This window comes from Nicotiana tabacum, chromosome 6, assembly GCF_000715075.1.
Source record: "Nicotiana tabacum cultivar K326 chromosome 6, ASM71507v2, whole genome shotgun sequence".
Classification (NCBI taxonomy): domain Eukaryota; kingdom Viridiplantae; phylum Streptophyta; class Magnoliopsida; order Solanales; family Solanaceae; genus Nicotiana; species Nicotiana tabacum.
In genome coordinates, this window is record NC_134085.1 from 188456060 (window position 1) to 188521564 (window position 65505).

The following is a 65505-nucleotide window of genomic DNA, read 5'->3' on the forward strand; positions in this document are numbered from 1 at the left end:
TGCATATGAGATGGTTTATGTCCGCTATCCAGGTTGTCAATTGGTACTAGTAGTAATATCTTGATCTGATATTTGTGTATTCTACCAAGATATTATTCAAGCACTATAAACTTTCTTTTTGCCCCCCTTTTTTTGTGCACACATGTACATATTGGTATAACAATCTTAATTTGGTTAAATGGAGAGTAAATTCACAGTTTGGGCAAGCAAGATATTAGCTTATAGAGGCCATGTGTTTTGACACGGGTAACAGTCGTGCTAGGTCACTAGTCCAAGCCCTTTTTAATATGATATACTTGAACCAAACCTGGAATCATAAAATAACAGTTCGACTTTTTTCTTGTACATATGAAGAGGTACTAATATGGTAGATTGGACAAAGAGCCCTCTATTGAAATCCTTACATGATTGCATTTATCAGCTTGCTAATATTTTTTCTATAGGTCACCTCAGATTTATATCTTTTCAAACAATTTTTCCCAATTTCTGTGATGGTTTGACTATACATGTCCTTACAGGATAGCAACGGACTAATTTCCCAGGGGTATATCTCTTTTTCTGTACATAGCTTCCCATAAATAGATTAGTACGTCCGCCCAAAAGTTTTTACAATTGTTTCGTTCACTGGCTCAATTAGTTCTACTAATGCTGATTTTGCTTCTCCATTTTCTGATAACCGTTTCCCTGCATTTAATTAGTGTAATACATATTCAATTGCTTGAGTTCTTATAAAGTTGATTATTTTGCAGGGCTACCACCTTCTCCACCTTCACATCATTCAAGCACTGCTACTATTGATGATCTACCAGCCTATCCTGGCAATGAAAATAATGGAAGGAACATCAAACCTCTGGGCGTAGATGTGTCAAGAATGAGAAAGAATGGAATAGCTAGAAATATGATTATTGTGATTGTTCTTTCATCATTCACAGCCTTTATTGTGTGCATCGGATTTATTTGGCTTCTGTTGTTGAAGTGTGGATGTTGTGCTAAATCACCTGAGCAACCTTCACATATTTTAATATCCTCTCAGGGGAAAACATCAGGTAAACTCTACTGATAGAAATTGCAGATAAACTGCCCATTTGGCCTATTTTTCTTTAAGCCATTACGTAATGCGTCTTAGAACTGATGAATATGTACTAAACAGGTGGTGGTGGATCTACGCTCTTGCTAAGTAGGCCTACCTCAAAATCGCTGTCCTTCAGTTCTAGTATTTTAGCTTACACAGGAACTGCAAAAAATTTCAGTACAAACGATATAGAGAGAGCTACTAATAACTTCAACACTTCAAGGGTCCTTGGAGAAGGCGGTTTTGGACTCGTGTATAGTGGAGTCCTTGATGGTGGAAGGGAAGTAGCAGTTAAGGTTTTAAAAAGAGATGATCGGCAGGGAGGCCGTGAGTTTTTGGCAGAAGTTGAGATGCTTAGTAGGCTGCATCACAGAAACTTGGTCAAATTGATAGGTATTTGCACAGAGGAACATTGTCGTTGCCTTGTCTATGAACTTGTTCCTAATGGGAGTGTCGAATCCCATTTACATGGTTGGTACATATCTTAAAAGATGAATACACCAAAACTTATATGTCATAGTTAAATAAGGTTGAATAAGTGCATTTGGTTTCACTTTCAGGAATTGATAAAGAGGCTTCTCCTCTTGATTGGTATGCAAGAATGAAGATTGCGTTAGGTGCAGCTCGAGGATTGGCCTATCTGCATGAGGACTCGAGCCCTCGTGTAATACACAGGGACTTCAAGTCTAGTAATATCTTGCTAGAACATGATTTTACACCAAAAGTTTCAGACTTTGGCTTGGCTAGAACAGCACTGGATGAGGGAAACAGACATATCTCCACGCATGTTATGGGCACTTTTGGGTATGCATTCTTTTTTTAAGAGAAATTTCAACACTAATAAACAGAGCAGATTCAAAATTTAAATTTGATGCTATCAACCTTTATGTTCTCACCACCGAACCGATTGCATCTTTTACAATTATGGGGTTCAGCATTTAATATTTGTCAAAATTTGTGTTTTTTTTTTACATATTTATCTTAGCTCTGTATAAAGAATACCGAGCTCAGTTAAATCCATTGAAATTATATTGTGTCCACCTCTGCTAATGAGCAACATGGCAATTATTCCCAATGTATGATCTTGGCTTGTACCTAAATTTTGCTAATTATTTTTTGCAGATACTTGGCTCCAGAATATGCAATGACTGGCCATCTCCTGGTGAAAAGTGATGTTTACAGCTATGGTGTAGTTCTCCTTGAGCTCTTAAGCGGACAAAAACCTGTGGATTTATCACAGCCGTCAGGTCAAGAAAATCTTGTTGCTTGGGCTCGTCCGCTCCTGACAACAAAGGAAGGCCTAGAAACAATAATAGATCCAGCTATAGAGTCTGATAATATCACATTTGATAGTATCAGCAAGGTTGCAGCAATAGCATCAATGTGTGTACAGCCAGAAGTATCGCATCGTCCTTTCATGGGAGAAGTGGTTCAAGCCTTGAAATTAGTATGTGATGAGTTTGACGAGACACGAGAGCCCATGTCACGAAGTTGCAGCCACGATAACCTTTCCGTTGCAGAAACTTCACTAGTCCATAAATCAGTTCCAGGTTATGCTTCTCCCTTAAATGTTAAAGAGGCATCATCAGCTTCGGATTTAAAGAGTATATCAGCTAGATATGAAACACTGGAATCTGAGTCTTTTAGGAGACAATTCAACTCTGCTCCTTTGAAAATGGGAAGAAAAAGGAATTTCTGGCAACGGTTGCGAGTTCTTTCAAGTGGTAGTATGAGTGAACATAGTTATTCATCAAAGCCAAGATGAAGTCTTTTAGCAACAACCATAAAATCTTACATTATATCAGAACACAAAATTGCTGTTCTTTGTTCTGGTTCTTGGAGTTATGTTATTTTTGTCTGTAGATAGTATAAGACTTGAACCTTAAATTTTATTTTTCTTGTTTTCTTCAAGAAAATCCTGGCAGATTATATTGAGGACACCTTGATATTGAAATGCAGGATTTTTACCTCTATTTGTAAACCTCATGTAATCAAGTCAACCATTTTCATGTTATGATTATCGAGAAGAGATTTTTACATTTCTATACAACTACATTACCCTCCATACTCAAGTTTTACTATAATTACATTTTATATACCCAATTACCATTTATGTACAGTTTAAGGGAATTAATGATAATAATTAGTGTCCTAATATTACTCTAACATATCTTCCACTCCCCCATGTTTCTCTCTCCACATCCCCTCCCCCTCCCCTACGTATCTTGCACCTACCCACGATTCCACCATTGATAATCATTAAAAAGCATTGAAGCTTTGAATTCGAATTTGAGTTTTCAAAAAATATTATTTGTTTGAATTGGATGTTGTTGTAAAGAATTGAGAATTCTCTCTACGTCTCTCTCTATCTCTCAAACCCTAATTTCAGTAATGTAAAGCAAAGGAAAAGAGAGCAGCAATTCCACCATTGACAACCATTAAAAAGCTTTGAAGCTTTGAATTCGAATTTGGGTTTTCAAAAATCATTATTTGTTTGGATTGGGTGTTGTTGCAAACAATTGGGTTTATGGTTTGGAGTTTATATCTCTATTTTGAGAGGTTTTGGTGAAGATTAGACTTGGTTTTGACTGAATTTCAGATTGAAACTCGAAGAAGAAGAAGAAAACATGATATATATTATATTTACGAAATTGTAATAAAATTGTAGAAAAATTGTGTTATGTTGTTTATATATTTTTCTTTTATTTATTTAACTATTGTATGAAAGTTGAACGACATTGTATTAAAATTATATTTAAGTTGTATGATATTGTAGTTGTATATAACTGAGTAGAAATAACATATGAAAATTATAGATAAGTCGTAGATAAGTTGTATAATATATAATTAATTGTATGAAATTTGTTTTTACTATGTATAAATCAGATACAAAATATACAAAAGACATATTGTATAAAATTTGTATTTAAGTTGTATGTTATTGTAGTTGTATTTAACTTGGTAGAAATAATGTGTGAAAGTTGTAGATAAGTTGTAGATGAGTTGTAGATAAATTGTATACTATATAATTAGTTGTATGAAATTTGTTTTTACTATGTATAAATCAGATACAAAATCTACAAAAGACATATTGTATGAAAGTTGTATGTGTTGAAGTTTGGCAAAATGCCAAAGTCCCACATTGGTTGGGAGTTAAGTTTGGGGGGGATTTTTCCCCTATAAAAGAAGGCCTAATGTTTAGGATTGAAACACACCTCTCATTTGCCTTCTCATCTGTTTAAGGCATTTGTATCTTCTCTCTTTAGTATTATTTCACTTGTATTTTTGGAGTGGAATAAAATATTTGGTTGTGTCCGAGGAGTAGGCAAAATTAGCCGAACCTCGTAAATTCTGGTGTTCCCTTTATTATTGCTTTATTGTCTTATTTATTATTTGGTGGTTGTCATAATTTTTGGTATAGTAGTTGTGACTTATTCACACTCTATACATTTGGCTTCCGCAACAATTGGTATCAGAGCCAAGGTACTGTGTAAGTATGCTCTGTGGTTGCAGCATAGTCTGATCTTCCACATCAGAAAAGATTTATCTTGGTAACTGAGTCAAGGTTCTGTCTGAGTATGCTCTGTGGTTGCAGCTTAGTCTGATCTTCCACACCAGAAAGGAAATAATCTTGATTTGTGTCGTCAGCTATTAAATAATATTTGTGTCAAAGATGGGAGATAATAAACAAGAAGAATCTACATCAAGTGTCAACAATACGTCATCATTGGCATCTTCGCTTATGACAAGAATTGTGTCAAATGCGAAATTTGCGGTCGAAATATTTGACGGGTCCGGACATTTTGGGATGTGGCAAGGCGAGGTTCTAGATGTCCTTTTTCAACAAGGGCTAGATCTGGCCATTGAAGAAAAGAAACCAGATCTTATTGGAGAAGAAGATTGGAGAATTATCAACCGTGTTGCTTGCGGTACCATTCGATCCTACCTTGCTAGAGAGCAGAAATATCCATACACAAAGGAAACTTCTGCAAGTAAATTATGGAAAGCACTGGAGGATAAATTTTTGAAGAAAAACAGTCAAAATAAATTGTACATGAAGAAGAGACTGTTTCACTTCACCTATGTTCCTGGTACCACGATGAATGAACATATCACCAGTTTCAATAAGTTGGTTACAGATTTGCAAAATATGGATACAACTTATGATGATGGTGACTTGGCCTTGATGTTGTTGGCGTCACTTCCTGATGAGTACGAGCACCTTGAAACTACTCTACTCCATGGAAATGACGAAGTTTCTCTCAGAGAAATTTGTTCGGCTTTGTACAGCTATGAACAAAGAAAGCGAGAAAAACAGAAGGGCGGAGAAGGAGAAGCACTATTTGTGAGGGGTCGTCCTCAAAATCAAACGAGGACAAAGAAGGGAAGATCCAAGTCAAGATCCAGACCCAGCAAAGATGAATGTGCCTTTTGTCGAGAAAAAGGGCACTGGAAGAAAGACTGTCCGAAGTTGAAGAATAAGGCCAAACATAACAATGGAAAGGCCATTATGGATTCAAATGTAGCTGATTGTGATGATTCAGACTTCTCATTAGTTACAACAGAGTCATCAACATCATCAGACATATGGTTGATGGACTCGGCTTGTAGCTATCATATGTGTCCCAACAGGGACTGGTTCATGGAATTTCAAGAAGGAGAATATGGAGTCATCCACACAGCGGATAACAGCCCTCTTACCTCATATGGCATTGGTTCAATACGATTAAGGAACCATGATGGAATGATCAGAACATTGATAGATGTTCGATATGTACCGGATTTGAAGAAGAATCTCATCTCTGTGGGAGCCCTAGAATCAAAAGGGTTCAAAATCATTGCAGAAAATGGAGTGATGAGAGTATGCTCCGGTGCACTAGTGGTAATGAAGGCTAATCGGAAGAATAATAATATGTACCGCTATCGTGGCAGTACAGTTATTGGGACAGCGACAGTAACATCCAGTGACGACAAAGAGGCAGAAGCAACCAAGCTATGGCACATGCGCTTGGGACATACTGGAGGAAAATCCTTGAAAACTCTATCAGATCAAGGATTGTTAAAAGGAGTAAAGGCTTGCAACTTGGAGTTTTGTGAGCATTGTGTCAAAGGGAAACAGACAAGGGTTAAATTTGGTACAGTGATCCATAATACTAAAGGCATTTTGGATTATGTACACTCTGATGTTTGGGGTCCTTCCAAAACACCTTCATTGGGTGGGAAGCACTATTTTGTAACATTTGTTGATGATTTTTCTCGAAGAGTGTGGGTGTATACAATGAAAAACAAAGATGAAGTGCTGGGAATTTTTCTCAAATGGAAGACGATGGTGGAGAATCAAACAGGCAGGAGGATCAAGTGTATTCGCACAGACAATGGAGGTGAATACAAAAATGATCATTTCAATAAGGTCTGTGAAAATGATGGCATCGTCCGACACTTCACTGTTAGACATACACCACAACAGAATGGAGTGGCAGAACGTATGAACCGGACCTTGCTGGAGAAGGTACGGTGTATGTTGTCCAATGCTGGCTTGGGCAAAGAATTTTGGGCTGAGGCAATTACATATGCATGTCACCTCATTAATCGTCTACCATCTGCTGCTATTGATGGCAAAACACCATTTGAAAAATGGTACGGAAAACCTGCTGTAGATTATAACTCTTTGCACGTGTTTGGCTCAACTGCATATTATCATGTGACGGAGTCAAAATTGGATCCAAGGGCAAAGAAGGCTATTTTTATGGGAATTACTTCTGGAGTCAAAGGATATCGCTTATGGTGCCCTATGACAAAGAAAGTAATATTCAGCAGAGATGTTACCTTTGATGAATTTGCTATGGTAAATAAGGTAACAGAAGATACCAAACAAAATGAAGGTGCTTCTAAGCAGGTGGAGTTTGAGGGAAAATTTATTTTTCCTACACAAGAAGCAGAGGAGGAAACAAATGAAGATTACCCTCTGGAAGGAGAGCCAGTAGAGGAGATTCCAACTCAGGAATCTCAACAACAACTTGAATCAATAGCAACCAGCAGGCCAAAAAGAACAATAACGAAACCTGTTCGTCTCATAGAGACGGTTGCTTGTGCAACCTCAATTGTAGCTGATGATGTTCCTACTACTTATAAAGACGCTGTCCAAAGTTCAGAAGAAGATAAGTGGAGGATTGCCATGAATGATGAAATACAGTCCCTTCATCAGAATCATACATGGAGATTGGCCAATCTCCCGAAGGGAAAGAAAGCAATTGGGTGCAAATGGGTATTTGCAAAGAAGGAAGGATTTCCTAACCAAGTAGATGTTCGCTACAAAGCAAGATTGGTGGCCAAAGGATATGCTCAAAAGGAGGGAATTGATTACAATGAAGTGTTTTCTCCAGTTGTAAAACATTCCTCCATTAGAATTATGTTGGCTTTGGTAGCACAATTGGATTTGGAACTAGTTCAGATGGATGTAAAAACTGCGTTTTTACATGGAAACTTGGAGGAGGAAATCTACATGACTCAGCCAGAAGGATTCAAAGTTGCTGGAAAAGAAAATATGGTGTGCAAACTTGAAAAATCGTTGTACGGATTGAAACAATCTTCTAGACAATGGTACAAGCGATTTGACGAGTTTATGTTGCGGCAAGGGTACAAGAGAAGCAAATACGATCATTGTGTGTATTTGCACAAGCTTAAAGATGGTTCCTTTGTATATCTTCTCCTATATGTTGATGATATGTTGATAGCTTCCAAGAATTCGGAAGAAATTGATAAGTTGAAGATTCAACTGAAGAAGGAGTTCGAGATGAAGGATTTGGGTGAGGCAAAGAAAATTCTTGGCATGGAGATAATTAGAGATAGACGTTCAAAGAAACTCTGTTTATCTCAAAAGGAATATTTGAAGAGAGTACTTCAACGTTTTGGCATAGATGACAAGACTAAGCCAGTTAGTACTCCACTTGCTTCCCATTTTAAGCTAAGTACTACTATGTCGCCAATGGATGAAGCTGAACGAGAGTATATGTCAAAGGTACCATACGCAAATGCTATTGGTAGCTTGATGTATGCAATGGTTTGCACAAGGCCTGACATTTCACAAGCTGTTGGAGTTATTAGCAGATATATGCACAATCCAGGGAAGGAGCATTGGCAAGCTGTGAAGTGGATTCTACGGTATATTCATAATACTGTAGATGTCGGGTTAGTTTTTGAGCAGGAAGACAATCAGTTTGTAGTTGGATATTGTGACTCAGATTTTGCGGGTGATATGGACAAACGAAGATCAACTACTGGTTATGTGTTTACTTTTGCAAAGGCACCAGTTAGTTGGAAGTCTACTTTGCAGTCAACAGTTGCTTTGTCTACAACAGAGGCAGAGTACATGGCTATTACAGATGCTGTGAAAGAGGCAATTTGGCTTCAAGGATTGCTAAAGGAGCTTGGTGTTGAACAAAAAGGTATCACAATTTTTTGTGATAGTCAAAGTGCTATTCAATTAGCGAAGAACCAAGTTTATCATGCAAGGACGAAGCACATTGATGTTCGGTATCATTTCGTACGAGAAATCATAGAAGAAGGTGGAGTCACGGTGAAGAAAATTCATACTACAGAGAATCCTGCTGATATGCTGACAAAGGTGGTGACTGCGGTCAAGTTTCAACATTGTTTGGATTTGATCAACATTGTTGAACACTGAAGATTGAAGATGAAGACACAACCAAAATTTGTTATTGAGAGAGAATTGAAAATGTGGAATTTTGCCAAGGTGGAGATTTGTTGAAGTTTGGCAAAATGCCAAAGTCCCACATTGGTTGGGAGTTAAGTTTGGGGGGATTTTTCCCCTATAAAAGAAGGCCTAATGTTTAGGATTGAAACACACCTCTCATTTGCCTTCTCATCTGTTTAAGGCATTTGTATCTTCTCTCTTTAGTATTATTTCACTTGTATTTTTGGAGTGGAATAAAATATTTGGTTGTGTCCGAGGAGTAGGCAAAATTAGCCGAACCTCGTAAATTCTGGTGTTCCCTTTATTATTGCTTTATTGTCTTATTTATTATTTGGTGGTTGTCATAATTTTTGGTATAGTAGTTGTGACTTATTCACACTCTATACATTTGGCTTCCGCAACAGTATGTTTAAGAAATCAGATACAAAATATACAAAAAAATTAAATACATGCAAAATACATGTGTTTGACCTCTTCATTTTTGCATTTGACAATGCCACTATTTGTGTCATTAGCCATATAGTAGTATTTATTCCTTTTTCAAGCATCCAAGTGAATATTTTGAAATCAAAGGTATGGACGTAAGATTGTTAGTTGGAACCTTAATTTCTGAAGTCAATGTGCTACAATATTCAACCATATTTTTATGGCATGACTTGTGTTCAGGCCTCTTCAGTTCATCCATTAATGATTGATAGTTTTTCTAAGTGGAAGAGATTCATATGTCACACTTAGGAATCTCACCGCCAGAATTACTTCTATGAGGTTAGAGTGTAAAAATTACACGGGACGCCTTATTTGGCCGCCCCCATTTAACTTATATCCATTTTTTTTAAAATTTTTTAACTTGTATCCACTTTTTAAAAAACTTTACCCTCCTTTCTCCTCCTCCTTCTCCCAGTGATCTTCATATCTCTCCGAAACTTAACATTGATGTAACAATATCTCTCCTTCTGTGGCTTCACTCAATTCCTCAGAAGCCATCTTACTATACATAATTAAAATAATTAAAATCTTTATTTTCAATCTGCTTCTTCAATGTTTGTCAAAAGAAAAGTCAATTGTGTTACCGGAATCCCAATTTAAAGTGTTGCAGCTCAAAAGAATCTAGCCTTCTTGACATTTATGGAGCTATAATATCCCCAACAGCTAAAATAGTACTACTTAATGCTATTTAAAGTCATCAGATCTCAAGCTCTCGCATGCAGAAAGATCATGTGGATGAAGGGTAGTTAATCAATGATTTTTCTGCAGTACTGGTCATGTATATATCCTTGCAGAAGGTATGGGTTCCTCCCCCAAAAATAGAAACTTCAGCAGTACATACTCAAGGGTTTTAAAAACTTCAGCTAGTTACAAACAAAAACTTCATCTCTAGAGCTGAAGTTCGCCGGTTACAAACAAAAACTCGACAGTTACAAAACAAAAACTTCAGCTCTAGAGCTGAAACTTACAAACAAAAACTCGCTAGTTACAAATAAAAACTTCAGCTCTACAAACAAAAACTTCAGCTCTAGTTCGCCAGTTACAAACAAAATCTTCAGCTCTAGAGCTGAAGTTCGAAAGTTACAAAACAAAAACTTTAATTTTAGAGCTGAACTTCAGGCCCGGTTACTAGAATGCTGAAGTTTAGCGTGATTGTCTTTGCTACTTCAGCCCCGTATGCTGAAGTTATGCGAAAAAGCGGGCACGCTTGCAATTTTTTTTGCAAAGCGGACACAAATTAAAACGTGACACAAAAAATGGGTATAAATGCAAATGTCCCGGTTAGAGTTACTTTTTCCTCTTTTTCTATGGTCCAATTGAGTTTTAAAAGTTAGCGCAGCAAAATTAAGTCGCAGAGAAGACGAATACATTGAATACGTCTCTGCGCTACTAGATAGGAAATATCCTTAGGAAGCTATAGATTAAACATTGGAGAATTTCAAGCTTGCCAAAATGAGAATCTAAGGAAACGAGCATCTCTATGTGGCACACCCTGCTTCTACATTTTCTTCACTGCCCATATGATAAAATACTCTAGTTTTCGTGGCGGGTTGATCACAATATCACTGCTTTATTTACTTTGCCAGTTGCCACCATTTATGTGGTGGAAATTTTCGTCTGTCTAAGAAATTGTATGTTTAAATTCACTTCTATGCAAGATTTATAGCTTGTGCCGAAGATATGGGGATAAAGAGAGAATTTGGAGAGAAAAGGGGAGAGGGGAGAGGGGAGAGGGGAGAGGAAAAAAGGAAAAGGGTGTAACTAAATCCCTTGATTGAAAGCACAAATAATGGATTGAGAACTTTTTAAGGTGGATTGTATATATTTCGTAAACAAAACTTATTTATGCCGGGTAATTAACTAAACGTGAACATTAAGGATAATAAAGTTTCAAATAGTATATAGGAATAAAAAAATCTCTATAGAGAAATATTAGATTCTTTTGACTTGAAATTGGACCAAAGGAAATTTTATAGTCTTGTAGAGGCAGTTCCCTAGGCCTAAATACTGTTGGATTTTCAGTGCTTGATGGTTTAAAAATGTTCATTTTACGTACTCCCTCTACTTTTATGTTAGTAATTGGCTAGAAATTTTTGGTTAGTTCTTTTTTTTAATATGAAAAGTAGCCAGATTGTGGTACAATATTCAAAGTTTGACAATTGTTTGAGTTGCCAAGTCAAATGCATTAAACAGACAGACGAAGTTTAAATTTTATGCACTGACTATGTAAAAAAGAAGCAGGAGTAAGAGATATAAAAATTAAAATGCGCGATTATATAATAAGCATGCACTTCATACATATTACGTACGATGTGAATACAAACAACATAGAAGTTCCAATTCCAACCTCAGACATACACACGCAAAAACATTTTTTTTCAATGGCAAGCCAATCTGCACAGACTACACACAGCTGCTTGCTAAGAATTAGAATGGTAAAATGAAACCTACAGTCTTTGGTTAAAAAAAGACACAACTCTTCTCCACTTAATTACCAACTCTCAACAAAACAAACTAAAAGAATGGGTTTAATCCTCTTCTATTTCAAAGTTATACAAGTCTCTTTACAAACCAGCTGCTCTTCCTAACCTCTCTCTTAGAATCTTCACTCCCATGTACCTGCATCAACGCGGCACGAATCACGAAACGCTTAGCTATTCGATGAAGTAGTACTTTTTCCGGTCCCAAATATTAGTCATTTTAGCAAAATGAATTTGTTTTAAAACATTTGAGTAGGAAGTCACGGGTTCGAGTCGTGGAAACAGCCTCATGTGGAAATACAGGGTAAGGCTGCATACGATAGACCCTTGTGGTCCGGCCCTTCTCTGGACCCGCGCATGGCAACAGCTTAGTGCACCGGGTTGACTTTTCTTTCTTTTTTTTTTCCTTTATAGAAGAAACAAGTCATTTATTACATTTTTTTTCAAATCTACTTTTCCTGTTTCAATTAGTGAAGTGTTAATTAGCCGAGATGTTTAAGGAGAGATAAGGTGTAGTTTAGACAAACCTCGTAGGATTAAGGCTATTAAACGTCTTTCTTTAAGGGTGCGCGGAAACGTTAAAGACAGATAATATGAACCAGAGGTAGTAATTCTATATGGAATTTGTATTATTATGGTCTTACCTGCCCATCATCATAACAGTGGCTTGAGGATTTGTGCCTGGTGATTCTTCAAATGTGGAACCATCAATGACTCGGAGCCTATGGACACCAAGAACCCTGTAGTCCGGGGCGATCACCTTGCCAACATGACACCCGCCATGGTAATGCCATATCGTGATCACAGTATCTTTGCAGAACTGTTCTAATGACTGTGTGTTATTAGTGTGTTTTGGTATAAGATTAACATTAGCTTGGACACTCATGTTAAGGAGCTTATCCAATGTCTCTTTGTCACACTGTGTGTAGTTGGTGAAGTGTTTGGATTTCGCGATCTTCTCCACAATGCGTATTCCATCTACACATCGCTTTAGATCACGTGGATGGCTGAAGTAGTTGAAGGTGATTGAAGGGTTGTCATCGGCGTTTGTAGTGACAAGGCTAATGTTCCCTCTTGACAAAGGTGTTGCTATTTTTTCTAAGATGAAACCTCCCCTAAACAACTCGTGTGGAATGTTTTTCTTGCTTCTTCGGTATGCTTCAATTGCTTCAAATGTTCTCTGCTTTGGAGGAATGGTGGACAGTTGCCCTATCTGGTTATCCCAAAATGCGGACCCAATGTTAGGAGAACCATGATTAATGCACATGCAATACAATAAAGTCAACAATACAGTCTATCCAAACATTGTTTGACAAAACAAAGCAGCACAATACAAGCAGGTTGTAATTGATATAAGTTGAAACAATGCTACTAACCTCAGCTGAAGCGACTCCATGGTTGCAACGAATGCTATCTCCGGACTGTCCAAATCCACTACTAGCTTCAATATAGACCCCCTCCTTAGTAATTCCTACAGTCTGAATCAGCGACTGCTCAACGTGCCTATTTGTGGGAACGAAGATCGTGTTTAAGGGGTTATCTGACATGCCTTGACCAACGAACTTATTGTCAAGAACCACCGGAATATTCAACTTTTCCAACTCGGCTTTTGGTCCAATTCCACTAAGCATCAAAATATGAGGGCTACCAATTGCACCAGATGACACTATAATCTCACTTCCCTTCCTCTTTGAAAGAAATGCCTTGTGTTGGTTCCCGTTCTCGTCTTTGAAAATGACTCCCACTGCCCTTGGCTTCTTTCCTATATAATTATTTCAATCCGGTTATATCTACAATAAAGCAAACATGTGTAATGTACTGCAACTAGTAGGATGTTTTGCATTAAGTACCTGATGTATCAAAATCAATCTTTTGAACTGTGGCATGCACCAAAACATCCAACTTCTTTGGATTAGCTGAGGCAAGTAGTTCAGCTGCAGTATGACGACGTCCAAACCGGTCGAATATGGTTCCACCAACCTTGGTTCCATAGATGTGATCATAAGTGAATCCATTGAATGGTGAGATACCAATTTCAAGAAGACTGTCTCTTACTGCTCTTTGCCAAGGAGCCAAGTTTGGTTTATGTACAATTTGTTTCTCAATCCAAGGATATGATTCATTCACCAATTTAGAATCCCAACCTGCTTTCTTAATGTAACTGCAGGTTCAAAAGATCATAACATTAACACATGTTTGATCCTGCAATCAATTTTTGTAACTCAACAAAAGCAATTTTGAGTATGTACTTAGTGCTCTAGCCACCCAACAAACACAAAGAGAAATTCAAATTAAATTCTTGTCAAAAGTAGACCATTAACATGCCGATCCAAGCTACTACCTCCGGTCTATATTATCCGTCTAAACTACCTTTTATCACTCCTTAAACATCTCACCTAATTAATATTCCCTCCGGTCCACAATAAGTGACCAATTTGCTTTGGATACACCCATTAAGGAAATACTAAATTCTAGACAAAAATAGTTAGTGTGACTAAACTATCCTTAATTAAATGTTGCAGCATAATTTAATATGAGGAGTAAAAAACTTTTTAGGGATACGTACATAAGGATAATTTTGGAAAAACAAATTCAATTTTTTCTTGATTATATAAATGAACATTTATTTTGGACCAAAATAAAATAGCAAATTGGTCACTTAATTATGGTGGACCGGAGGAAGTACTAAGCTAATTTAAATAGTAAGGGTAGATTTAAAACGAAAGTACTCTCTCCGGTCCACTTTAATATATTTTTTGGTTGTTTTCACTTATATTGAGGAGTCAACCGTTTAACATTAATTAACAATGAAATCGACCATATTAACCTTAGTTTGTTCATTGGAAATATAACAAATACTCCTAGGCTCTTTACTTCAAAGGCAACTTTGGAAAGAAAAGGCTAATTCCTTCTTGATATATCTGAAAAAATCAAATACTGTGGACCATAAAAAAAACCAAAAAAACCGATTAAAGTAGACATGAGGAAGTAATAATTAACTTTTTTTTTTTTCTAAAACGTCAAATATTTGGATACAAATTTCGTTTGCCAAAGTGACTAATATTTTGATGACCTGATCGTTTAATTTTATTTTCACACTATAAAGTGTATAAAAGTAAACTCTTGTATATTTACCTGCAAACTAGCATGAGGAGAAGACATTAATAATTGTTCATCCACCTACTTTTTTTTGTTTCATATTTGGATTCACAATAATTTAAGAACCATCATAAAGAGAGAAGATACAATTAATGACAATATAGGTTTGGTAGTTGGACTTAAATATTTGTGCAATTCCCCCGCCAAATCTTTTATTTCAAGGCCTACAAAATAAAGGAGACACATATAACATGTCTCAAATATCCTAAAGTTATCTTTAATTAGTTGATCACATGAATTTGTTGTCAACGTCTAAATCATATTAAGGTCTACGTAGTTAGACTGATCCAAAAAGGAAATATGTTTCACTATAAATGCGACTTAATTCAATCCTAAAGCATTTGGCTTACCCAAGGAAGGGGAGCATTGGACTAACTGGTAAAGTTACTGTCATCTGACCAAGAGGTCATGGGTTCAAACCGTGGAAACAGCCTCTTGCAGAAATGCAGGGTAAGGCTACGTACAATAGACCCTTGTGGTACGGTCCTTCCCCGAACTCCGCGCATAACGGAAACTTAGTGCACCAAGCTGCCCTTTTTAAAGCATTTGGGTGATGGTAATGGCTCGTTAAAAGTAATCATACTTTTGATAATGGCAGCAAGTGAAGCACTTGTTTTAGGCCCCAAGAATTTAAGGGCCCCAAAATTACTATTTCTCTACTCCCTTTGTTCCAATTTATGTGAACATGTTTGGTTGAGCATGGAGTTTAAAAAAAATGAAGACTTTTAGAATTTGTGGTCCTAAACAAGTTAAAATGGGTCCTAGAGTATTTGTGTGGTTATAAAAGTTTCTCATTAAGGATATAATTAGAAGTTTAAGCTAAATTGTTTCCAAATTTAGAAAGGGGTCATTCTTTTTGGAACGGATCGAAAAGGAAATAGGTTCATATAAACTGGAACGGATGGAGTATATAATTTATATAATTATTTCTTATTATTGATAATTTTATTTCTGTGTTTTCATATTAATGTTTGTTTCTTCCTCTAATTAGTATAACCAAATTAGTTTTCTGCCAATCTTATTTATATTCTTACTGAATTATTTTTCTCTATTCATTAGTTAGTCATGTAACTATATCTAATAATCTAACTTATTATTTATTTTCCTCACATAAGTTATACTCCCTCCATCCAAATTTATATGAAGGTGTTTGACTAGGCATGGAGTTAAAGAAAAAAAAAAGATTTTTAAAACTTGTAATCTAAAATAAATCATAGAAACTTGTGTAGCTAGAAATCATCTCATTAAGGGATAAATAGAAATTTAAAGTTGAATTATTACCAAATATAGAAAGGTATTTTCTTTTGGGACTGACTAAAAAAGGAGTGTCACATAAATCAAAACAGAGAGAGTATATTTTTTCTGGGTTCTCTCATTTCAGTTGAGATGCAATCAACTTAAATTCATTCAAAATTATGTGCTTTATAAATTTAAAACCACGTTATGATATATATATATATAAAGCCTCTTATTAAGACTTTGCTTTAGGCGTCGAAAGCTATTGAGCCGCCCTGCGGCATTGGCATAGCAAAAAAGTGAGAACCACTACTTTTTTTGGGGTTCAAAGAACCACTAAAGTTTAATGTAACGTGAGTTGACGAGCCTACGAAAAACAAGAAATTATTTACAACAAGAACATGACCAAAATTGATTGGCATTAAATACTACATTCTGGATTTCACTTTTCTAGTTGGGAGATCATTATTTACCTACCCAAACAGCAATGAACAACCCCAAAATTAGGCTTCAGTACTATTTTCTGTTTTTTTAGCAACTACTCTCACTTCCCAAACGAGTTTTCCTATTTGCTTACTAAGACCCAATCTGACCCTTTTAATTTTGTTGAACAGATAGAACGGTAAAAGAATGTAACTATTTTAACCAAAAAAAATAAATAGAATGTAACTACTATCAGATCACATGAGAAAATAATTTAGGTTATTATAAGAAAAATGACTATAGTGTAATTTAACCTATTATAGTAGGCTATTAAATGATTATTATAAAGATTTACCTATAATTACCTCATAAATGACCCGATATAAATATATTTATATAGAATTTAAACTCAATTAAGAAAAAACTACAAGTAGCCTTCTATATATAATAAATGCAAATTGGTAACCAAAAAGATAAGGCAAGTGACCTGCTAATTACTGCACTTTTCGTATATAAAAGTGGTTATAGAAGAATTTACTTAAATAGTAGCTCACTCAATCACTTATACTAAAAATAGTTGAGAGATATATAGTTCAGTCAGACTTCTTAATAACATCATTGATATATAACAATCATTCACTATAAAGCCAATTTTTTTTGGATCCAATTTCCATGTTATATTATAACCTATGTTCTATATAACAATATAACAACCAAAAAATATGGAACAAATATAGAGAGGTTTGATTGTATATGTATAATTCATCAGTAAATCCGTGGAATATAATTAAATTCGCAATATATATAAGACAAGGAGTGTAGCACATTACCTAGGGCCAGCGCGAGTGTAAAAACCAGCATTAATACAAGTGCCACCACCTAAAACTCGAGCTCTAGAATTAAAGACGCCATCAGTAGAGAGGAAGTATTGAGAAGCAGAAGAAGGTGAAGTGTCAGCCAAAGCAATATGGAAATTCTGCATGAAAGACACATTTGCATTTGCAAATGGAACTCCTCCTCTTTCCAGCAATAATACACTAAATTTCTGTGATAAAGTTGCAGCCAAAGGACAACCAGCTGTGCCTCCTCCAACTATTATATAGTCATAGGTCTTAATATTATTACCATTATTTGATGATGATGATGATGATGAGAATGAACTTGCTTCTCTTATGAATGGGTACCTATCTTCCCACGGTTCCCATTTACCTGCTGCTGTATCCAGAAAATTTCACAAAATGCTGCTATAGTTAGAAATTAAAAAGAAATACTAGGACTTAAAATGTCGTTTTTCCTTCTCAATTTAATGTCCCAAGGCAAGTAAAGTAGGACTGACACTACTATAAGCAGTAGCTATATATATACAGATAAACATGCATGGCATCAAAAATATTATTTATTTATGGTTGTTAGCTATATTATAAGAACATGTCATTATGAATATAATAATTTAGAGTTAAGAAGTTTTTTTATATAAAAAGATATCATTCTTATAGATTAAAGTTAAAAAAAAAATTATAAAAAAATATCAATATTCTTTCTTAAAGAGATTAAGAAAAGAAAGAATTTAATATAAAATACTCCATAAAATATTAATTAAGTAGTAAAATAAAATAATGAGGAATCTTTGATCTTGGATTGGTAGACAACGCTGGGAACTCGAAAAGTAGAGATGTTAACAACAAATTAAAGAATGCAACTTTAGCCATTCTTCTTGCTTTTTTTTTTTAATTACGGAATTAATCGATTATCAGAATTCAGAACTATAGAGGGAAAAACAAGAAAACAAGCAAGTTGGGAGGATAGGTTATAGCTGAGCATGGTGAAGATTAAGGAGGAAACAAAGAAAAAATAGAAATGATTACCAGAAAATGGTAGCTGATCTTTACCCACAAGAGAAAAGAAGAGAGAAATAAAACAAGTGAAAAGGTTTTTCGAAATTTCCATATATCATGCTGTGAGACCACCTCGACTTCTACGAAGAAAATGTATACTAGCTAGAAAAAGAGGGAGAAGGAAAACAAAAGAAATACTAATATAATCATGTTGCCAACCAAAATGAAAAGAAAAAAATACCTTGAATGAGTGTGGGAGAAGAGTAATTAAAACATAGAAGTAAAGAGAGAAGAAGCTTCAAAATCAGAGGTGGAGCTGCTGCACCACCAACCACAGCCATTGAGCGCAGACAAGAGAGCAAATTAAAACTGTTAATTAAGAAACAATAATATTGCAGCAGGAGAAGCAGTTTCTCCCACCTCAAGCTTTTCTCTATGTGGCTTTCTCTCGTTGGCCTTGTTTTGTGTGTACCCACACTCTATATTATATATGCACAACTCACAATTGTATACGTCTAGCATTTATAGCTACTAATGAAACAACGTAATACTCCTTAGCTTAGCTAGCTGTCAGGATTTAAAATTTATGTTACGAACTCATAACTTAATTAGCTTAATTATTGTATTTTTAATTAAAAATTTTAATATATTTAACGAATTTTCTAATACAAATATAGATTGAGCAAATATTACTTGGTCCGAATCCGTAATTGATTTTCTAGCTCCGCCTCTAATCAAGGAAGAAATAAGAGATGAGAAAGAGAAAATGGTTAAGTAATTTGGTTTTTCTATGGAAGAAGTATTTGACATAACTAGTAAAGTTGTTGTCATGTGACCAGGAGGTCACGAGTTGGAGCCATGGAAACTGCCTCCTACAGAAATGCAGGGGTTAGGCTGCATACGATAAACCTTTATGGTCTGATCCTTTCCCAAACGTCGTGCATAGCGGGAGCTTAGTGCACCAAGCTGTTTTTTTTTGACAGAAGAGGTATTAAATGCCAGAGAAACTCAACCCCGAGAGGTCATTAATGGCGAAATGAATGCCCAACTGTTGGAACTGTATCATATCAATGCATGGCCGTCCGATTAAATTGATTTCTGTCTACTTTATAAGATCACTTTGACAGCTCACTCATACAATTGTATACAACCAGCCAGCCTACACTAATTAACTGCTTGTTATTAAGAGTATAGAAAGATAGAATTGAAGGAAATCTTTAAGGTGTGAAATCTTGATATAGAGGTAGTAAATGGACGGGTTAATTTGATTTTGTATATTTGGGTTTTGACCTGCTTTTATTTAATGGTTTAATGGGTTATTTCTGAATTCAACTCGTTCGCTCAAATCAACAAATGGGTCAGAACTCAACCTATTTAAACTTGAGCAATTGAATGAGTTATAAAAAATAGCTAGGTTGGTTTCTGCATGCATTTGTATGTATGAAAAAATTATAGACAAATTTCAATAGAATACATCAAAGTCACTTGTATACTGCATATATATTAACTTCACTTAAAATTGGACATCTTGCTCATACAACCAGCCAGCCTACAATAACAGTGAATATTAATACTCAACTGTACCATCAACCCACCTTGCTCCAGTAAATATATAATCCACCAACAAATAATATTTTCTAGAAAGAAATTAAATATAAACAAGTAGTATATAAATATAAACAAGTAGCATGCCTGATCAAATTGGTAATTTTTACGTATATAACAAAAACAACCCAATGGAATTTCACCATGGGGTCCGGAGAGGTTAGTGTGTACTTTGTGTTGTGATTCTCGGATCAATATGAAAATTATTTGAGAGGAAAAACAACTCTATTTCACAAGAATAGAATTACAGAGAATTTACATCAAGAATTTCTCTCTACAAAAAAAAACCTCACCAAACTCTCTTTTTGTTCTCACAATCGCTTCCTGGATTGTATTTCAATCTCTCTGGATTGATATTTCTGTGTAAAACATAAGGCTCTATTTATAGCCTTAAAGAAGGTGGTTGGTGGTTGAATTCTTCATTCAACAATAGAGGCTTCAACAATGGTGGCTTCTAGAATGAGTTGGTGGCTTCAACAATGGTGGGCTTCTAGAATTGGTAGTTGGCAGCAGCTGAACTTATCAATTCTCCCCCTTCAGCTGCATTCCAACACAGCTACTATTTGAAAGTTATTCCAACTATGTCTCTACACAGCTCTAACTTTTCTTGAGTGACCACCTTTGTTAACATGTCTGCTGGATTCTCTTCGTATGGATCTTCACTAGTTTCAACAGTTATTGATCCATCACCTCGCGTATCCAGTGATAGCGAATGTCGATGTGCTTTGTCCGAGAATGATACATTGAGTTTTTGCTTAAATCAATTGCACTTTGACTATCACAATGTATCTTATACTCTGTTTGATTTATCCCTAGTTCTTGGAGAAACCGCTTTAGCCACAACATTTCTTTTCCAGCTTCCGCTACAGCAATATATTCTGCTTCAGTTGTGGATAGTGCAACACACTTCTGCAATCTTGACTGCCATGACACAGCTCCCCCTGCAAAAGTATAAACATATCCTGAGGTTGATTTTCTTCCATCAGGATCTCCGGCCATATCTGAATCTGTATAGCCTTCCAAGACTGGATCAGCTCCCCCAAAGCACAGACTTGATTTTGAAGTACCTTTAAGATACCTGAGAATCCACTTAACTGCCTCCCAATGTTTCATTCCAGGGTTAGAAAAAAACGACTTACCACACCTACCGCATGTACGATATCTGGCCTCGTGCAAACCATGGCATACATCAGACTTCCAACTGCTGAAGAATATGGAATTGTAGACATCTCCTCAATCTCTTTCTTGGATGAGGGGCACAAACTCTTGCTCAACTTGAAGTGATTTGCCAAAGGGGCACCTACCGGTTTGGCATTACTCATATTGAACCGTTTGATCACTCGTTCAATATAATTTTCTTGAGATAGCCATAACTTCTTGTTTCTCCTATCTCGAGTTATCTGCAATCCCAAAATATGTTGAGCTGGACCTAAGTTTTTCATTTCAAAGGACTTAGAGAGTTCTTTCTTCAACTGTCTAATTTTTGTTGCATCTTGTCCGACGATCAACATGTCGTCTACATAAAGTAGAAGTACAACAAAATTGCCATCCGAAAATCTCTGAATGTAAACACACTGATCTGCAACAGTCCTTTTATATCCTTGACTTACCATAAATGAGTCAAACTTTTTGTACCACTGCCTCAGTGCTTGCTTTAGGCCATATAAACTTTTCGTAAGCTTATAGACGAGGTTTTCTTTTCCTGAAACCTCAAAACCTTTCGGCTGCTCCATATAGATTTCTTCATTTAGATCACCATGAAGAAATGTTGTCTTGACATCCATTTGTTCAAGCTCCAAATTCAAACTGGCTACCAATCCAAGGATGATGCGGATTGAAGTCAATTTTACAACTGGTGAAAATATTTCATCAAAGTCAATTCCCTTTTTCTGTAGGAATCCTTTGACTACTAACCGGGCTTTGTGCTTCACCACCTTTCATCTGCCATCTTTCTTGAGCTTGAATATCCATTTACTCTTCAGTGCCTTCTTTCCTTGTGGAAGTTTCACAATCTCATAAGTGTTGTTTTTCTGTAAAGAGTTCATCTCTTCGGTCATTGCTTGCAGCCATTTTTCTTTATCCTTATGAGATATAGCTTCATGGAAACTCTCTGGTTCTCCATCTTTAGAAAGTAGAATATACTCGGTTTTTGTGTATCGAGTTGATGGAATCTGACCTCGTTCAGATCGACGAGGTTGTTGATTATTAGCTTCAGGAGGTGTACCGTCATCGTTCCCCTATGATGGTTCTATAGTTTCCTGAGGGGTTTGTGCCTCTCCCTGCCAAACATCCTCCTGTTCTGCTTCTGGTACTGCTTCATGCTCCCCCATGCTATTTGTGTCAAATTGCAATGGTAGTGGATCTGGACCAACTTTTTGGGCACTGGAACCTTTTTCATAAGACATTGTGGGTTTTTCAATGTCTTCAATTGTCTGGTTTTCGTGGAATACAACATCCCTACTTCTGATCACCGTCTTCTGTATTGGATCCCATAATCTATACCCAAATTCTTCATCTCCATAGCCTATGAAGATACACGGTATAGTTCTACCATCAAGCTTCTTCCTGAGCTCCTTGGATACATGTGCATGTGCTAAACAACCGAATACCCTTAAGTGAGAATATGAGGGATTCTTACCAGACCATATTTTCTCTGGAACCTCAAAATTCAACGGGGCTGATGGTGACCGCTTGATTAGGTAGCAGGCGGCGCGAACAACTTCTCCCCAGAATGGCTTAGGCAGTTTTGCCATACTGACCATACTTCTGACTCTTTCCATAATTGTCCGATGCATTCTCTCGGCTACTCCATTGTGTTGTGGGGTACGTGGGACCGTCTTTTCATGTCGAATCCCTTGTCTCTTGCAATAGGAATCGAACTCCTTGGAAGTATACTTGCCTCCATTATCTGAGCGAAGGCATTTTAATTTCTTTCCCGTTTCATGCTCTACCATGGCATGAAATATCTTGAAATAATCAAAAGCATGGTCCTTTGTCTTTAAGAAGTACACCCACACCTTTCGAGAAGCATCATCAATGAAAGTCAGAAAATACCTATTGCCGCCAAGTGATTTCTCCTCCATGGGACCACAAATATCAGAGTGTACCAGACTGAGTAACTCTAATTTTCTGGTTGAAGAAAATGTAAAAGAGACTCTATGTTGCTTTCCGAATAAGCAATGATTACAAGGGTCTAAAGCAGCATTCTTGTCCATTATGATAAGCTGCTTTTTCATTAGAATTGATATCCCCTTTTCACTCATGTGACCGAGTCTCTGGTGCCACAGGTTTTGAGACGCCTCTTTTTCCATAACATTGAGGCTGTCTGAACATACCTTCACATGAGTTTTATATAAGTTGCCACAAATATGTCCTCGAGCGAGAATCATAACCCCTTTCAGCAATTTCCATGTGCCTTTTCCGAAATAACTTTCATAGCCCTGTTTGTCAAGAGCTATACCTGATATTAGGTTTAGACGAAGATCTGGCACATGACGGACATCCTTCAATATCATTGTACTCCCAATATTTGTTTGAATTTTGATATCACCAATTCCAACTATCTCACAGGAAGAAGTGTTCCCCATCTTCACTACTCCAAAGTCTCCTGCTTTGTATGTTTTGAAGAAATCTTTTCTGGATGTGGCGTGGTATGATGCTGCAGTATCTACCACCCATTCGTTTTCATCTTGACTTGAGACGTGAAGGCATGTCTCTTCTTGGATGGAACAAATGGCTACCTCTCCGTGGGTAGTGACTGATGCATCTCCATCCTTCTGCTTCAACTTCTCCTTCTCCTTATGCAATTTTCTGCAGTTCTTCTTTAAATGGCCCATTATTCCACAGTGGTAGCACGCATAAGATGACTTCCTACCATCTGTGGATTTTCCCCTACTCTTGCTTCTGCCTCTCCTCTTATCTTGACTTCTTTCTTGTTGTCTCCCTCTTTCTGTAATAAGGGCATGCGACTCACCATGATCGATGTCCTTTCCTCTGGCTTCTTCATTAAATAAGGCATCTTTAACCATAGACATGGTCAGATTTCCACTAGGAGCTAAATTACTGAGAGAGACTACTAGTGTCTCCCAGCTATCAGGAAGAGAACTAAGAAGTAGTAGGGCTTGAATCTTATCCCCGAGCGGCATGTCAACAGACGATAATTGATTTATCAAGCTCTGAAACTCATTGGTATGCTCGGCAACTGAAGTTCTGTGCTTTAACTTCAAATTTACCAAATGCCTCATCAACAAGTCTTTGTTCCTAGCGGTCTTGGCTTGATACATCCCTTCTAACTTCACCCAGAGGGCATACACGTTTGTCTCTTGTGCAACATGATGAAAAACGCTATCGTCAATCCATTGTCGAATTTGACCGATAGTTTTTCTGTTTAATTTCTTCCACTCTGCTTCTTTAGTGGAATCGGGGTTCTTACCCGTTGCTTCTATGGGATCAAACAAATCTTTACAACTGAGGAGATCTTCCATCTGAGGTCTCCACAATGTGTAATTTGTGGCAGTAAGCTTTATCATAGCTCCAGATGATGATGACTCTTCCATTATATCTTTAAAATGGCTTGGTCAAAATTTTGGAGCAGAATCTTACCAAACGGACATCACCAACGCGCCCGGAATGGTGAAAATTGGTAAGATTGACTCTTCTTGGGTCAAAATAGGGCCTCCAGAAAATTTTCAAAATTTACACCAAACTTGTTGAGGTTAAATCGAAAATATACTGAACTTGTGGGGCAGATTTATAATTTCAGTAACTTCAGGGGTTATTTCATAAATTTCTGAAAATTTATGATGACTGGGCACTGACTAGATGCTAACTGGATGATGATGTGGCGCTAACTGGGCAATTACTATTCATCATCTTCTTCATTGGACAGAAGAAAAAAAATAGTAAAATTTAAATTGCCATAACTTCTTCGTTTTAGCTTTGTTTTGCCTCCGGAAAATTGCATTGAATTCGTATCGACGCAAGGAATCTAATGAAATAATCAAAACACACCGAAGATCACGTTTTCGAAAAACATAAATCCGGGTTGAAATTTTCAATGTTCCGATATTTCTTAATGAACACAGAATCGAAAGCTCTGATACCACTTGTTGTGATTCTCGGATCAATATGAAGATTATTTGGGAGGAAAAATAACTCTATTTCACAAGAATAGAATTACAGAGAATTTACACCAAGAATTTCTCTCTACAAAAAAAACCTCACCAAACTCTCTTTTTGTTCTCACAATCTCTTCCTGGATTGTATTTCAATCTCTCTGGATTGATATTTCTGTGTAAAACATAAGGCTCTATTTATAGCCTTAAAGAAGGTGGTTGGTGGTTGAATTCTTCATTCAACAATGGAGGCTTCAACAATGGTGGCTTCTAGAATGGGTTGGTGGCTTCAACAATGGTGGGCTTCTAGAATTGGTAGTTGGCAGCAGCTGAACTTATCACTTTGTAAGGGTAGAGATATTGTTTCCAACAGACCTCAGCTTAAGGAAAAATGCAAAAACAAAGAGAACGTGTGTCGTAGTTATTTATGCCTTAATTAACAAGTTTTATTATCGACACTTTGTTGTTATGCCTGTATTTGTAAATAATGATTCTGAAATTAGAACGTTAGCTTATAAACGTAAATATAAATAAAACAGAAATTAATTCGAGCCCACTGAATTCACAGTGTTTCCTTAAGGAATTTAATCCCCTCCTAGTACCCAAGGTTATGGATTATTTCCTCCCAGGATAGAACGAATTACACACTGGTGTAGCGGTACTTCAAACCCCAGTGTTTCAGCGAATACAAAGTCGGCAGCAAATCACACTTACGGATGCTTTGTTTGTAGTTTAAAACAATGCAAAACAAGGGAGTAAAACTCAGAAGTCGAATGGAAATTCTGAGAGGAAGGAATGCAAATTATAGCCAACGTTGAGTTTTCGGTGAAGAGAAGATCAATAGCTCTCAATTCTGTTTCGGTGTGTCTTCAACAAGCTGCTTGCACCATCTATTTATAGTGCAGTTAGATCCTAAACACGGACCCGCTGCCACTCATTTAGTGGAGCCCTTGGCCATGGTGGACGGAGCACCAGGCTGCTAACTAATGGAGTAATCACTTGCTATTATGGAGTAAGCATTTGGCAATGGTGGGAGACGCACAAATCCACGGATTGGAACATATCCGTTACAAACATGAATATTATTACGTTAATATTTACTATTAACAAATAAATTTGGTCCAAAAAATTAATCAATCAATCGATCATTTGACCAAATCCAAATCCAAAGTCGAAGTCGTAGCCGAAGCCGAACCGAGCGAGCGAGCGACGATGACGTCACGAGGCTTGCCTTATTCTTAACTCTTTAAGAGCTACATGAAGTGCATTTGTATATAAACCCACCAAACTCCTTTCCTCTACCAATGAGGGACAATGTCTCATTAAAAGGAGAGGGAAACTTAAAATTTTACTCAAAATTTTCATTTCCCTCCATTTCTCATTCACCCTCTTTTTAATACCTTTCTATATTAAAAAGAAACTCCAACAATCCCCCACATGAATGGGGAATGGCTATATCACGGAAGTATGCATGAAAAACTTGTGTGATTTGCAAGCAAGGATTAATTGCATTCAGATAAGTAGGTTTCCCTTTGAACTTTCCGTAGTGAACTTATGTCGGATATACTCGGTCAATCGGTAGATTTGATATCTTTGAACCGTCAAACTTTAGTGTATACCTAGACAACCATAAGTCACACAATCAATCCCTTAACCGTCTTTGGTTCTCATTGTTGTGTTCGTTTCAGCCATGAACACTGCCTGGTTTCATAAGTGCGTAGAGAATTGGCCTTGCAAAATTCTCCTTGAAGCGGCTAACACTTCACACTTACATAGGTGATTCCTAAATGTGTCATCTCGTAGATACACTATTTGATATACCCTGTATCAAATTTAGAAATCATTAAAAAGCCTTAATGTTTTATCCTTGGTACTGAACATTGTCTCATCACGAGAATGGACTAAAATTTTTGTTGACAATGTTGAACCATCATTAATGACTTTATTTGATCTCCTTGAACCTAGATCTTGGGATCTCCAGACTTCTAGGTAGAGTTACCGCCACAATGACTTGTTCTCGACCATAGTCCCATTCCCCTCGATGATTTCTCAACTACCTCTCTAGTTAGGCCTTTTGTAAATGGATCCGACACATTATCACTTAACTTTACATAGTCAATCGTGATAATTCCTCTAGAGAGAAGTTGCTTAATGGTTTTATGTCTTCGTCGTATATGACGAGATTTACCGTTATACATAACGCTCCCAGCCCTTCCAATTTCCGTTTGGCTATCATAGTGTATGCATATTGGTGCCAACGGTTTGGGCCAAAATGGAATGCCATCCAAGAAATTCCGGAGCCATTCAGCTTCTTCACCGGCTTTATCTAAGGCTATGAATTCAGCCTCCATTGTAGAGCGGGCAATACATGTTTGTTTGGACGACTTCCAAGATACCGCTCCTCCACCAATAGTGAATACATATCCACTTGTGGACTTAGAATCAGTTGAACCGGTGATCCAATTTGCATCACAGTATCCCTCAATCACCGCAGGGAAATTACTGTAGTGCAATTCAAAGTTCTGGGTATGTTCTAAATATCCCAAAACTCGTTTCATTGCCATCCAATGAGATTGGCCTGGATTGCTCGTATATCGACTTAGTTTACTTATAGCACAAGCTATATCTGGTCGTGTACAATTCATGATATACATTAAGCATCCCAACACACGAGCATAATCCAATTGTGATATGCTTTGGCCTTTGTTCTTTGCTAATGCAAGATTCAATTTTTCAAGTATTGCCTTAATATAATGAGATTGTGACAATGCCAGACCTTGAGGAGTCTTTTGGATCTTAATCCCCAGAATTAAATCTGCAATTCCCAAGTCCTTCATATCAAACTTGCTAGTTAGCATACGCTTAGTAGCATTTATGTTGGCAATGTTATTACTCATTATCTGCATATCATCCATATATAGGCAAACAATGACTATGTGATTTGGAACATTTTTAATGTACACACATTTATCACATTCATTTATCTTAAAACCATTTAACAACATTGTTTGGTTAAATTTCGCATGCCATTGTTTGGGTGCTTGTTTTAGTCCGTAAAAGGACTTAACAAGTCTACATACCTTATTTTCTTTACCTGGAACCACAAACCCTTCATGTTGTTCCATGTAAATTTCTTCCTCCAACTCTCCATTTAAGAAGGCTGTTTTAACATCCATTTGATGAATTTCAAGACCATACACTGCAGCTAATGCTACTAACATCCGTATGGACGTAATCCTTGTAACTAGGGAGTATGTATCAAAGTAGTCAAGACATTCTCGTTGTCTATACCCTTTGACAACACGTCTTACCTTAAATTTATCAATAGTGCCATCATCTTTCATTTTTCTCTTAAAAATCCATTTAGAACCCAAAGGTTTATTTCCAGGAGGAAGATCAACCAATTCTCATGTATGGTTGTTCAATATGGATTCTATTTCACTATTGACTGCCTCTTTCCAGAACAATGATTCCGAAGAAGACACAGCTTCTTTAAATGTTCGAGGCTCATTTTCCAATAAGAAAGTCACAAAATCTGATCCAAATGAAGTAGACGTTCTTTGACGTTTACTGCATCTTGGATCCCCCTGATTAAATGTAATTTCTTTTGTTTCTTCCCGAGGTCATTTAGATCCTTCACCAATCGACTCGCATTCCTTTTTATACGGATATATATATTCAAAGAACTCAGCATTATCTGATTCTATAACCGTATTATTATGAATGTCGGGATTTTCTGATTTATGAACCAGAAATTGATATGCTTTACTATTGGTCGCATATCCAATGAAAACGCAATCAACTGTTTTCGGTCCTATTTTTACCCTTTTGGGTTTAGGAACTTGCACTTTTGCTAAACACCCCCACACTTTAAAATAATTCAAGTTGGGCTTCCTTCCTTTCCATTTTTCATATGGAATGGATTGTGTTTTGTTATGGGGTACTCGATTTAGTATTCGGTTGGCCGTAAGAACGACTTCCCCCCACAAGTTTTGTGGCAAACCAGAACTTATCAACAATGAGTTCATCATCTCCTTTAATGATTTCTTTCTTTCCGCAATCCCACTGGATTGGGGCGTGTAAGGGGCTGTTGTTTGATGAATAATTCCATATTCTAAACATATTTGTTCAAAAGGAGATTCATATTCACCACCCCTATCACTTCTTATCATTTTGATTTTCTTGTTAAATTGCGTTTCAACTTCATTTTTGTATTGCTTGAATGCGTCTATTGCTTCATCTATACTATTAAGTAAGTAAACATAGCAATATCGAGTACTATCGTCAATAAAAGTTATGAAATACTTCTTTCCACCGCGAGATGGTATTGACTTCATGTCACAAATATCTGTGTGAATTAAGTCTAAAGGATTTGAATTCCTTTCAACTGACTTATAATGATGTTTAACATACTTAGATTCCACACATATTTGACATTTTGATTTTTCGCATTCAAACTTAGGCAATACTTCCAGGTTAATCATTTTTCGCAAGGTCTTATAATTGACATGACCCAAACGTACATGCCATAAATCATTTGACTCAAGTAAGTAAGAAGAAGCTGAAGTTTTATTATTAGTTTCAACAACTATTACATTCAGCTTGAAAAGGCCCTCAGTAAGGTAACCTTTTCCTACAAACATTTCATTCTTACTAATCACTACCTTGTCAGATACAAAAATGCACTTGAAACCGTGTTTTACAAGAAGTCCAGTAGAGACTAAGTTCTTCCTAATCTCGGGAACATGAAGGACGTTGTTCAAAGTCAGGACCTTGCCAGAAGTCATCTTGAGAAATATCTTACTGTATCCTTCAATTTTTGTTGTAGCAGCATTTCCTATAGAGAGCGTCTCTTCGGGTCCAGCAGAAGCATATGTAGAAAATGCTTCCCTCACAGCACAAACATGGCGAGTGGCTCCAGAATCAATCCACCACTCCTTTGGGTTTCCTACCATGTTACATTCAGAAAGCATGGCGCACAAGTCATCAACATCATCATGTTTTTCTACCATGTTTGCTTGACCCCTTTGCTTGTCTTTCTTCCGAGCACGACACTCCGTAAATTTGTGTCCAGTTTTCCCACAGTTGTAGCAGTTTCCACTGAACCGCTTCTTGTTTGGGTTGTATTTCGGACCAGAAGCCTTCTTTCTCTTTTTGTTATCTTCAACAAAATTTGCTCTCATTATTGTTGAATTTTCACGGCCTCTCCTTTCAGCAGCTTTATTGTCCTCTTTGATTCTCAATCGAACAATGAGATCTTCAAGGGACATCTCCTTTCGTTTGTGTATCAAATAATTTTTAAAGTCCTTCCACAATGGAGGCAACTTCTCAATTATTGCTGCTACTTGGAATGCCTCATTGATGACAAGACCTTCAATGAAAATTCCGTTAGTAAAATTACTAAAAATTTTACTTTCAACATTAGCATTCATTTGAAATATACCTTCAGCAAGTAGATCATGAATAATCACTTGTAACTCCTGGACTTGGGTAATAACAGACTTGCTATCTACCATTTTGTAGTCCAAAAATTTTGCAGCGACAAATTTCTTCATCCCGACATCTTCAGTTTTGTATTTCTTTTCAAGCGCATTCCACAATTCTTTTGACGTCTCCACGCCGTTGTATACATTATACAGATTATCCTCCAGTCCGCTAAGAATATAATTCTTGCACAAGAAGTCAGAATGCTTCCACGCCTCAATCACGAGAAAGCTTTCATTCTCTGGAGTTTCATCTGGAAGATCAGGAACATTTTCCTTGATGAACTTCTGTAGACATAACGTAGTCAAGTAGAAGAACATCTTTTGCTGCCAGCGCTTGAAATCCATCCCGGAAAATTTTTCGGGTTTCTCTGCTGGTGCCAACGCCGGAGTTCGACTTGTCGATTCGTTGGCAGTCATTATCGGAACAGCCTGATTTCCGTCATTCGCCATTTTTACTGAAAAAATGACACAAACAAACGTTTAATAAACGTTTAAAACTGGAGTGAAAAATCACATAGATTTTAATCTCCAACAAAACGTCACGAAGGCTTTACTCTCCAAATGGGAGTACACAAAACCACAAAGGTTTTAAGTTTCCAGAATAATAAAAGTAACACAAATACAGAAATTAAAATTATTAAATTCCTTAAGCTTGTTGTTATGCCTGTATTTGTAAATAATGATTTTGGAAATTAGAACGTTAGCTTATAAACGTAAATATAAATAAAACAGAAATTAATTCGAGCCCACTGAATTCATAGTGTTTCCTTAAGGAATTTAATCCTCTCCTAGTACCCAAGGTTATGGATTATTTCCTCCCAGGATAGAACGAATTACACACTGGTGTAGCGGTACTTCAAACCCCAGTGTTTCAGCGAATACAAAGTTCGGCAGCAAATCACACTTACGGATGCTTTGTTTGTAGTTTAAAACAATGCAGAACAAGGGAGGAAAACTCAGAAGTCGAATGGAAATTCTGAGAGGAAGGAATGCAAATTATAGCCAACGTTGAGTTTTCGGTGAAGAGAAGATCAATAGCTCTCAATTCTGTTTCGGTGTGTCTTCAACAAGCTGCTTGCACCATCTATTTATAGTGCAGTTAGCTCCTAAACACGGACCCGCTGCCACTCATTTAGTGGAGCACTTGGCCATGGTGGACGGAGCACCAGGCTGCTAACTAATGGAGTAATCACTTGCTATTATGGAGCAAGCATTTGGCAATGGTGGGAGACGCACAAATCCACGGATTGGAACATATCCGTTACAAACACGGATATTATTACGTTAATATTTACTATTAACAAATAAATTTGGTCCAAAAAATTAATCAATCAATCGATTGATCAAAGCCGAAGCCGAAGCCAAAGCCGAAGCCGAAACCGAGCGACGATTAACTCTTTAAGAGCTACATGAAGTGCATTTGTATATAAACCCACCAAACTCCTTTTCCTCTACCAATGAGGGGCAATGTCTCATTAAAAGGAGAGGGAAACTTAAAATTTTACTCAAAATTTTCATTTCCCTCCATTTCCCATTCACCCTCTTTTTAATACCTTTCTATATTAAAAAGAAACTCCAACACACTTTTCCAAATTTATGACTGGCTTAATTAATTATATTAGAGACATGGGGTAATTAATCAGTTATTTTAAGGTATTACTCAGTATTTATGGATATGATTGAAGAATTTTATTATGATTTGACCATGATCAAAATAAACTGATCTTTATCTTAGAACCTGACAAGTTTAGAAAAAACAAAAGAACGTGTGCATCTTGTTATGTATCTTTCTTCGTTTGGAAACGTGGTGAGGGATATTCATTTCACATTTGTTGATGGCGTAAATTAAACGGATTTATGTATATGTCACCACATGAGACAAACTTATATTGGGACAAACTTTGGTAAATGGAGGTGTGAAAATCTAGACCATAAACATAAACGTTATACTAAACTAAACATTGACTTCTCTACTCCTAGATTAATATTGTTCTCATAACGCTCTAATATTTATTTGATATATTAGAAAGAGAATTGACATATTAGTGTATTTGAAATTATTTCACTTTAAATGTTTTATTTTATGCTGTTAGTGACAGCTCTTATAATCTTGAATATAGTGTCACGAAATGCATATTTTAAGTAGGGGCGTAAAAAGGAAACCGACAAATCGCACCAATCCGATAATCCGAGTCAAACCGAGAAAAAAAACTCGACTATAGTTTGGTTTGATTTGGTTTGGTATTGGGAAAAAAACCCGACCATAATTGGTTTGGTTTGATTTTAATTAAAGAAAGTCAAACCGAAACCAAACCAATCCGACATTACATATATAGAAATTTTAGATATATTTAATATATAAATATACTTATTGTGATGTAGTTTATAAATATATCTTAAAAGATTTCATAATTTTATCTTTTGAGGTATTATTTCAAAGTTGAACTTAGAACTTTGAATGTTCCAATAAGTTTTATAGCCATTAACATTAGTAAATTAAATAGTGCTATTAAAAGCCCAAACCAAAATCAAATCAATACTAATACTAACAAAAGACATTCAATTCAATACTATGAACGTGAATGTATTGATATCTTTTTTTTTTGTTTTGCAATAATTTAGATAAAAATGCATAATCTATTTTTATTTTTTCTTTAGCGTTTAGTCATGTAATTAATACTTCCTTATTAGTCTACTTCTTTTAGCATGATTTAGTACTTTTAGGTTATGTTAATTTTTATTATGGCTTTTAAATTAGCAATATTTATATTACATAATTTTATTGTCTTTATTGTTGAATATTTTAGGATAATGCCATGACATATCTCATATTTTGTATTATTTTCTTCAAAAATACTTTATATAATTGTATCTTACTAGGATTAAAGAAATATTTTGAGCACAATTTATATGTTTTGTTCTACGAAGTTTTTACCGGAAAAACCCCCGAAAAAACTCGAATAACCCGAAAATCCGAGAAAACCCGAGAGTGAAAAACCCGAGTTTTATTTGTTTGGTTTGGTCTTTAGATTTAACAACCTGACACAATTGATTTGGTTTGATAATTGTAAAATCTGAACCAACCCGACCCATGTACACCCCTAATTTTAAGATCACAAAATATATGGCCACTTTTATATATGTGCCAAAACTAAGAAATTTTGTGCACCGTCAATAATTGTCAATTATATTTGTCATATATTATATAAAATGAAAAAGGAGGACAGACTTAATTAATCATATCGAAATGAACTTTTTGGCCAACAGAGGACGAGTAGAACCATAGGTCAAATAAATAATATTACACCACAGAGACTTCTAGAAGGATAATATAATATATTGCTAGATACATTAACGAAAATGATGAAACGGTATAGGAGAATATTTAACCAACAGAGATGGATCCACAGCCCTAGGAATACCGAATATATATAGTATAATATAAATGTTTATACATACTGTTGGCACATGTTTCTGCATACAGTTAGAGTACAGTAGATTATGTTTTCCATGTTCACCACTATTTTTAGTCAGTCTCCAATTTTTATTTATTTTTCTCCTCTTTCAAGTGGGAATTAAATGATTATATATACCTGTTTGTTAGTTAGAAGGAATATAATTCACATATATATTATGTTTACCAAGCATATATATATATATATATATAATCATTCATAATATTTATATCACCAAAAAATGAAGAAGGAAAAATCCATATATGAGAATGAAAAAATAAAGCTAGAAACGGCAGTTGAATTTATTGATTATCGTTCAATAAAGGTGGAGGTGGAGCCCCTAACTGAAACCTGTATGCATTCAATTTCATATGAATTTTAACTTTTCTTTTTTGCTAGCTCATGATCTACAGCTACCTCGCTTCTACAGTATTTCATCTATCCAGCTGGAAAATTAAATGTTCCTTTTTCTCTTTGTTGGTTAATAAAAGGAAAACTTTCATTTTTGCAGTAAATGAATCCAACACCTTTATATATTGTCATTTATTTATCGGGACCTTAAGCTTCACTACTTTCTATCTCATATGCTACAATATAATGTATTCGCAGTGTTAATATTCGTCTCGTCAAAAATTTAAAATGTCGTGTTCCTCTTTTAGAAAGATAATTTCTTATGATAATTACATGTAATTTGACTTTTAAATTAATTGCTTGATTGTGTAATTAATCAAAACGCTTGTTATTTCTTGATTTGGTACGTATCGTAGGAAAGTTTATAGTGTTTATTATTATAAGTATAGGCGCCTCCTAATTAGTTTTAACTTCAACTTCATATTTGTATAGTACATGTTTGCTTTTACATATTATATTATGGTGTGTATAAGGGAGGTCGGAGACATTATATAGGGCAGGGGCGGAGGTAGTGTAGTAGTTACGGGTTCGGACATACTCAGTAGCTTTTGCTTAAATTTTGTGTATGTATTAAAAAATTTATGAAATATGTAAAAATATTTAGTTGCTAACCCAGTAACTACAACGATCTAGGATTCAGTAATAAGATTAGAACTCATAACCTTCAAATCCTGGTTTCGCCTCTGATATAGGGAAAGAATATGTAACTAATTTCTTGCCTTAACCTAATATTATGTTGCAGAAATACAAGGTAAGGTTGAATACAATAAATCCTTATGATCCGGCTCTTTTTCGGACCCTGCGCATAGCGGAAGCTTAGTGCTCCAGACTGTCATTTACCTAATATTATGTTGCAATATTGAATCAAGAAACCTTGTTAGATGGTAAGGGAAATAGGACATTGAAAATAACTGCACATTATATCGTAAGAAATGTTATACATGCACCCCAGCTGGACCAAATGTTTGTAACATTTTTTTATAAATTTTTGCTTGGCCATTGCCTAAAATATATACTCTTTCCGTTCAGAATCAAGATGGGAAGCTCAACATAGCCAAATCCTGTTTTATTAGTTTACCGAATGCTATAAATTTCGGATTAAGTTGAATCATTGAGCTTCGAATATCAAATAGTTAAATAAAAAATTGCTTGCAACTTTACAAATTACCCATATACATTTCATTTTCTCCCTACCTCATTCATTGAACCATTCTACCCCGGTCTGTACTTGCTCAACACTAAACCTTACTCCTTTCGATCCGTAATAAGTGATCATTTTACCTTCTTATTTTGGTCCAAAATAAGTGTCCATTTACATAATCAAGATGGAACTAATTTTATTTTTTCAAAATTTGTCCTTATTTACATATTCCAATGTGTCAAGGTAACAATTAATTAAGATTAATTTAGTAAATATATTTTCTTTCTTTAGGAGTTTGTATTTTCTTAATGGATGTGCTAACGGTGAAATAGTCCCTTATTGGTTACTTCCCATTTTCTCAATTTTATCATTCTCATTACTTTTCAATTTTACTGTTCTCATTATAGAGTTAGATGATTAATTGTGTAAATAATTTTTCACGTCAATTCATGTCACTGATTGAACTAGTTAAGCCTCCACCCACCTTCCAATAAAAGCTTTAGGAAAAGGTTCGCTAATTGCTCTCAAGATCCCAAGGGATCACCTATTTTGTGATAGCGGTACTGAAGACATATATAGATTATTAAAGGCATAACCACTGTCCAACCACTATATAGCTAGATAAATTAATATGTTACGCAGCTTTTAACATCATTGAATTTTGAAAATGGGTTAGATCCTAGATGGTCTTAAATTTGGTCATATTTACTTATTTAGAGGGTCAAGTTCGTGCCCAACCTATGACTGCAAATAATTGATGGTCCACACTCTCTTCTTATGGTTAGGGACTATTTCACCTGTTTTTATGGCTGTATTTTCTGATTTTGTTTGTAGAAACTTTTAAACATGTTTCCCTTTTTGTTTTTTAATGGAAAGGTTTCATCAAATGAAAGAAATTAATTATCTTGTTTGCGGAAATCATTTTGTATCATTCTTACTCTAAATCACTTGTTTGGTTGACATATAATAAAGGAGTTACAATGTTAGTAATCTGTATTTGTAAAACAATTTTGGAGAAAATAAAATAACATAAATAGAAATGTAAACGAAATAACAAAAACCAATTCGAGCCCACTGAATTCACAGTATTTCCTTAAGGAATTTAATCCCCTCCTAGAACCCAAGGTTATGGATTATTTCCTCCCAGGATAGAAAGAATTACACACTAGTGTTGTGGTACTTCAAACCCCAGTGTTTCAGCGAACACAAAGTTCGGTAGCAAATCACACTTACTATTGCTTTCTTTGAAGTTAAAATATGTAGAAGAAATGAGAAGAACTCAGAAAATTCGTATGAAAATTATGAGCAGAATAGTCTTGTATTTATAGACAAAGTTGGGCTGAAATATGAAGAGGTGCAACTCTTCAGAATGGTTGTTTATGCAAAACGGCAACAACATAAACGCCATAGCATAAATGGCTATTTACTCAACAATAAAGAGGGAAAATTGAAGAGGGTAGTTTAATTTTCAGTTACACAACTGAAAAACGGATTGGAGGATTTAATATTAATATTTATTTTAATATTAATATTCTGTTATTAAAACAAATATTTATTAACATTTCTGTTAATATTTTACTATTAACAAATAAATTTGGTCCAAAAAATTAATCAATCAATCGTTTGACCAAATCCGAAGCCGAAGACGAGCCGAGCGACGACAACGGCGGCGGCGTGAGGCTTGCGTTCTTCTCAACTCTTTAAGAGCTAGAAGAAGAGCAATTGCTTATATACCAATAAAAAACCTTTTCCTCTTCCAATATGGGACAATGTCCCTTTACCTAGGGGGAAACTTAAAATTTCACTTAAAAATTTCATTTCCCTCTATTTCTCATTCACCCTATTTTAAGCATATCATATACTTAAAATCCCAACATACACTAGTTTTTATATGCGCAGAAAACGTCAAAAATAATAGCAAGGAGAAAATGATACTCCCTCTTCTCAATTTAGATAATGTGGTTTGACTTAACATAAAGTTTAAGAAACAAAAGAAGACTTTTGAAATATATGGTTCTAAAAACTTAAGGAGCAAAAGCTTTATGGGACCCTGACACTTGTATGGCTACAAAAGCTTCTCATTAAGGATAAAATGAAAAGTTTGAAGTTAAAATTATTTCCAAATATAAAAAGGTGTTATTCCTTTTTAACCAGACTAATAAGGAAAAGGAATTGTTACCTCATGTAGCAAAGGTTGATACCTTATTTATTTTAAATAAATATCCTTTTAAAAAAATTATATTCCATAGCTACCTTTTGTTTTTTATAGCCAAATATTTATTTATGGTAACTTCCTACCCTTAAGCCATAAAATACGCTTTGTATTATTTTTTTCTCTCATTATTTCAGATTTTTCTCCACCCTCTCTTTCAACCAACGCCGCAAATCACTGTACCGACAAATGCAACTGCGGTGCCGGAGTCGCCATTTGTACCAGATTCAGAGGGGGGGCGTGGTGGAGATGACCACTCGACTTCGCGTAGAGCCTCAATTAGATCTTGTGTGCTCACGTTGCCCCAATCCATTGCTAAGAATTATGATGCAGAAACCCTAGAATTCAGTGGACACAAATCTACGATAAGAGAAAGGAGAAAAGGTAGAGAAAACAAAGAAAGTGGAACGCGGAGGCTTCGGAAAATTCTTAGCACATAGGGTAAATTGGGGCTGACAATGGAGGTTCGAAATCTGCTATCGACGAGATGACATTAGGGTTCTTGAACAAAGATGACGAAGTTTTGGGGCTGAGCAACTCTTCATGTATTTCATCATATTCATTGTCTTTTTTTCCATTGTATTTCAATGTATCTCGTTGTATTCCATGTATTTTATTGTATTAACTGTCTCGCTATATTCATAAATGTATTCATATGTTTTTTTTAATTAATATAATTTATATATTCAGATATATAATTGAGTTTGTTGAGTTATATTAGGAGTCTATATGTATTAATTGATTCACTTTTCATTTAAAAACAGCGGAATAAACCACGATTTACGTTATTTACATTACTGTATTCACAAATACATATCATGAATACAGTCAAATACAATAATTGCCTAGCTGCACTCCCATGTTTCACGCCGAGTAGCTTAAATACATCGAATACACTCTAGCAAAATTAAAAATATAGCTATAGGAAGTAATATAGTAAATGGTAGCAACAGCTTGCTAATAACCACTAAATAATAGTGGTTTGTAAAAATTTCTCTAAGGAAAATGAGTCATTTAAATTAAAAAGAGAGAGTAATTCATTAGAAAACGAGTAGAAATATACTGACCGTCAGTACTTATAGTCTAAGGGATAAAAGTCTCACATTTTTCCCTTCCCCAATCCACTATATAGTGGACAATTTTTTTGGAAAAAAAAAAACAAACGGATGGGAGGGTAAACAATAAGCAATACTTCTTATAAAATATCACCCTAATTGTTCTTTCTTTAAAATCATTTTTTATAGACAAGAATATTGTCTGAATCAGAGAACTGAAGCTGGAAACATTTCTATAATTTTTCTAATGACAGACGAAAATCCCATCTCATTAGAGTATAGTTTGACATTTTTCTGTCGCTTATCCATAAATAAAATACAGACATCATATTATGCTTCTCATAAGAAAAAATTTGATGGCAAACAGGAGAACGAGAAAAAACAAAGCCAGAAAAGGAGGACCCTCTTAGTTTACCAACAAAAGAAATCAACTGACATCTATAAGCTGGGGCAAAAGTGGGCACAAGGTTAATAAGAAAAAGAAAGAAAAGAAAACTAAAACACAACCTATTCAGTGGGGACTTCTTTCATGACAACACAAGCCCCAGTTTACAAAAATCAATGCCTTTAGTTTCTGATTCTTCACACATGCTTTGCCTCTAAAGGTGAAAGCCATCAGGCAGAATCGCGCACCATATATCATCCGGATGAGCATAAAAACTTTGCTGTCGCAGAATAAGAAAGGCTTTATAAACAATAACTTACTGCATTTTGTCATGTAACGAGGAGCTAGAGTATTCTGTTCCATTTTCTGAAGTTACTTCGGATGGAGCACTTGTTGATACATCACCACTATCATTCGTGCTAGAGCTACCGCGGAAGCTCTTTGATGCAACGGCAGGGTTACGTTGAGGTTCACCACTTGCCACCCCTTGTCCTTCCTCTGCTAGTTTTTTAAGAAGATTCATGACTGTAGGAAGCAACTTCGTGGATAAGGAGAGAACTCCAGGAAGCTGCCAAAAAGCATAAAGATCACATCAAATGAGATAATAATGAAAAAGATCCTAGTAGGGAGCGCATCCTCCTTTAATGGGTCTTACGTGGGCGCAAATCTGGGATTAATAGGGGCTCCAATACGGGTACCCGACACCAGGTGGTAAACCAAAAAAAAAAAAAACGAAAGACCGTGAACCTAAAGGTATACTTCTTTTGCATAACTTGGAAACTAGAGAAATGAAGAGAAAGAAAGGAAAAGTTATACCACCATTTTCCTTTCTGTTGCGGTGTTTGTTTGGATGATAGAAAAGAAAATGAATGATTCTAATAGAAAAGAAAATGAAAGAGAATCATTTCCCTTCCGGCTCACAAATTTACTTTTTACGAGAAGGAAAAGTCACATGTTTTCCTCTTTCTTTCTTGTTTTCCACCCAAACCAAGCAAAGTAGAGAAACTAAATTTCTCTTCCTTTCCCTAGTTGTTGCCTAACGTAGTAAAACATCTCCAGGAAAATAAACTAACAAACTGAAGCACCACTGGAAAGATCAAAACTTCATTAATTCTCTTTTTGTAACTTTGTCAAAAAGGATTATTAGAATGTCACTTGCAACTGAAAATCATCACTGTTGCCTTTAAAGAGTGTAAAAAATTATTCAAATAATCTTCTAAGAAGCGACGAACATGAGCTTGTAACAGTTATCTGGTTGAATTACCTTTTTTTAAATTAGGAAATTTGGTTGAATTGCTTCTAGTACACAAACATTAGAACTCTAGGAATATCAAATTCAATACTTACAACTCCATTGCGGAATTCGCCTGAGATGTCTAACTGCACCCAAAGGGCTTTAAATAGCAAATAGGCGACGAATATAACCCCCAAATATAATGGATTTCTGGAAAAAGTAAAACCCAACATGAGCTATGAGTTAAAACATGTTATGCTGTAAAAACTGGGGAGGGGAGTGAGGGGCAATCATGAACTACAAGTCAGAAAGGATACCTTAAAAGTGTCATGAATTCATTGAATCCCAAAATCACCATGGCAGCAATTGCCCATGGAGGTGGTAACCAGTTATTATTTCTCTTGCTAGCCTCCTGAAAGTTGAATAAAAGAAAATCAGAAGCAATCAAGAACAAAAGGCAAGATTATTAATGCCGGGATATCACAAAAAGGTAGTTAGGTACTCTCCAACTTTTCAGCACTCAAAATCAGAATTCACGCACATAGCATGAAAGACAATCAACCTCCACGCATTACATCCCACTCTTTGATGCAAAAATCAAATCTCAGATGTTCAATGGACAAGATTTCACTCCAAATGTTCTAATCCTATTGTTTACTGGAAATACCCAGCAGCATCACTCTGTATCTTCTACTATTATTGAAACTTTTGGAACATATATAACCGACAATCAGACAAGCATATACAAGAATGAACTATGAGAAAAGCAGAGAGAGATGCACAATAGCATCTAAATATCTTGCCTGAGCAGCAATGGCTTGTGAAACAACATATTCAGTCTCTGTCTGAAATTGTCTCCACAAAGATTTGCACTGGACAGGAGTAATCAATGTTTTTGATGGAGGGACCTGCATTATAAATTGACCACAAGATGAAAATTTTTATGGGCTGAACTACACCATGCAAAGATTACTTCATCATACAAAAAGGGAAAGAATCTTGTCTTCCCCTTTTTGTTGAACACATTTTTTTTGCTTACAAATAGCTTCCAAGACAAACAACATAAGTAAGCCAATTACCTCATTCCAAGTGCTAGAGGCCAGAGGATCAACTGATGTAATGCTCCTTGCGGAAGAAGCACCTGCTCTTCCATCCACAAGAGCAAGGGAAAGTGTTTTGTCTATATTATCACCCTCATCGTCCAAGCGAACTGCGGCCATAACTGACAGGAGCTTCAGAGACTGGGAGAAAATTGAAAGAAGTCAGCACAAACTTAAAGGTAATAATTGAAGCATGAAACCATACATCAAGAAAAGGAGAGTTTATTTCAGTCAATCATACAGCTGATCGCGCAGTTTTAGTAATTGCTCGAATATCTTCCTTGCCAGTCCAAATCCGTGGCATTGAATCCTGATCATGGCTGAATAATGTTGAAAACCTGACAATAATTTTCAGCTCAGCATAGTACTTAGTGTTACAAATAATTTATGTCAGAGCAGTAGAACAAGATCAACTCATGTCCACACCTGTCCTTCATTCGAATCAAGACCCTTCCAGCTTCTTCCTTTGTCTTTGCTTCAACTACTCCACGTGCATAATCTTTTAATCGGAAAACCATATTATCCCTACTTTCTTCATCCATTTCAAAACCAGAAAGTGCAGCAGCAAAACCCGAGACTGCTGTGTCAGTCTCACGCTGAAGCAGTTTTCTTATTGCTGGCCATGTATCATCACTAGCTCCATCTAAAAGAGCCTCAACAGGTCCAGCTAATGCCTCATTCAGTTTCGTCTAGACAACAAATATTTCATCAGTTCCAGCATATCTATATTTAAAAAAAAAAGAATCTCAAGTGGTCCATGCGGTTTGTCAAAAAAAAATGTTGCACCAGCCATTCAGCTATCAGATGCAACCAAGTAATGGCATGTTCCCTTATTGATGGGGAAAAAATTAAACTTCCCATGTATATCCAATGCCCTCATTTTCACCTCAAAATCCTAGAACAGAATACTACAAAAATTGAGGTAAGTTCCTACAATTTTTGCCATTAATGTTGTTTAATATAATAGACTTTGGACCTAAATCCTCCCAAAAGTTAAGAGGAGGAGTTAAATGAGGTGAGGATTGTCCAAGCAAGTTGGACATATGGTGCGTGAATAACATAAGGGTCTAACACTGGATGACACAACGGGGATATGTTTGGGTCTAAGTTTGGGTCTGGTTCTGATATAATGTTAAGAAAATGAGCCTTGAGCCTAGTCAACCTCAATAGTTAGCTCAAGAAGTGAAGATCTCCAAACTATACAAGGAGAAGACAGGTGATAGCCACAACAAGAGAACTAATACTAAACTATAGAGGTTGTCAAACTTCATACCTCATAGAGGGATGTAACTTCAGACAGCTTGGCGGTACAAACTTCAGCAATATGAGCATCTACATCACGCCTCAGCTTATCCCTCACTCTAGATGAGTCCCATTTTGCTTGGTCGATAATAGCATCTACAAAATAATGCATCAGCTGTCAATTTCAAAAAGCAAGCTGCTAAACTAAGCTCAACATTTCACTCCCCACACCAATTATCACCCATTAAAGCTTTCCAATCTTAGGGCATTTCATTAACTACAAGGAAAAGTATTTACAAGGAAAAGTATTCACAAGGAAAAGTATTTACAAGTGCTAGTTTCCTATAAATGCTGAAAGTCAGCAAGTGATACAGCAATCTCTTTGCAAAAATTCTTTTCTAGCTTGGTATGTCCAGTCAGAGAAGTTGCTATTTCTCCAAGAGAGGGGAAGAAGAATATGTCAACAGTCATTGCAGTTCAAATTACATGCATCCAAGAAGATATAGAAATGGGTAAGTACAGCAACACAAGAACATAAGAAATTTACCCTCCAAACCTAAGTGAACATTTCAATAAATAATCTTTAGCAAGCAACTACTTCAACTAAAAAAAAATTGTCAGCTCTACAAGTTAATTCCTAGAAAGTTGCTATTCCTCAATCTTTTTTATGACCTGGGGGAAGGGGTTGGACGCGAAGGATAATATTCCCTCCTCAGAGGAAAAGATATAGATCGAGAGGGGTAAACCAGTAACAGCAGGGGCAGGTTATAGCCTATACCTGTGCATTCTTCATCAAACCGGGAGATAAAAGACTCGGTGCATTCACGAGCAGCCAGAGCAAACCCTTTACCCCCTTTCAATGCCTTATCAAATGCTTCTTTGAATCTTTCAAAAGTATCAGATCGTATGTGTCCCAGCATAGATTGGTAGGCTGGTTGGACAAGCTACAACAGAAGCAAGGATAAATCAGGAGATGATCGCAATCAAAAAAATGAGAGAGCATTAGTGTTTTTCTAGAGTGAGAGAGAAAAAGCATTTACATCATTAGCTCAAGGAGTACAATTAAATTAGAAATTTAGCATGTGAATATATTTGGTTGACTCTAAGAAGTCCGAAGATATCTCTATAAAACACACAGGAATCCAGCAAGTTTGGTTGGTCAATCATCAAAATTAGAAAGCTTAATGCAGGGAATATACCCAAAGGTTGGGTGTATGTAGTAAAACAAGTTTAGGAGAGAGCAAAGCCTAGCCCGGTACCTGCAGCAATTTCTCTTCCAACTGCTTTCGCTTTGAGGATCTAACCCCTTCTTCAAAGAAGGTAGCCTCAGCATCATATCTGAGGAGAAGAAAATCTTATTTTCCATGTGCACCCTACTTATAATGTAAATATGCATGCATGAAGACAATCATAATATACATACCAAGGAAGAAAAATTGTAAGAAGAAATGAGTTCAGCAAAAAAATACTCTACATTTCAAATCTAGCACGAGATATACAAGACAATGTATAAACTATCCGGGGGTGGACCTTATGTTACATTTAGCACCAAATCTAAAGCTTGGTGTTTTTAGCCTTAGCAGTGACTTGAGATTCAGAGAACTTCTAAGTTCAAAAAACTCCTAATTTCCTTAAAATAAATTATTTAATATTAGAATAAAAAGAGCCAAGAGTGGATGGATACAAAGGATTCACATAGTAGGACCCCAACTAATTTATGATTCAGGCGTAGCTGATCGATTGTTTTGATATAGAAAGCCTAAAAAAATAAGGAACAAACAAATTTATAAAATTTATTTTTAAAAAATGGACCAGCAGAATGCCAGGCAGGGTAGCAGCCGTATTACCTTCTTTTTTTAATAACCAAGAAATCCCCGAGCGCCAGTGGCGCAAGGTTCTAAAATCAGTGGATAATGGGCCCACCCCTCTACCCTTCTCCAATTAAATACCAGGCTTTTGTCTACGGCAGACTGTGATTTCCTCCTAACCCACATATCACGCGTTGCACTCTTACCACTAGACCACAAACCCCTGGGGCATGGCAGCAGTATTACCAGGCCATCATCATTAGTCTAGGAGAAGAATTGAAAAAAGAACATAGAGAAAGAGAGCATATGAGCCCATAAAAGAAGAGTAGTAGAGTGGGACGAAGGGAGATTAGAGCTGGGTGTAGGGAGGAAGAAAAAGAAAAAGCAGTTCACCAGAGGAGTTCTCCGATGCTACAAAGGACGAGAAGATGGACGGAAGGAGGAACACTGAGAGAACAGTTTGCTTCCTTTATTTTATACCCTAAGTTTAAGTAATCATTTTTGTAGGAATATTCTGAGGGATATTATGCACACAACCCCAAGAATTTCACTCCACTCGGAGAGTGAATGCAGATACAAAAACACAGTGGGATGGTGGATCATCCATAGCCGACCACAATATCCACATACCTAATAACCCCTTACAACTATTTATCAAAAGAAAAAAATGAAACCTTCACTCTAGCACGACATATAGAAGACAATATAAACTAGCCATCCAAATCTCTTTGCTTCCAACAATGATGCTAAACGAACATAAGGTCCACCACAACTTCAAACATAGTTCTGGTGTATCATCAATATAAACACCATGCTCCACCAGCATTGCCTTCTCCAACACCTTAATCTTTTTTTTTTTTATTTGCACCGGGTGTCCGAGTCTCTTCGAGACCCGACTAATCCCGGGGGTGCACAGGCCCTCGGCAAGGAGTTTTCCGCAAGTGCACCACGGTTAATTCAGGTTTTACCCGGTCCGATGGCCCTCAGAAATTGTTTGCACCAAGTGGGTTTCGAACTTGAGACCTTGAAAGGGAGCAAACCCCAAGGCTCAAGTCAATTGCCACCAGCCCAACTCCTGAGGGTTAACACCTTAATCTTTAAACTGGTACAATCAGATAATCAAAGAAGGGAGAACCACATGATAAGAATACTAATTTAAGCATTCCTGCAGAGAAACTAGACAGCTAAAATTCAGAAAAACCAATCAGTCTTTCTTTGGTCCTCAACTCTCTTAATGTTATACTCTTCTCGTAGTTTTTCATAATACCATAAGCTTTATCAAATAAGATGAAAATGTGGTGATCAGCTATATTCTCCTTTTATGCTCCTTGCTTTAACCACAAGAATGCTTATATGCATCCTTCTGGAAGGCAAGAAATATCACATTAGGAGCATCCACTACAGATGAGCTTCATGCATGAAAATTACTAGCATCCAGACATTATTCATTTCTTTCTAGAAGAACCATTCTACACCGCATGAAAGTATTGTCCTTACTCTGATAGACAAGTGTCTAAAATTGAGCTGAGCTTCCGTCCAAAGCCCCGTACGGAGTGAGAATGTACTGCCTCTTCTAATTGACACCATTCCTACAACAAGGTTAATTACTTTACAATTAAGCAGCGATCTTTTAGTGAAGGGTTTGTTAGACTTGTACATATTTCACTCTGGTAATAAAAATTTAAATTACCAAAAAAAAAAACGGTGATCTTTAAAATAGTAGACAAAATAGAACAAGGTATAATTTAAATAATCCTCAACAATTTTGTGTACCTCATTTGTGGTGAAAGAAGCATATTTTTCATTGGCAATCTCTTCACAGCGCACAGTAGCTACCATAACCTGCAATAAGATCAAAATTGTGTATGTCAGAAATACATGGATAACTGATAACTCAATAGCAGTAGATCTTCGGGTTATAACCTTATGGGCAGGCAGATCAAGGTCCTTGTTCTCCTTTATAACCTTCCATATCTGTTGTGCACTAAATGAAAAGCCTGAAGCAGGAACAACACCCCGCCTATCTCCAGCAAGCCCACCAGGTGCAATAGAATGAAAGAACCGTTGTCTTAGATTAGCCACCTTAAAAAAGAAACAAGAAGGGACGCAAACAAGTAAACCAGAGTTAATTAAACAAAATAGTAGATCTTCTAATTTGATTACTGGCTACAACCTAGACAAAATAACCAAATAAGATAAGTGGATATGAACCACTAATAAAGGAACATATAATAATCACCGAATTCTCAAAAAATACAATTTTCATATACCTGCTCGTTGAATTGTTCTTCCTTCTCTTCATAACTAGAAAGAGCCACGACCTCGACCTGGATATCCAGTCAATTTCACTAAATCCATGAGCAGACAAATAGACAGCAAGAAAGTAACAGCAGATCAAACTTTACTGCCACTCACATTAAAAAACTCACTTAACGGTGTTTCCTTGTGAGCTTGCGGCTTTGGGACAGAATCCCATATCTACAAAGTCCAGAACAGTATGATAAAATCGAAAATGTAGAGTTCAGAAGGAGACACATAATAAGAAAATCATGAATATGGTACCTTCTGAATGTCTTCCCTTAGAACAGGTTCCAAATTTTCGAGGGGAGTCTACAAATAAAAGTGAAAAAACGACCAACTTAGTTCTCACAGGACCTGCAGTTTTATAAATGGCAGAATTTCCTTAACCTGTTAAAACATTTATGAGAGAAGAAGGCACCTTACCCTTGTTTTGTCACGAATAACAAACATCAATGTCGTTTTACGCGGACTAAATAGCCGCATCATAACCTGTTCAAGATAAAGTAAGTAATAAAACATCCGGAAGGAATATTCAGAAAAAGAAGCCTCTCTGTACTTTACCTGGAAAACAGTCTTCAAAAGAGGCTTATTTGCAGCCTGCTCACGACCAATGTCATGACACCACCTGAATTTTTAAAACTTTTGAGCCACCAATGCATAGTTCTTTTCTGGTTTTAATTTACCATAAGTCAATGTACTATCTATTTCACGGAATAGAAGAACTTACATGTTGATAAGCACTATATCAGAAACAGCAAGTGCAAATAGAGCACTCTGCTTTTCAAATGCAGTGTCATCCTAAAAAAACATAAAGCCTGAATGAGAAAAGATCTGCTCAATTATTAGTTATTCCACCTAACCAAGGATAAGCAGGGACCATCTCAAATTTGGTCTGGTCCAAATTAATCACATAATAGATTATGGCTCCCACTTACCAATATCTCAAGCAATAAATCTATACACAAGTTCGGACACACTGCTACTATTAACACAAAGAACAGTGGACATGCAAGGTAAAAGATCTCAATAGACCAGAATCTACTGAAAAATGTCTAAATTTACTCAATGAGTTTGTCATATGATACTACAAAGAGGAAGCTACAAAGACTTGAAACTAATCTTTATAGGGTGAGATGTAGGATCTATTAACTTCTAATGTAATACAGGACACTGGAAAGAGGGGATGTCAAATAAACAGATGGCCACTTTATTTATCAACAAGTTTAAGAAAGAAAAAAAACTGTTCCGTAGTGGCACCTGTCATCTGAACCCTTATCAAAGGTGTTCAAAACTTGGGAAAATGCTATAAGGATAATATGCCACACGATATAAATAATGGACCAACAAAGCTAAAGTAAATCATCTTATATTAAGTATTCTCAACACACCTCTCCTCGTTCTCTACCATCCGTTCCTTCTAAGTCCATAACAATGGTGCAAGGTTCAATGCCAACACACCGAGCCATCCAAATACCTTTCGTGGTTTGTGACCTAGAAAACACTTAGTTCCGTCAGCTCATCTGCAATGAAAGAGCAGAAATCTAGCAAATAAAATGATACACTAAATACATACCTTCCCTTATAGGCATCCATCTCTCTAAAGTTAGTACGAAAAAGATGATTTAACAGTGTACTCTTCCCTGCATTATCCCGGTTGAATTTTGTCAGTATTGGCAAAACAATATAATAGCATTGATTCCAAAAAGAACATTAAATGATGATTAGCATAGGAAGCAATAAGGAAACCCTGACAAAAGAGGAGGGGATAAGACTTGAGGTTTTCAAAGACGTGGATCAGTTCCGGTATTCGTCAAAGACATGAGGCACTCACAGGCATGGACATAAAAATATGATTTTGATTTGGAGTTCTGGACCTATTGTTCATCTAGCTTCACCAAGCTAAATTGAAGTCATGATATTCCAAAGTGGTAAATGGATGATAGCTATTAAGTTTCTCAAGAAAAAATTCATACCGCTACTTTGTGGGCCCATAATGGACACTACAGCATATGAAAGACCACATTCTGCCAGTTTAACTTCCTTCATGAAGTTATCAACTCCGGCAACATTGAAGCCACCATCCCCGTCAATGAGATGAGTTGAACAACACCCATCCTTATTATCTGAAAGCATTAGAGTATAAAGAAGTTAACAAAAACCCAACTTATGAACATGAACAGCATAATAACCTTCAATAAAGTACCATAATACTTCATAAAAAGCTGATGCAGAAAAGCTGAAAGTCGATCAGGCTACATTAAGTGGATAACATTTTTAACTCCATCGATAAATAGCAATTAAAAAAAAGGAATTTTACTCTTCTGTGTCAGTTCGAAACAAAATACTTTCTAAAGTAGTTAATCTTCAGCAACGAAACTATTCCAACTGGAGGGCATGTATGAGCTGTAAACCCAATTACATCTACTAAATCACCAAATCAAAAGCAATTCAATTTCAGTCCAACAATTAGACAAACTGCAGTCTACCAAAAGAACTATAAATAATCAAATGCAATCAACAAAGACCAAGCAATCAAGATCAAGATTTAACAGAAATCAAAGACCCAATAAACAAATAGCCAAAAAAATTTACCTTACTTATCAAAAAAAAAAGAAAAAAAAAATCTTTCTAAATAAACCCAAGAAAAGGGCTAAACCGTGAAAACCCATTAATAAATAGCATTCGGTTATACAAAATGAGTAAATGGATCATTAAATTTAGGGGGGGTTTGATAGTAGTATAAAATGGATCGGAAGATGAGAAAGTAGAGGAGCATACCCATCTGAGAAGTAGCGAGAGCTCGTTGGATCAAATGGAGAAGAGAAGATCGCTAAGAGTTGAAACTTGAACAAGGGAAAGGAGAGTAAACAAAGTGCGATCGATCTCAGATGGGAGCAACGCCCCCTCTTCGTTGTCTTAAAAAGTGCGCTGGACTATCCGATGAACAGAGGGAAAAGTAGGCAAAGGCCAAAACAAAAACAACAATACAATAGCAGTAAAATTTTGCAGAGGTTAGGAAAATGGTGGTTGCTTATAACACCTTCTTTTTTTCTTTTTCTTTTATGATTAGGAGTTCTTTTTTCCCCCTTTTCGTCCTCTTAACAAAAAAAGTCAATTTTTTATTGGTTGGTTGAAAATACAAATAGGCTATTTTGTTAACTAAGTGGGCGTTTGAACATGAGAATGGTAAGATTTCGAAAAAAAAATTAGGTGAAAATGGTATTTCAAAATTAAAGTTGTGGAGGTCAACTATTATGGTTATAGGTTACGAGGTAGTTCTACATATTTGTCCGACGCACCAGAGTAAGGTTAGTATGTTAGGATTTTGTCTCTAGTAGTTAATATTGAGTTCACATTACTCTTTCTTTCCTCTTAGTAACGGGCTTTATTTACTGGTTATTTTATTTTTTACCTATGTTCTTGTAATGTTGTTATTTCTTTCTATGTTTTTATTGATGTTACTGATATATTGTCTCTCTTGAACCGAGGGTTTATCGCAAACAGCATCTCTACCCTGATAAGGTATGTGTACACACTACCCTCCCCAAACCCCACTAGTGAAATTACATTGGGTCGTTGTTGTTGTTGTTTGGACATGAATATAATTTTGGATTATTTTTTAAATTTTTGTGAGTGATCTATATGAGATTTTTGAAGTTTTTCAAAAAAGAGTACATTACTTTCTGTTTTCTCTTCTTTTTTTTGACAAAATAAATAGAAGAAGATATATGATTTAACCTTTCAAAAGAGGAACTCCGTCTTTCATGAGTGAATATAAAGAAAATACTAAAATTTATATTTAATCCGTCTTTCATCCCTCATAGTTGCCTATTAGATCAATGATAAAAGTGCAAAGAGGATAACAACATAGAATTAAATGTTGCATAATATGCAAGTTTTTTTCATTTTTTGGTGGAAGATAACTATTAATTCCAAATTTACAACAAATGCCTTCATAAACCAGTACAAAATATATATTATATATATATTAGTTTTTTTTCTTCGTGAACTTAAGATGCTACTGCACCTAATAGTCCAATGTTTTTAAATTAAAAAAAAGTAGAACATGCGCAAAACGTACAGTTCAATATTTATTTGATTTTCATATCAACCATGGGAAATGGAATTTGTTTAGTTGAAGAATCATCATTTCATGAGTAGGTAAAAGGTAGTAAAAGCTTTTACTGGCTCAAACCAATTACCACAACGCCTCACCGTTTTACTTCTCTTTTCAATTTTATCGAATATCGCCCAAGGGACTTTACGGCTTAATTCGAACACTTTTAAAAATATAAAAGTTAAAAGTACTCCCAGCTGTTTGGCCAAACTTCTTCGAAGCTAACAATATTTTTAAAAATTAAAATATTTAGCAAATTTTTAGTAGAAAAAAGTAATTTTGAGTAGAAAGTAAAAATAGTTTTGGAGAAACAAAAAAAATAACTTATCTCCAAAAACACTTTGAAAGTCACTTTGAGAAAAATACACTTAAAAGTAATTTTTAAAAGTTTAGATTTAATTACTGCTTATAAGTATTTTTTAAATTAATTAATCAAACATAAATTATTTCTCATTAAAATTACTTTTGCAAAAATAAATTGATTTTTGTAGTTTCACCAAACCAGCTATAATAAGTTTATTAAAATAATAAGACAAAAGGAAAATAGTACTTAGTAGTGATGAACATCTAATAAGATGACCGGGTAAGCACCGACATGAGGCCCACAAACCGCCCATCTAAGCTTTTTAGAAAAAGAGCGATGCCCATCGGACGGCGCGTATGGGCGCACGCCATTTAATGATTTGGGAAATGCTGTCACACTTTTGAATAGAAAAAATTTACTACAAAAATAATCCCTTATATTTTTTATGCTGTCCTTACAGACATTCTTAAGCAATTTTGATCTCTAAGTTATCGAATGTAAAAATATATAAAAAAAATTGTTTCGTTTATTATTTAGCAAATTTCATTTGTTAGATTTAATAAGAATTATTGAAAAATAATACATAAATACCAGAAAAGTACGATCAAATCTTATGTAACATCAAAAATTGCAGCAGACATAAAAAATAAATTTAAAATTTTGCAGAAGCTGCACCAAACTCTAAAAATAGACCAAAAATATTACAAATAAAAAAAATGCACCTCCAAATATAAGTACAATGTTAAATCATTTTTCCAAGTTCCTGTTGGATTTAGTGTTTATTAAATATTTTATATGGACCGAAAATGCTCACTTTTAACAAATTTAAAGTATCAAAAATATTTAAAAATATATTTAAGGAATAATTTTGAACCTACCCAAAACTTTAGAATTATTTTTCTCATTTTCTCATTTCGAATGTGATCCACGTCATTAAGAATTCAACTGTTTTAAAGTTTAGACCAAAACATTCCCTCAATTTTGTAAAGATTAGAGTTATAAAAGTATTATACTCCTATTTCCCAAGGACCTGTTAATCGGTACTTGTGAGTTGTGATCTCCCTCCGATTTTAAATGGTCCGAAAGCGATTAACTCAATTAGTCCCTCAAATTTATTTATTTATTTTCTCCTTTTAATCTCATTATATTATAGTATTATATGCTTTTGATAAACTTTAGAGGGTCATCTTGTCAATTTGTCACTCCACGACTTTTATACCCAGTCCGTTTATATTTGTCAAAAGCAAAAATTAGGGGCTGATTGTTCTCTTTATGAAACACACAAACTAAGGGCTCATTCGTTCTTTTTAAGATTAAGACGTATGAATCTTAATATATATATGAATATCGAGATGTGTATTAAGATTAAGATATTTGAATCTGAATACACGAATATTAAGATGTGTAATAAGATCTGAATACTAAATGATTAAGACTTGTTTACCGCAAAAATTGTAATAACAATTAATTTGTTTATGGGATTCTAAAAATACATGATCTATTTTTATGCTAGTTGTTAAGCAGTCGATACTACGTATGTGAGACTTACAAACGAAATAAGAGTTAAGTGATAGGGCGATAATCGAACCATTGGGCCAATTATCGGGGCCTAGAGCCTGTCGATTCGGGGCCTCGAGGTCGATTCCGGAGCTTGGCAGGGAGCTATCGAGGAGGGGTCGGAATACGGCTAACAGTTATAATAGAATTAACGGAGGCTCTTTATGGCCAATGATAAGCAATAAATGATGAACAATAATGAAGATAATAAATGTGAGCAATAATGTCAAGAGAATATGTTAGAGAACGAAAGAGAATGTTCTTTTATATTTTGTGTGGAGAAATTGGAGCAACAACAGAGCTTTACAAAATGATGAGGATCCCCTTTATATAGGAGGATAATCACAACATAGTACAAAATATATTAATTACAAAGATAAAAGGATTGGTCAGCTAGATGACACCCTGATTGAGGGATAGGGTAGTCCTGTCAATCCTAGCCTTGTGCCTTGGGAACTCCCCATTTCTACTGTGGCCGAGGTCAATGTCGTCCTAAGATCGGGCCTCGACGAACCTCGAGGGAGGAGAATCGATCATAATCTTGTAGCCTCGGGACTTCGAGATGGTTTTCTGAGGTGCCTCGATGTTGAGAAATTGGGCTCTCCGATTTTACCGTATACAGATAGTCCCTGCGTTTCTTAGAGAGGAGCGATGAGAAACGATTATGAGCTTTTAACCCGAGGGCGTCATCGTTGTGACGTCAGCCTACCAGAGCATTAAATGCCAAACCCAAAAAACCGCGCAAGGGTCGCCGTCAGACGCGACTATCGAAAAGCCCACGAACCGCTACCAATTCGTCCCTTCCGCTTCTCACACAGCTCCTATAAGACGCCAATTTTTGGATACTTTCACTTTCCCAACTACTTCAGATTTGCAAAGCCAAACCCATCCCTACTTGCATCATTTCTTCTTGCTTTCTCATAGAAATTTCACCATCATCATGGCTAGAACCTCCAAGACGATCCTCGAAAAGACGAGGCTGCCTCTTCATCTCAGAAATCTAAGGGGAAACCCAGAGCGGTATCTACCTTGGAACAATGTACTCCCTCAAAGCTTGATATGTCGAAGGATTTTACCATCGATACCACTTCATCCACACCAGGCCGATGTGAACACGTGTCCCGATAAATTAGTGTCGTGACCAACATATAGACGGTGAAGACAAACTGTCGATGGAACGAGGCAATGGAGGTAGAGATTCCCAACCCTGATGAAAATATAACGGATCACAAGGCTGGCTTCCTTCACGTGTATACTTACTCGTTCACTTTGGGTCCTGCAGATTTCTCTGAATCCTCTCCCCCGGAGATAGTTCCGGTTATCCTCGATTTTTGTGACAAATATCGAGTGACGCTCGGCCAAATCTATCCTTCTTTCTGGAGGATAGTCTTGATGCTTGTCACACCCCTTTTTTACCCCTCCAAAAGATATGCATGTTATGGATTGTGGGTTAAAGAGTTTTTCCAATTAAAGTGAAAAACTTCAGTAGGGATTATTTTATTTACAGAGTCACCACTTGGAATTGATTTTTAGGTGTTCCAAGTCACATTTTATTTGAATCCCTAGTCAAAGGAAGGTTTGACTATATTTTTTATCGGTCTGCAAAAATAAAGTTCGGGTAAGAAATTCTGTTGACCAGGGAGAAGGTGTAAGGCATTCCCCGAGTCCCATGGTTCTAGCACGGTTGCTTTATTGACTACATTTGGCTTAAATTAATTTTGGATAAACTGTAATTTATTTGATTTTTATGATTTTCCTCTGTCCCTTTTATTTATTAAAATAAAAATAAATAAAAATATTTGAATAATATTAAATTGTCAAAACGCGCCTACTAGTTGCCTAGCGTTAAAAAAAATAATTATGAAGAAAGTTTAAACTCTTTTTTTACTATTACTTATTCGACAAAAAAAATACTATTAAAAATATATAAATATTTTTTTTAACTAATGCTGGATATTAAATCTAGGTAAGTTATTGCTAAACTTTCATGTTGGGTCACTTATTTTATCTAACAAAAGACAAATTATTGATTTTAAAGAAAAGCCATCTTACTTTCTATTATCATTGGGCCTGAAGATTTTAGCTTATTTGACCCATGTTGCTTTAAAACCTCAAAGATCAAAACAACACAAAATAAAAAAATATAGAGTATTCTTCTAAGCCTAAATTTCTTCTTCACGTTAATGTCCAAACTAAAATTGTTTTTCACAAGCGAGACTTACATGTTATTTGTTATATTTGCTCTTTTATCTCCTTAATCAATTATTTCTTAAGGACTAATATAATATTTCCAACTAATTATACATGTACCTTAAAAGTAATTCACATAAAAAATCTCAAACTAAACAAGTATGGTTAAAAATGAGGTATTTATCTTTCCCTTAATCTAAGTAAACTTAAAAGAATGCAATTTCAATCACATACATAGAGGAGAAAAGTTAATTTAACTAATTTTTAAAAGATTTACACGATAATAAGACTAATATAACATTTATCTTGAAGCAATAAATAATCGAATCTAACATGTTCCGTCAATCCAGACCGGGATCAAATCCTTCTTATTATCACAAAGAATTTGCAATATAAGAATTTGAAAGTTACCTGGTTTGCAAAATAATAAAATACATCAGTACAGTAACAAAAATTTAGCAGCAACATACAGCAGCAACAACAACAACTCAAATGTTAAGAACAGCCCAAAAACTCAACAGAGATGCTTGAAACTCGTAGCTATCGAGTTCACAAAGTGCCTAAGGGATCTTTCTTATTCTTTTTTTCAAAAGTTTTTGCACTCAAATAATAATCACAAAGCTCTTAAATTTCAGTTGTTAAAGGATCATATAGCTACTGATTTTTTCTCTTTTTGTGTGTATATCTCTCTGTAATGTAAGATAGAGTGTCCTCCTTTCAAAGGTGATTTTTTACTGATTGATATAAAGAACCAAAATATAAAGAAGAAAAACGTGGTGTAGCTACGGTCCAAAAATAATCAAATTTAGGTGCTCCATTTTTCTCCTTCTCAAATTGCTTTTCCAATTTTTCAAAATTCTTTCCTATTTTTTCAACGTTCTTTTCCTCCTTAGACAAGAGGGGTTGCTCTGATGGTAAGCAACCTCCACTTCCAACCAAGAGGTTGTGAGTTCGAGTCTCCCCAAGAGCAAGGTGGGAAGTTCTTGGAGGGAAGGATGCCGGGGGTCTATTTGGAAACAGCCTCTCTACCTCAGGGTAAGGGTAAGGTCTGCGTACACACTACCCTCCCCAGACCCCACTAAGTGGGATTATACTGGGTTGTTGTTGTTGTTGTTGTTTTCCTCCTTTTCAAAAGATGCCCCCTTTTTTCTCATGTTGCCCCCCTCTTTCCTCTTCCCTTTTTGACTTTTGTTATTTTCCATCCTTTCAAAAGCAAATCTCTCATTCGTGTTGTTTTTCCTCCTCCCTTTTTAACTTTGTGTTGTGATATAGTTTATTTAGTAAGGGAGAGTTGGAAAAGTTCAAGCATGGTCAAAAATTAGGCGCTCATAACATGCTCCTCTTTGCTTGAAAACATGAAGAGTTTTAACGCAAAGACAAGGTGAGCCATGTGACTGATTTTTTATCAAATCGTTATTAAAAAGGAAGAGAAATAAAAGATAAGGTGCAACGGAGTCCTGGTTTTGGACGGCCTACATATCTCGGGTTATAAAAGAATTAGGTCGTGTGTAGTTCAAGAAAATGTGGTAGCTAAGACTACCGAACACCTGAGTTAATACTGTTGTTGTTGTTGTTGTTGCTTTACCGTCACTTGCTTCTTACATCGAAAGAAAGAAGAAAAAAGGGTAGCTATATATGTCTAATAGCTAAGAGTTACCAAATTCCTATCTATGCGTCAAATCTTGATTCTTGTCCTGCATGCTTGTGTTGACCTCAGATTGGATCTTGACGCCATTGAAGAAAAGATTATGGCTCATTTTCGATTGCTTGATTTGCTGCTCAGAATTTGGCAAAGTGAAACTTGAGAAGCTGGGTTGCTGACACATTATCAAAGCTAACTCCAACTATGTGATCGAAAGACTTCTCTATTCTGATGAGAAACTGAAACTACAAGCTTCAATCATCACTTGTGCTTTACGGCGGGGCCTGTAAAGCCATCAACAGATGAACAAAACGAAAAAAAATTCAGCCCTAGTTTGCACTAGAAAAATTTTGTGAGTTATTAGAGAAAGCTATAAACTATCTAACTTATTAAAAGGAAAACAAAGACAACCGTATAACCTAGCTATGTGAGGATATGTACCCAGGGCTTGGCGTCCTGTATTACTGAAAGGAATGTAACCAGGGGATGGTACCATGAATTACTGAGGAGGAATGTAACCGGGGTTGGCACCTTGTATTACGGAAAAGGATGTGTAATCAGGGGATGGCGCCCTGTATTACTTCTATCCGAAAATAGGAGCTGGATTCCCCTGGACGAAAAGGTTCTACCTGGGTTAAGCTATGAAAACTAAGCTTGGGAGAAGAGTACTTCTACCCGAAAATAGGAGCTGGATCCCCATAGGCGAAAAGGTTCTACTTAGGTTAAGCTACGAAAACTAAGTCTAGGAGAGGAGTACTTCTACCCGGAAATAGGAGCTGGATCCCCCTAGGCGAAAAAGTTCTACATGGGTTAAGCTACGAAAACTAAGCCTGGGAGAAGAGTACTTTTACCCGAAAATATGAGCTAGATCCCTTTAGGCGAAAATGGTTCTACCCGAATTAAGCTGTAGAAACTAAGCCTGGGTGAAGAGTACTTCTACCCGGAACTATAAGCTAGATCCCCTTGGGCAAAAAGGTTTTACATAGGTTAAGCTGTAGAAATAAGCCTGAGCGATAAGTACTTCTATGCGGAACTATGAGTTGGATCCCTCTAAGCGAAAAGATTTTACCTGGGTTAATCTGTAAAAACTAAGCCTGGACGAATAGTACTTCTACCCGGAACTATGAGCTGGATCCCTCTAGGCGAAAAAGAATCTACCTGGGTTAAGCTGTAGAAACTAAATCTGGGCGAATAGTACTTCTACCCGGAACTATGAGCTGGATCCCCTAGGCGGAAAAGAATCTACCTAGGTTAAGCTATAGAAACTAAGTCTAGGCGAATAGTACTTCTACACGGAACTATGAGCTGGATTCTTCTAGGAGAAAAGGTTCTGCTTTAGTTAAGCCACGTAAAAACAACCTGAGCGAAGAGTACTTCTACCCAGAACTATGAACTGGATCCCCCAAGACGAAAAGGTTCTACCTGGATTAAGCTGCGTAAAAACAACCTGAGCGAAGAGTACTTCTACCCGGAACTATGAGCTGGATGGATCTCCCTAGGCGAAAAGGTTCTACCTGGGTTAAGCTGCGTAAAAACAACCTGAGCGAAGAGTACTTCTACCCGGAACTATGAGCTGGATCCCCCTAGGCGAAAAGGTTCTACCTGGGTTAAGCTACGTAAAACAACCTGAGCGAAGAGTACTTCTACCCGGAACTATGAGCTGGATCCCCCTAGGCGAAATGGTTCTACCTGGGTTAAGCTATGTAAAACAACCGGAGCAAAGAATACTTCTACCCGGAACTATGAGCTGGATCCCCCTAGGCGAAAAGGTTCTACCTAGGTTAAGTTACGTAAAACAACCTGAGCGAAGAGTACTTCTACCCGGAACTATTAGCTGGATCCCCCTAGGCGAAAAGGTTCTACCTGGGTTAAGTTGCGTAAAAACAACCTGAGCGAAGAGTACTTCTATCCGGAACTATGAGTTGGATCCCCCTAGGCGAAAAAGTTCTACATGGGTTAAGCTGCGTAAAAATAACCTGAGCGAAGAGTACTTCTACCCGGAACTATAAGCTGGATCCCCCTAGGCGAAAAGGTTCTACGTGGGTTAAGCTGCGTAAAAAAAATATGAACGAAGAGTACTTCTACCCGGAACTATGAGCTAGATCCCCCTAGGTGACAAGGTTCTACCTGGGTTAAGCTGCGTAAAAACAACCTGAGCGAAAAATACTTCTACCCGAAACTATGAGCTAGATCCCCCTATGCGAAAAGGTTTTACATGGGTTAAGCTACGTAAAAACAACCTGAGCGAAGAGTTCTACCTGAAACTATGAACTGGATCCCCTAGGCGAAAAGGTTCTATATGGGTTAAGCTGTGTAAAAACAACCTGAGCGAAGACTATTTCTACCCGGTACTATGAGCTGGATCCCCCTAGGTGAAAAGGTTCTACCTGGGTTAAGCTGCGTAAAAACAACCTAAGCGAAGAGTACTTCTACCCAGAAATATGAGTTGGATCCCTGTAGGCGAAAAGGTTCTACCTGGGTTAAGCTGCGTAAAAATAACATGAGCAAAGAGTACTTCTACCCGGAACTATAAGCTGGACCCCCCTAGGCGAAAAGGTTCTACCTCGGTTAAGCTGCGTAAAAACAACCTGAGCGAAGAGTACTTCTACCCGGAACTATGAGCTGGATCCCCCTTGGCGAAAAGGTTCTACCTGGGTTAAGTTACGTAAAAATAACCTGAGCGAAGAGTACTTCTACCCGAAACTATGAGCTAGATCCCCCTAGGCGAAAAGGTTTTACATGGGTTAAGCTGCGTACAACAGCTTGAGTGAAGAGTACTTCTACTCGAAAATATGAGCTGGATCCCCCTAGGAAAAAATGTTTTACCTGGGTTAAGCTGCGTAAAAACAACCTGAGCGAAGAGTATTTCTACCCGGAACTATGAGCTGGATCCTCCTAGGCGAAAAGGTTCTACCTGGGTTAAGCTGCGTAAAAACAACCTGAGCGAAAAGTACTTCTACCCGAAACTATGAGCTGGATCCCTCTAGGCGAAAAGGTTCTACCTGAGTTAAGCTGCGTAAAAGCAACCTGAGCAAAGAGTACTTCTACCCGGAACTATGAGTTGGATCCCCCTAGGCGAAAAGGTTCTATCTGGGTTAAGCTGTGTAAAAATAACCCGAGCGAATAGTACTTCTACCCGGAACTATGAGCTGGATCCCCCTAGGCGAAAAGGTTCTACCTGGGTTAAGCTGCGTAAAAACAACCTGAGCGAAGAGTACTTCTACCCGGAACTATGAGCTGGATCCCCCTAGGCGAAAAGGTTCTACCTGGGTTAAGCTACGTAAAACAACCTGAGCGAAGAGTACTTCTACCCGGAACTATGAGCTGGATCCCCCTAGGCGAAAAGGTTCTACCTGGGTTAAGCTACGTAAAAACAACCTGAGCGAAGAGTACTTCTACCCGGAACTATGAGGTGGATCCCCCTAGGCGAAAAGGTTCTAACTGGGTTAAGCTACGTAAAAATAGGAGGTGTGAACAATAGTGATGTATGCCGAAAGTAAAAGAAAATGGAGATTTTAAGAAGCTTACATTTGGTGATATTCGTTCTTTTAGTGTCACCATTCTGCATGCTTTGTTCCTGATTCAAACAAAGAAAAAATTGTGAGTTTTCAAAGTGGTGGTTGGTTTGTGGCCTGGATGCCTTGAGTAGTTTGATTCGCGACCACTGCCGTCAAAGAACCGATTTTGTCAGCGTGGCACCGAGATACTTGACTGCTCTGTATTATTTTCTGGAGAACTTAGCTTTCCAAACTTTTGCCGAGATGGTTGGCCACATGGACTCAACCTTTTCAACTTCATTTGCCTTTATAGGCACTTCAATTTGATTTTCTCCTTCTAAGAGTTTTGATTTCAAAGCATCGGCCGTCATGGCCAGTCGAGGTAGACTTATGCCCCCTGACGAGGCTGGGTGCCTTTTTTAATATTAGCTTGTACCAAATGAGAACCCTTTAAATCAGACTTACCATCATTTCTTTGTCTTAGTTTCGTAACAGAGTTAAACCGAAAAGGATTCAAAGAAAACAAACAATGGAATGGATAATGAGTTTAAAACAAAAAGTGTCCCTTTTAAGAAAAGGAAAGAAAGACTTATCTGGAGTACATGCAGACTTCAATGAACATGACATGCCTTTTGGATTGGATGCCCGATCTGTGTAAACCATCTGACTCTCAGAAATTCATCACAACTTTTGCCTCAAAATCGAGAAACCTAGCTAGGACTCTGTCGATGCTGATGGCTGTGAGAATCCTCTTTTCGATTAGGGGAGCCCTTTGCCGGTTTTCACGAGATGACCTCTCTCATTTCTCTAATCATCATCGCCTTATAGTTCTCTTTGCGAGTTTTCACTAACAAGACTCTCTTATTTTGATTTCTTTGCTTACTGTCGCCTCACGGTGCCCGTGTGAGTTTTCACCAATAAGACTCTCTCATTTTATTTCTTTACTTATTGTCGCCTCACGGTGCCCGTGTGTGTTTTCACTAATAAGACTTTCTCATTTGATTGCATCAGGTCCAAGTAGCTGTATCCTCCAATTTTGGACATTTTTACTGATTGATCGGAATGACTTGAACAGGATTTAGGGTAAAATAGTTTGGACTGAATTACAACTTTAGAACCTTTCAGGCAAACCATTATAACATCTGCCCCATATTCACTTTTGGGGGAATTTGGATTTTTATTTTAGTGTGACTGAACCCCAAAAAGAGACTACCTACGTATCCTTTCGGAATCAAGTCAAACGTAGTTCAAACAATTTATTTTTGATTTTTTTTTCTTTTGTTTTTCTGTTTTGTTTTGTTTTCTTTTCTCTTTCTTTTTCGTTTCCTTTTTCCTCTTTTATTTTTTCTTTTTTCTTTTTTCATTTCTTTTTCTTCCTTTTTTTTCTTTTTTTTTTAATTTCATTTTCCACTTTTTTTCTTTTCAATAACACTTTCAGGTTTCAAAGAGGGTAATCAAAGAAGAGTAACCTGCTCAAATGGGTTTGCAAAGGGTTAAGTGTTTGGATAGTGAGAAAGAAAGCCTTCTTTATCCCAACCGGAGAACATTAATGCTATATAGAGGATCCAACATAGTACCTTTTGACTGCATTTGCATTGGTAGTTGTTTCAAGGACATTTCCTTCGATGTGTCCCAAGTACAACACACTCTTTTGGCAGTACTCTTGTTGCAATGTATGGACCCTTCCAATCTGGAACCAACTTTCCTTCAACTGTTCCAAATCTTTGTTTTATTTCCTTAAACTTGTCTTCATTGTGATCTAATTCTTGATTCATTACTTCGAGGTCTGACAGCTTTTCAGGATCTAGGTATGAAGTCCGCAAGCATGTCATATTATTGAAATCTGTATTTAATAGAACTGAAAAGAAAAATAAGAAAAGTGACAAGACTAAGAAAAGAGATATTTTTGATTTTTGATGATTTTTTTTTCAATTTTTGAAGATAGAAGAGTTTACATCGGAAAGTAAGACAATAAAGTAAAACATCTGGATCACACCTTGAGATAATCCGGACGCAGAAAGGATAACAAGACTGGCTACCGAGACTCCCGTCTGATAGGGAACTTTCAGGCTTGGCGATCGTTTTTTTTTGGCTTTTCTTCTGTCTCGGCAATGGCTGCAACGACCTTAAGTGCCGGATCAAATTCCTCATTTTCACAAATCATTCCGACTATTGGCCCGCTGTTGTGTACAGGTAACAGATTGTTCATCACATCAAGAGCTTCTTCATCGTGAAAAATAATTCTTTGAGCTTCAATCAAATCTTCAACTGCCCTTTTGAGGGTCGGGAGAGATTCAAAAATAGCCAGATTTACAATTGGTCGTTCAAAGATAGCCAGTTTCAAAAGTAATCGAAATTTAGCTATTTTTCATGTAAAGATAAATCTAAGCAAAAACACTGTTCAAAACCTGAAAAATACGGCAGTATATTATACTGGAGTTCCAGCATAAGTATGCTTGAACTCCAACATATTATACTGGAGTTCCAAGATAAGTATGTTGGAACTCCAGCATAATATGATGGAGTTCCAACATAAGTACACTAGAACTCCAGCATAATATACTGGAGTTCCAACAAGTATAATTATCCAGTATAATATACTGGAGTTTGGAGCACCAGTGCTCCAGTTTCCAGTATGTTATACTAGAGTTAGCAAAGTATACCAGTCCAGCATAATATGCTGAAGTTCATACACAGGTGCACCGAACTCTAGTATATTATGCTGGACATGTCTCTGTTGCAGCAAAATAATGGCTATTTTTCACTGACTTCGTAAATGCTGGCTATTTTTGAATAACCAGTCCGAAAACTGGCTATACCGTGCTATTTTTACTTGAGGGTCCAACAGTCCTCTGTACTGTGTCTCACTGTTCCAGAGTGGTATTGACATCTAACATCAGCTCGCTGCGAGGGGGACTCGGGGTTCGGCCGGTTCGGGGCCACTGGCTGCAGTAGATCTAGTCTGATTAGTTTTTGGAACAAACTTGAATACTATTCACCAATATAGGTGAACTGATTATTTCTAAAAGGCTCTCTTGGGCGAGGATTGTATTGGGGATCATTTGGTTGAGGATTATATGGAGCTTGGTAAGGATGGACATTTTTGGGAGGTAAAGCTTGGTTTTCTATATGATATTGTGGCCGCGGGTAAGATTGCGCATTCATCACCGCATAGGGAGGCGGTGCCACGACATAAACAACATGGGGACAATAGTGTTGTGGGACCTATGAAGCATATATGATTGGTTGAATGACCTATGAGCCCCCTCGAGCTAGAAGCTATCATGGTTCCCCATTCTCTTTTGTTTCTATCACTTTTTTTTTTCACTCAATCTTTCTCTTTTTCCTTTTTCTTTTACTCAATATTTTTCTTCTTTTTTTTTCACTCAGTTTGTTTATGACTATGATCGAATCCGATGTGGATTGCCTACGTATCATGACGCTGCATGAATCAGATCATTACGTAGTTCAGAAACAAATCAGGAATAAAGTACACACACTAACTCTAATTTTTTTTTACTCATATACAAATAACTCCATAAAAACTCCTAACAAGGAAAATATTTTTTGATTTTTTTTTGGTAGAAAGAAAAACTTCAAAAAAATAAAGAGTTTTTGGACTTTTTTTTAATTTTTTTTTGAATAATTGAAAGAAAGACTTCTAAAGAAGAAATAAAAATATAACTTTTTTTTTTGAATTTCAATTTTTTTTATTTCGTTTTTTAAATTATTGAAAGAAAGACTTTAAAAAAAAAATATTTTCAAAAAAACTTTTGAAGCAGAAAAAGGAATAATTTGGAATTCAATTATTTTTTTTGTGATTTTAGAAAAAAAATTCTGATTTTGATTTTTTTTTGTGGAAGAAAGACTTCTAAAAGAAAAAAGAAAAAATATTTTTGATTTTTTTTGATTTTTTAAAAATTGGGGTCTCTAAGAAATTCTTTTCTAAATTGGTGGCCGGAATCGATAAGGTTTGCCTACGTATCTCACATCCGGTGAGAATCAAACCCGCATAGTTCGGTGAAACTGGGTATTTTTCTCTTTTGATTTTTATGAAAAATAATCTTTACACCTCACACCAGACTACTACAAAATCATTTTTTTTTAAAAAAGGGTTTATTTGCACTAAACTAGGAGAATGACTCCTCTTTTTTTCTTCTGTTTTTTTATAATTTCGCTACACTAAAGTCGGTCGACAATGCAAGTAAGCCTTCCAAATGATGTATCAAGTAGCACATAAGTGGACATGATGGTCTCAAAGAGGATACCTGTCTTATACGGACCCGACCCCCGTGCCAAGTTTTGCTAAGTCAAATGCACGTGATGCACATAAAACGAACCTACTAGGGATATCCGGCATGAGGTTTGATCTTCTAGGTTTAAATTCCGGTGGAGAAGGTATCTAGATTGGCTTACTCGAGCGGACAACTCGAGCCGAGGAGGGTCAGTGTACCGGTAGCATTGCTTTCCGGCTTAACTAGTGGTGCTCCCCGCCTAAAACATGTGTGACTAAAATCCTTCATCGGGTGACAAGCACCTCGGCTATCTCAAAGAAAGCGGGCTATGTCAAGCAAATGCCCAATTTTTAATTTCAAGAAAACTTATAGGGGGTGGGTGAGAAAATAGTTTATATGTATAGTTCAACAATATCAAAATGATAAAAAGTGAACAGGTAGCACATTAGGCACAAATAAATCACAATATTTACAAAATTAATAAGTCCAAATAAAAAATCAACATGTACAAGCTCGAATTCTTGTGTAGATTCCCAGCAGAGTCGCCAGAGCTGTCACACCCCTTTTTTACCTCTCCAAAAGATATGTGTGTTATGGATTGTGGGTTAAAGAGTTTTTCCAATTAAAGTGACAAACTTGAGTAGGGATTATTTTATTTACAGAGTCGCCACTTGAAATTGATTTTTAGGTGTTCCAAGTCACATTTTATTTGAATCCCTAGTCAAAGGAATATTTGACTATATTTTTTATCGGTCTACGAAAATAAAGTTCGGGTAAGGAATTTTGTTGATCAGGGAGAAGGTGTAAGGCATTCCCCGAGTCCCGTGGTTCTAGCACGGTCGCTTTATTGACTACATTTGGCTTAAATTAATTTTGGATAAACTGTAATTAATTTGATTTTTATGCTTTTCCTCTGTCCCTTTTATTTATTAAAATAAAAATAAATAAAAATATTTGAATAATATTAAATTGTCAAAACGCGCCTACTAGTTGCCTAGCGTTAAAAAAA

At 36.3% G+C, this 65505-nt stretch overlaps 3 protein-coding genes across 9 annotated transcripts in view; 1 reads left to right on the plus strand and 2 right to left on the minus strand.

Moving 5' to 3' along the window:
• Positions 1-3119, plus strand: part of LOC107799215 (receptor-like serine/threonine-protein kinase ALE2) — a 6221-nt gene extending 3102 nt beyond the window's left edge. The window contains exons 7-11 of the mRNA XM_016622303.2: positions 1-32; positions 750-1046; positions 1151-1543; positions 1633-1876; positions 2195-3119. The exon at positions 1-32 is cut by the window's left edge and continues 340 nt beyond it. Coding sequence (XP_016477789.1) covers positions 1-32; positions 750-1046; positions 1151-1543; positions 1633-1876; positions 2195-2837 — 1609 coding nt within the window. The 3' untranslated portion in view covers positions 2838-3119. The remainder of the gene's footprint in view (positions 33-749; positions 1047-1150; positions 1544-1632; positions 1877-2194) is intronic.
• Positions 3120-11523: 8404 nt separating this feature from the next.
• LOC107814122 (protein HOTHEAD) lies at positions 11524-18954 on the minus strand. Of its 6 annotated transcripts, none has more exons than XM_016639454.2 (6): positions 18647-18954; positions 17401-17785; positions 13603-13913; positions 13129-13514; positions 12397-12965; positions 11524-11891 (listed from the first exon to the last, which is right to left on the minus strand). In XM_016639454.2, exons 1-6 carry the CDS (start codon positions 18744-18746, stop codon positions 11837-11839), a joined length of 1806 nt encoding a protein of 601 aa, XP_016494940.1. In that variant the 5' UTR covers positions 18747-18954; the 3' UTR covers positions 11524-11836. The 6 variants fall into 6 exon arrangements, with proteins under 6 accessions (XP_016494940.1, XP_075112287.1, XP_016494941.1 ...); XM_075256186.1 differs by having other exon boundaries at positions 12397-12961; positions 13125-13514; XM_016639455.2 differs by having other exon boundaries at positions 17401-17782; positions 18647-18904.
• Positions 18955-39103: 20149 nt separating this feature from the next.
• On the minus strand, positions 39104-50022 carry LOC107831965 (protein ROOT HAIR DEFECTIVE 3). 2 transcript variants are annotated; one of them, XM_016659764.2, is made up of 23 exons: positions 49733-50022; positions 48928-49077; positions 48528-48594; positions 48343-48445; positions 47682-47752; positions 47516-47579; positions 47378-47443; positions 47216-47263; positions 47069-47131; positions 46924-46980; positions 46577-46735; positions 46427-46495; positions 46151-46242; positions 44105-44183; positions 43624-43789; positions 42877-43001; positions 42030-42292; positions 41845-41941; positions 41583-41744; positions 41307-41411; positions 40821-40915; positions 40617-40713; positions 39104-39837 (listed from the first exon to the last, which is right to left on the minus strand). In XM_016659764.2, the coding sequence occupies exons 1-23, from the start codon at positions 49734-49736 to the stop codon at positions 39586-39588; spliced, it is 2454 nt and encodes an 817-aa protein (XP_016515250.1). In that variant the 5' UTR covers positions 49737-50022; the 3' UTR covers positions 39104-39585. The 2 variants fall into 2 exon arrangements, with proteins under 2 accessions (XP_016515250.1, XP_016515249.1); XM_016659763.2 differs by lacking the exon at positions 49733-50022 and having other exon boundaries at positions 48928-49087.
• Positions 50023-65505: the final 15483 nt, after the last annotated feature.

Coding starts and splice junctions, on each gene's coding strand:
- LOC107814122 (XM_016639454.2), bottom strand. CDS start 18,746: ATGGCTGTGGTTGGTGGTGCAGCAGCTCCACCTCTGATTTTGAAGCTT. Junction 17,786..18,646: donor TTCTCCCACACTCATTCAAG/GTATTTTTTTCT, acceptor TTCTGGATACAG/CAGCAGGTAAATGGGAACCG. Junction 12,966..13,128: donor ATGGAGTCGCTTCAGCTGAG/GTTAGTAGCATT, acceptor TGGGATAACCAG/ATAGGGCAACTGTCCACCAT.
- LOC107831965 (XM_016659763.2), bottom strand. CDS start 49,087: ATGCTTTCAGATAATAAGGATGGGTGTTGTTCAACTCATCTCATTGAC. Junction 48,595..48,927: donor TATGGGCCCACAAAGTAGCG/GTATGAATTTTT, acceptor GGGATAATGCAG/GGAAGAGTACACTGTTAAAT. Junction 47,580..47,681: donor GATATAGTGCTTATCAACAT/GTAAGTTCTTCT, acceptor TTAAAAATTCAG/GTGGTGTCATGACATTGGTC.